Raw genomic sequence first — 72,089 nt, 5'->3', positions numbered from 1 at the left:
GCAAGCAATGCTCCTGCAGTGTAATAGCAAACATAAATGTCCCGCGCTTGCACACCCTGGAATATTGCATGACCTGCGCCTGGGAGGTGGCGCTCCATGGGACCATGATGCTTTGTTTAATGCATAACTACAGAATTAGTATAAACGCATACTAACCCTACTTGCACACGTGTGGTACAGCAACCAGAGTGTAGTGAGGAGGCAGAGGAAGCCCAAAATCAAAAAATATTTTGATCAGCCGACGACCCTGGGATGAGTAGAAACAGATTCACCAAGAAAACGGGTCTTCAGCAAAACGCAAGCAGGCGCAAAATCTTGGTGAGTGATGCCTTCTTTTCACCTTCTCCTGCTCGTCGCCAAATTTATGTAGTGAACAGGAAGACAGCAGTGGATCCGATAAGTAGATTTATTGCAGGAAAAGAAGACAGCTTAAACAGCCACCAACAGGACCAGACACCAAGGCATCCGTCTTCTCCAGCACCGTGTACAAACTCCCCAAGATTCCCCTCATGACAGTCCTACATTCTAACATTACATACTTACATTATAGTATCATTGAAATAGTACACAGAGCACATAATTTTACAGCAATGAGCTCACGGTTTAATCCCTGAGTCTTCAAGACCAGTAGGGGTGAGTAGTTCGCTTCCCACTCCCTGAATAGTATAAACGCATATTAACACTACTTACAGTTGTACTACAGCGGCCAGTATGCTACAGCGCCCACAGCCCATCACTTTACAACAATCAGTTCTGTTTGATCCCCGAGTCTTCACACCAGTAGGTGTAGTACTTCGCTTCCCATTTTCGGCATAGTATAAACGCACGGTAGAGCTCAGTAGTTCGCTTCCCACTCCCTGTATGGTATAAACGCCTACTGACACTACTTCCACAGGTATCCTACAAACACCAGAGCACATCACTTTGCAGCAATGACCTCCCGGTTTAGGCTCTAGGTTTGATACCTGACTGTAGCAGAATCTCATCTCAGCACCATGTCACTCTGAGCAACACCTCACTTTCAGACCGCTGGGTGTGACTACTTCGCTTCGCACTCCCCCACAGAGGTTACAGTGCTCCCATCCTCCTGTTTCCTACTCTTTTTGCACTTTTTCCCCCTTACTCACTTCAATGGAATCACAAAATGGCAGCCAACACTTCCTAGTTGCAACCGCGCGCAGCGCTCACTACCAATAAGCAGCAAGCGCGTACTCGTAACGCCTCAGCCAATCAGATGGCAGAATTCCCAAATATCCATATCTGTAAATTTTGATATTTCTCCAAAACTACTGAATGGATTTACACCAAATAAACAACAGCGTGCTTTATAGACCAAGACCCTTCTTCCTGCCAAATTTGGGGCAATTCCGTTCACCCGTTCGACCTGTAGCCTTGTCTAAAGTTTCCTATGGAAATTAACATGGAGAAAACACATTTTGGGACCCCCCTTTTTTTTCAGCCCCCCCTTGACGAATCACCCCCAAACTTCCCACATAGGAGCTGATATGAACAAAGAATTGGTTTGGAAAATTTCATGAAGATTCATCAAACAAAGCCAAAGTTATAAGCAAAGCAAAAAATGTTCTTCCTATGGAAACTTGGACCTAAATATAACTACCTACTGGTGACCGCCAGTAGGTAATATAGATTATCTACTGGCGGTCGCCAGTAGATAGTTATAGTTAGGACCTATTTTCCATGGGAAATTCACAACATTCTATTTCCAATAACTTTGGTGCCGGTTGATGAATCTTCGCAAAATTTTCAAAACTCGTGGGGAGCTCCGATACAGTCCTATCCTAAAAGTTTCGAGGGTATAGAGCAAGCAGGGGCCGAGAAAAAAGGGGGTCCCAAACGTGTTTTCCCCATGCAATTTTCCATAGGAAACTTTAGCCATGGCTACAGCCCGTACTGCTGAACGGAATTACACCAAATTTGGCAAAGAGGTAGTTCTTGGTTCAGAATGAACCCTTTTTGTTAAATGGTGTAAATCCGTTCAGTAGTTGCTGAGAAAATCAAAAGTAAAAACACAAATATATCTATGGCCGCGGAGGATCTGCGCACCCTCCCGATCACGAGCTGTATGCTAATTTGCTGTCAACACTCCAAACCAGGAAGTGTTGGCAGCCATCTTGTGCCTCGGTAGAACCGAGGCACAAGAAAACAGAAAAAGTAATGCGCAAAACGCAAAAAGGGGACACGGTAGAAACACCCTGACCCCCTAGGCCTGCTCAGGTGTCCCACAAGGACCCCCAAGGCCCCCAAAATCGGCGAGATTCACGCACCCAGCGTGAATTTTGGCCGAAAAAGCTCCCGCGCTTCGTAAATATTTAGCCCCCAGGTGGGCCAAATCCCGGGGGCAATATTTGTATTGGGATGGGGGGCCCAAAGGGGCCCCCCAGCCCCGAGGGCCACCACCCCCCAGGGCTTTTCAAGCATAATTGGGGGGGGCTCACTGCCCCACCCACAGCCCCAGGGACCGCCACCTCGCCGGGGCTCATGATATTAAAATTGTGGGAGGGGGGCCGCAGGGCCCCCTCCTGGAGCCTTGTCATGGCCCTGGACACCACCACCCCCAGAGCCGGCTCCTGCAGTGTCCTGGGGTGCCCACCCCCGGGACACTGTAGTTTGCTATGGCAGGGCGGGAATGATGTCATGAGTAATGTCACTGACCATGTCATGAGTAACATGTAACGTCATCAGTAGTGCATTGCGGGCGCGCGAGTTATAGTTAGCTGAACTAACTATAACGAGGGAATTTCAATGGTTTTGTATGAGTGAAATGTCCAGCTAACTGTAACACCCCTGAAACCTATGTTTTTTTCAGTGAATTTCTAAGGTTTTTTAAATTCTAATTCCTAACTATAACGTGCCTGAAACCTATGGTTTTATCAGTGAAAATATATATATATATATATATATATATATATATATATATATATATATATATATATATATATATATTATCTACTGGCGGTCGCCAGTAGATAGTTATATAGTTACAACCTAGTTTCCATAGGAAATCTCAAAATTCTATTTTGAATAACTTTGGCGCCGGTTGACGAATCCTCGCGAAATTTTCAAAACTAATGGGGCGCTCCGTTCAGCTCCTACCCTGAAAGTCTCGGGGTGATTCGTCAAGCGGGGGCCGAGAAAAAAGGGGGGTCCCAAAACGCATTTTCCCCATGCATTTTTCCATAGGACCTTTAGACACAGCTACATCCAGAACGGCTGAACAGAATTACTTGAAATTTGGCAAAGAGGTAGTCCTCAGGTCAGAAATGTGCCTTTTGCACATATGGTGTAAATCCGTTCAGTAGTTCCTGAGAAAATCAAAAGTAAAATCATATACATATCTGGGCGGAGCCTAACCACACATCTCATTGTGAGATCGAATTGGCTGTCAGCACTTCATCCAAGAAGTGTTGGCAGCCATCTTGGGACCAATATACATGATAGCACCTCATTAAAAAGCATTGCAGTTAATAGAAGGTTTTAAGACTTTCGTTACATTACATTATAAATCATTTGTTGATGGTAACATACTCATTTTAGGAATTGTAGGGCTTAGGGCACATTTTGACTTCTCAAATCCTCTTCTATTTCATTAAAAAGTTCTGACATGCAGACTGAAACATGCACTTTGAATACCAGCAGCAGACTTCCCTGGTGAGCAGTAGCTTTACTACAGTGATCTAATGAGGAACTAGAGTGCTACCATTCAGAATTTATGGCAAATGTGTCAGATCTGAATGCCTTCTTGATGGAACCAAAGTAAACAAGCATTGAAAATGCAATAGGTCTCGCCCTCGTTTAAGTTAAAGCAATTCTGTTTGTAATTAGGTGGCTTTTTAGCTTTGCTTTTATTAGTGTTTTTCAAAATTTCATGTAAATAACATGCATATCTGTATATGTATGCATGCATTTATATTTGTATTTATATAGATATGCAGATTATATATATGTTTATATATGTATGTATATACATATTCAGTGAAAAAACCATAGGTTTCACACACATTATAGTTAGCTGGACATTTCACTTGTAAAAAACCAATGAAATTTCCCCGTTATAGTTAGTTAAGCTAACTATAAATCGTGCGCCCGCAATGCACTGCTGATGACGTCACATATTACATCACTCATGACATGGTCAGTGACATCACTGATGACATCTCAAATGACATCACTGATGACATCACTGATGACATCATCCAGTGAATGTGTGTTTTTCTGAAAATTAAATATGTTTTATATATCTCAAGGTCGATGGAAGAATAAATGAGTATATAAGTGTCTAAATGGATGATTTGTTTTTGAAAAATTGATTGTATTACTGACTGATTAAGTGTATCTTATTGAATACATGGCTAAGTGAGTAATGTTTAAATGTGTAAATACCTGTATCAGTCTCTCACTTTGTGTATAAGTGGCTGCATGGGTTGGTGAGCAGCAACATGAGTGTCTATATAGGTTATTAGTTGGTTTTTTGAGTATCAGTATGAGTGTCTGAATGTCTGTATGGTTCAGTGGGGGGTATTACGTAGTGCATAAGTGCATGAATGAGTGACTCACTGTTTGTATGTATTGAAGACAGCATATGTGCAGGACTGTATGGGTGGAAGAGTGTGTGTATGGGTGTGTTAGTGAGTGAATGGCTGTCTCAATAGTGTCTTTATGAGTAACTACATATGTTTTAAACTAGTATATGTGACTATTTGTGTATATAAGTGAGTGTATGTGAGAGTGAGAGATTGAAAGAGTTCCTGTATGAATAAGTATGTGTTTCTATAAGTGATTGTTTAAAAGACTAAGTATGTGTAAGTTTCCGTAGAAGTAAGTGTGGTGGTGTGTGTATAACTGTATATGCGAATAAATGTATGTTTGATTCTTTATTAGCATGAGTAACTATGTGTGTGAGTAACTCTATGGATGAGAGGCATTGTGTTACAGGATGTATAGGTGTATGAGTACATATGATGTGTGAGTACACGAATGAGTGACTGTACAGGACTGTTGGTGAATAAGTGGATGTTTATGTGGATCTTAGAATTATTGAAGAGGTTGGTGTAATTGGTATTGGTATGTCCATTTTTTTGAAAATTTCAGTCTCTATTTTTGAATGTGTGTATCAAAGGTTATATTAGGGTGAGAGGAGGTCTGCCACTCTATCACATGGATGATGTCATCAGTGATGTCATCAGTGATGTCATTTGAGATGTCATCAGTGATGTCATGAGTGATGTCACTGACCATGTCATGAGTGATGTAATATGTGACGTCATCAGCAGTGCATTGCGGGCGCACGAGTTATAGTTAGCTTAACTAACTATAACGGGGAAATTTCATTGTTTTTTTACGAGTGAAATGTCCAGCTAACTATAACGTGTGTGAAACCTATGGTTTTTTCACTGAATTTGCAAGGTTTTTTAAATGCTAATTCCTAACTATAACGTGTGTGAAACCTATGGTTTTTTCACTGAATTTGCAAGGTTTTTTAAATGCTAATTCCTAACTATAACATGTGTGAAACCTATGGTTTTTTCAGTGAATTTGCAAGGTTTTTTAAATGCTAATTTCTAACTATAACGTGTGTGAAACCCATGGTTTTTTCAGTGAATTTGTATGGTTTTTTAAATGCTAATTCTTAGCTATAACATATGTGATTCCCATATTTTTTTTTATTGATTTTTTATGATTTTTTTATTATAAATTCTTATATTAAATGTGTTTTTTTTTTTTTAAAAAACACGTTTCTTTTAAACTTTTTATTCTCTTAAAACACTATGTTTTTTTTCTAAAAAATCTGCAATATTTCAAGTTTTCTCTTTTTTTATTTTACCAAACAGGTAAGATATATTAGTATAACTTTGAAAATATTATTTTTTTTTTTTTTTTTTTTAGTGCGCGTACGGTAAGCGTACGGTAAGCGTACGGTTTACGCAATTTCCGTAATTTATCTACTCTGTTTGCGTATAGTTACGCAATTTGCGTAGCCGCGCGTACTGCGCGTGGGGCGCGTAGGCATGTACGCTACACGCGCACGTTACGCGGAAGTGTTGGGGAGTGACTGTTATGCGCATGCGCGCGAGCGCGTGTCTTTTTTACGCGCATGCGTACTTTTGCCGTAAGCGCACCGTAAGCGCACCGTAAGCGTAACGTACGCGCACGGTGGGTCATGTGATCATGAAACACAACTTTTGATTGGTTGAAACTACTTTCAGTTCTAGAACTCTCCTACACCACACCCATTCCCCTCATTTCTGCTTGTGATCCCTTAGGAGAAGGAGCTGGGTTGTCTTTGTGATACGATGGCAGAACAGCAGAGCTCTTCTGAGAGTGAGGCTAGCAGCACTACCTTGAGGCAGAGAAGGAGGAAAGAAAAGACCTCTTTCATATGGGAGTATTTTACTTTTCCAGAGGACAAGAAAAAGGTAAATGCACCCTTAGTGACTTGTAAGCTGTGTGGCCGTGTACTTTCAAGAGGGAATCCCAACAAGAAGTATTCCTTCGGGAATCACACCATGTTGAGACACCTTAAAGATGTACACAGAAGGACACATGCTCGACATACTGAAGGTAACCCTTCAGTAAGTCAACCAAGCACATCCACAGCAGCTCAGCCTGGTCCATCATCTGCAGGGCCGAGTCCATCTTCGGCAGGTCAGGTGAGCCCTTCATCTGTGGTGGGAGCATCTCCTTTTTCTACTCCTCTGGAAACAAACCATCGGTTTGTGAGGGTTGAAATACGGTGCGCCACTTGTCATGATCTAATTTGTCATAGGGAGACCAGTGTTTCCTTAGTGAACAATAAAATAGATCAGCACATTTGTCGTACCGACTAATATTCCCATTCTTTCTTTTCTCTGTCCCTGCATGAACACACTTGTAAGAGCCAACCTTACCTTTCAACTATTTTTTATATATGTTTTTAAAACTTTTTTTTGATTTTTTTTTTACCGTACGCGTACGGTACGCGTATTTTTTTTTTTTTTTTTTTTAAAAACACTAAAAATCAATTATCACATTACAAGGTCCTTGAGAGACTACAATGAAAAACTGAAAATGTGATTGTGGAGAAGTGGAAAAAAGGGACCATGAAATTTTTGACTTACCATACCCACTCAAAAAAATATTTATTAATTTAAATTTAATTTTAATTGCTTTAAAAATGGTTCTAGTTTTCGAAAATTTTCTATCTCAATCTGAAAAAAAAGAAAAAAGTATTAATATTTAATAAAACATTTTATAATACAGTACACATATTTACATATTTTTCAAAAAAAATGTTTGCCTTTTTTTTGCTGTTTTCAGAATATATTGCATTTCACTATAAATTGTGAAAGCAATAGCATTCATCATTTAACAGCGGGCAAAAAAAAAATTAACAATCTCAAAGATTGTTTTAAAAAAGCCCACAATCTCTTTTTGCATAAACATAACTTTATAGAAATGCATAATATTCTTAAAAAATATCATCTAATATCAATACTTATTTCTTTAAAATACCGTCTGACATTTTTGTTTCAGAAGTATAATCACAAAAATATATCTCAAATAACTCCACAATACATCTGGTTCCATTTCTGAGACCAGCAACATGTGTAACCTGGGTGACTGACTACACTCCAGCAAGGGCAACCAGCCTTAGTGATGCTGAATGTATTTGCATTACTGACTGCAACCTCAAACCCCACTCGGTTGTGAATACTATGCATGATTTCACATGATATGCAGCTGGCTGTGTGCTAAGAGTCTGCTTCTGCATAAAAAAATAGCTCCCCCTTTACATCTAATGCAACTGTGAAATCACCAGAGCAATATGCAATAAATATCTGCCTGTAATTCCTCTTTGCACACAGAGTCATGTTTTCATATTAGTCAGAAAACGAAATTTCTTTGCCAATTTGAAAGCACACTTACTACTCTTTTTTTTGGCAAGTGATAAACACTTTTACAGACTGACACATTATGAATCCACTTTTCAGATTCTGATAAAAGCACATGTCCAAACTGCTTTTTTCAGACCAGCACCATGTGTAACCTGGGTGACTGAGTACACTCCAGCAAGGGCAACCAGCCTTAGTGATGCTGAATGTATTTGCATTACTGACTGAAACCTCAAACCCCACTCGGTTGTGAATACTGTGCATGATTCCACAGGATAAGCAGTTGGGTGTGTGCTAAGAGTCTGCTTCTACACAAAAAAAATGGCTCACCCTTTCCATCTAATGCAAATGTGAAATCTCCAGAGCAATACGCAATAAATCTCTGCCTGTAATTCCTATTTGCACACAGAGTCATGTTTTCACATTAGTCACAAAACAAAATTTCTTTTGCCATTTTGAAAGCACACTTACTTTTCTTTTTTTTGGCAAGTGATAAACACTTTTACAGACTGACACATTTTGAATCCACTTTTCAGATTCTTAAAAAAGCACATGTCCAAACTGCTTTTTCAGACCAGCACCATGTGTAACCTGGGTGACTGACTACACTCCAGCAAGGGCAACCAGCCTTAGTGATGCTGAATGTATTTGCATTACTGACTGAAACCTCAAACCCCACTCGGTTGTGAATACTGTGCATGATTCCACAGGATAAGCAGCTGGGTGTGTGCTAAGAGTCTGCTTCTGCACAAAAAAATGGCTCCCCCTTTCCATCTAATGCAACTGTGAAATCACCAGAGCAATACGCAATAAATCTCTGCCTGTAATTCCTCTTTGCACACAGAGTCATGTTTTCACATTAGTCACAAAACGAAATTTCTTTGCCAATTTGAAAGCACACTTACTAGTCTTTTTTTTGGCAAGTGATAAGTACTTTTACAGACTGACACATTTTGAATCCACTTTTCAGATTCTTAAAAAAGCACATGTCCAAACTGCTTTTTCAGACCAGCACCATATGTAACCTGGGTGACTCACTACACTCCAGCAAGGGCAACCAGCCTTAGTGATGCTGAATGTATTTGCATTACTAACTGATACCTCAAACCCCACTCGGTTGTGAATACTGTGCATGATTCCACAGGATAAGCAGCTGGGTGTGTGCTAAGAGTCTGCTTGTGCACAAAAAAATGGCTCCCCCTTTCCATCTAATGTAACTGTGAAATCACCAGAGCAATACGCAATAAATCTCTGCCTGTAATTCCTCTTTGCACACAGAGTCATGTTTTCATATTAGTCACAAAACGAAATTTCTTTGCCAATTTGAAAGCACACTTACTACTCTTTTTTTTGGCAAGTGATAAACACTTTTACAGACTGACACATTTTGAATCCACTTTTTAGATTCTTAAAAAAGCACATGTCCAAACTGCTTTTTCAGACCAGCACCATGTGTAACCTGGGTGACTGACTACACTCCAGCAAGGGCAACCAGCCTTAGTGATGCTAAATGTATTTGCATTACTGACTGAAACCTCAAACCCCACTCGGTTGTGAATACTGTGCATGATACCAGAGGATAAGCAGCTGGGTGTGTGCTAAGAGTCTGCTTCTACACAAAAAAATGGCTCACCCTTTCCATCTAATGCAACTGTGAAATCACCAGAGCAATACGCAATAAATCTCTGCCTGTAATTCCTCTTTGCACACAGAGTCATGTTTTCATATTAGTCACAAAACGAAATTTCTTTGCCAATTTGAAAGCACACTTACTACTCTTTTTTTTGGCAAGTGATAAACACTTTTACAGACTGACACATTTTGAATCCACTTTTCAGATTCATAAAAAAGCACATGTCCAAACTGCTTTTTCAGACCAGCACCATGTGTAACCTGGGTGACTGACTACACTCCAGCAAGGGCAACCAGCCTTACTGATGCTGTATGTATTTGCATTACTGACTGAAACCTCAAACCCCACTCGGTTGTGAATACTGTGCATGATTCCAGAGGATAAGCAGCTGGGTGTGTGCTAAGAGTCTGCTTCTACACAAAAAAAATGGCTCCCCCTTTCCATCTAATGCAACTGTGAAATCACCAGAGCAATACGCAATAAATCTCTGCCTGTAATTCCTCTTTGCACACAGAGTCATGTTTTCACATTAGTCACAAAACGAAATTTCTTTGCCAATTTGAAAGCACACTTACTTTTCTTTTTTTTGGCAAGTGATAAACACTTTTACAGACTGACACATCTTGAATCCACTTTTCAGATTCTGAAAACAGCACATGTCCAAACTGCTTTTTCAAACCAGCACCATTTGTAACCTGGGTGACTGCCTACACTCCAGCAAGGGCAACCAGCCTTACTGATGCTGTATGTATTTGCATTACTGAGTGCAACCTGAAACCCTTAAAGTATTCCTTATTTTTACCAGTACACCTTAATTTATCGTGAAAACATAGTCCATATTATTTTACATGTTCCTCACATTTAAATTTCTCCCAAAACAGAAAATGATAAACACAACTTCAACAAAAGGAATTCCATTTCTATTATTCATTTCTTAATTTACCATATACATCCCCTCTCAAACTCTAAACTCACCTTTAAAATTAGTTAGTTGTGAAAGAAATGTGGCACTCAAACAGCAGATTATCAGAGCCAGGATCTCTGTTCTTTACACCTCTCTCCTCTCAGCAGAACCAGATAATGGCAAACTTTCCCTTTCTTTTTCCACACATATACATGTTAATTTCAAATCTCAGTGCTTCCCCCTTTTTTTCAAATGTAATCACACATTTCTATTGGTTGAAAACCCAACCCTTTTCCAAAAGTACCCTTCCCCCAACTTGACTTCTGCCTAGTACCCTTCCCCCAACTTGACTTCTGCCTGCTACCATAGCAACAGCTCATGGAACACTGCTGTGTGGAGTTAGGTCAGAAGTTCACCAAACAATGTTTCAATTCCACAGAGCAAGAGTGCTTGACTTTTCAAACCTAACAGCAAATCCATAGTACTGTTCTTTGGTAACACATTTTTCTGTACCAATACAAAACATGCTTCTATTAATTTACACATACAGCCTAGTTTTTATTCTAGAATGGTATGAAACAGCCAATCAGTTCTTTTTTTTATAAAAAAAATATGTATGCCTCCATTTCCAAACTGTCTTTCATTTCTTTTTACCATTTTACTGAATTTCACCTCCTGAGTGCATCCATTTCTCCTTTGAAGATGTTCACAGTGTGGATTGTAGGGCACAGCTATGTCTTCTGGAGTGAAAAGTATGCAGAGAAAACAGATATGGTGAGAGACCTTGCTTTGCCAAATGTAGACATTAAATGGATTGGTCAGAGAGGGTTAAAGTGGCACCAATTGATGCCATTGGTGAAATCCTTCATGCAAATCCAACACCCTGACCTCATAATAGTGCACTGTGGTGGCAATGACCTAGGCACTTTGACTGGGGTAGGTCTGGAAATGCTTATGAAGGACACCTTTGCACAACTGTTTTCACTTTTCCCTAAAACTGCCTTTGTCTTTTCTAACATATGCCAAAGGCAAAAATGGAACTGGTCCAATCATTTTTGTCCGCAGATTGACAAAGCAAGAAAGCACGTCAACAAATCTGTTTCTGCTTTCCTCAGAGACTATGGTATGGGTTCCATTTACCACAACAACTTGCGTTACGACATGCAAGACATTTATAGAGGAGATGGTGTGCACTTCAATGATGAAGGGAACAGAGTCTTCCTCTTGAACCTTAGACTCTGCATCGGTACTTACTTGTAGGTACCACTAAAAAATCAAATCACTTCATAAACACAACTGCTCTTTTTAGAGCCCCCTAATATCTAAACTCTTAAATCTGAATTTCATTTCTTTTTTTTTCTACCGTACGCGTACGTTGAGCTTACCGTACGCGTACCCCGCGATTTTTTTTAAAATCAATAAATGTTTTCTTTGTACTTTTCTGTCCTTCTTTGACCCCTTTACAAATGTTAGGGGGTCTGTAACTCTCTCCCTTTTTTTCTGAGTGAAACACACGAAATGGCGGCCGCCGCTTCCTGGTTTCGACCGATTCGAATGTTTACTAAGATCTAACAGCCAATCAGAATCGCGCTCGCGCACGCCACCGTACGCGTACGGTAAGCGCACCGTAAGCGCACCGTAAGCGCACCGTAAGCTGGCTCAGATATATATATTGATTTAAAGGCTATTTTCTCTGAATCTACTGAACAGATTTACACCAAACCTACAAAAGGCACTTCCTTGACCTGAGGACTACCTCTCTGCCAAATTTCAAGTAATTCTGTTCAGCCGTTCGGGCTGTAGCTGTGTCTAAAGGTCCTATGGAAAAATGCATAGGAAAAACGCGTTTTGGGACCCCCCTTTTATCTCAGCCCCCGCTTGACGAATCCCCCCGAGACTTTCAGGGTAGGAGCGGAGCGTAGCGCCCCACCTATTTTGAAAAATTCGCGAGGATTCGTCGACCGGCGCAAAAGTTATTCCAAATAGAATGTTGCGGATTTCCTATGGAAACGTGGTCCTAACTATAACTACCTACTGGCGACCGCCAGTAGGTAATATATACACATACATATATATAAATGCATATATGTGCATATGTGTGCGTGTGGAGAGGGGTAGAGAGAGGTAGAGAGGTAGAGATGTAGAGGTAGAGATGTAGAGGTAGAGACGTAGAGGTGGAGAGGTAGAGGTAGAGAGGTAGAGGTAGAGAGGTAGAGAGTAGTAGAGAGAGAGGTAGAGAAAGGTAGAGAGGTAGAGAGTAGAGGATGAGTAATAGAGAGTAGAGAGTAGAGAGTAGAGAGAGAGTAGTAGAGAGAGTAGTAGAGAGTAGTAGAGAGAGTAGCAGAGAGTGAGTAGGAGAGAGTAGTAGTGAGTAGTAGAGAGTGAGTAGTAGAGAGTAGTAGCGAGTAAAAAGTAGATAGTAGTAGAGAGTAGTAGAGAGTGAGTAGTAGAGGGAGTAGTAGAGAGTAGTAGAGAGTGAGTAGTAGAGGGAGTAGTAGAGAGTGAGTAGTAGAGAGTAGTAGAGAGTGAGTAGTGGAGACTGAGTAGCAGAGAGAGAGAGTAGTAGAGAATGAGTAGTAGAGTGAGTAGTAGAGAGTAGTAGAGAGTGAGTAGTAGAGAGTAGTAGAGAGTGAGTAGTAGAGAGTAATAGAGAGAGAGTAGTAGAGAGTGAGTAGTAGAGAGTGAGTAGTAGAGAGTGAGTAGTAGAGAGAGTGAGTAGTAGAGAGTAGTAGAGAGAGTAGTAGAGAGTAGTAGAGAGTGAGTAGTAGAGAGTGATTAGTAGAGAGTAGTGGAGAAGTAGAGAGTGAGTAGTAGAGAGTGAGTAGTAGAGTGAGTAGTAGGGAGTAGTAGGGAGTAGTAGATAGTGAGTAGTAGAGTGAGTAGTAGAGTGAGTAGTAGAGAGCAAGTAGTAGAGAGTGTGTAGTAGAGAGAGAGTAGTAGAGAGTAGTAGAGGGTGAGTAGTAGAGAGTGAGTAGTAGAGAGAGTAGTAGAGAGTAGTAGAGTAGTAGAGAGTGAGTAGTAGAGAGTGAGTAGTAGAGAGTGAGTAGTAGAGAGTAGTAGAAAGTGAGTAGCAGAGAGAGTAGTAGAGAGTAGTAGAGAGTAGTAGAGAGTAGTAGAGTGAGTAGTAGAGAGTGAGTAGTAGAGAGAGAGAGTAGTAGAGAGAGAGAGTAGTAGAGAGTGAGTGGTAGAGAGTAGTAGAGTGAGTAGTAGAGTGAGTAGTAGAGAGAGTAGTAGAGTGAGTAGTTGAGAGTGAGTAGTAGAGAGTAGTAGAGAGTAGTAGAGAGTATTAGAGAGTTGTAGAGAGTGAGTAGTAGAGAGTGAGTAGTAGAGAGAGTAGTAGAGAGGGAGTAGTAGAGAGAGAGAGTAGTAGAGAGAGAGTAGTAGAGAGTAGTAGAGAGTAAGTAGTAGAGTAGTAGGGAGTGAGTGGTAGAGAGTAGTAGAGAGTAGTAGAGAGTGAGTAGTAGAGAGTGAGTAGTAGAGAGTAGTAGAGTAGTAGAGAGTAGTAGAAAGTGATTAGTAGAGAGTGAGTAGTAGAAAGTAGTAGCGAGTGAGTAGTAGAGAGTGAGTAGTTTAATTTAAAAGGAACACAACGAGGAGGTTCATTTTGCCATAGAAATTATGATTAGTGAGGAAAAAAGAAAAATTAGGGCACATTTTGGGTGACTTATCAAATCCTCTTCTATTTCATTAAAAAATTCTGACATGCAGACTGAAACATGCACTATCAATACCAGCAGCAGACTTCCATGGTGAGCAGTAGCTTTACTACAGTGATCTAATGAGCAACTAGAGTGCTACCATTCAGAATTTATGGAAAATGTGGGACACATCTGAATGCCTTCTTGATGGAATCAAAGTAAACAAGCATTGAAAATGCAATAGGTCTCGCCCTCGTTTAAGTTAAAGCAATTCTGTTTGTAATTAGGTGGCTTTTTAGCTTTGCTTGTATTAGAGTTTTTCAAACCTTCATGTACATACCATGCATATGTATGCATATATGTATATGTTTGCATGAATTTATATTTATATAGATATGCAGATTATATTTATATGTTTATATATTCACTGAAAAAACCATAGGTTTCACACACGTTATAGTTACGAATTAGCATTTAAAAAACCTTGCAAATTCACTTAAAAAACCATAGGTTTCACACATGTTATAGTTAGTTGGACATTTCACTCGTAAAAAACCAATGAAATTCCCCCGTTATAGTTAGTGCAGGCAACTATAATTCACGCGACCGCAATCCTCTGCTGATGACGTCAGATATTACATCACTGTATTTAGACACTTATTTACCCATGTCTTCTTCCATTAATCTTTAGCTATACATATATTACAAATATTTATTTTTCATAAAGACACATATGTCATCAGTGATGTAATATCTGACGTCATCAGCAGAGGATTGCGGTCACATATTACATGGTCAGTGACATCACTCATGACATCACTGATGACATCTCAAATGACATCACTGATGACATCACTGATGACATCATCCAGTGAATGTGTGTTTTTCTGAAAATTAAATATGTTTTATATATGTATATCTCAAGGTCGATAGAAGAATAAATGGGTATATAAGTGTCTAAATGGATGATTTGTTTTTGAAAAATTGATTGTGTAACTGACTGATTAAGTGTATTATAGTGAATACATGGCTTAGTGAGTAATGTTTAAATATGTAAATATCTGTATCAGTCTCTCACTTTGTGTATAAGTGGCTGCATGGGTTGGTGAGTAGCTACATGGGTGTCTATATAGGTTATTAGTTGTTTTTTTGAGTATCAGTCTTAGTGTCTGCATGGTTCGGTGGGGGGTATTACGTAGTGCATAGGTGCACGAATGAGTGACTCACTGTTTGTATGTGTTGAAGACAGCATGTGTGCAGGACTGTATGGGTGGATGAGTGTGTGTATGGGTGTGTTAGTGAGGGAATGACTGTCTCAATAGTGTCTTTATGAGTAACTACATATGTTTTAAACTAGTATATGTGACTATTGGTGTATATAAGTGAGTATATGTGAGAGTGAGAGATTGAAAGAGTTCCTATATGAATAAGTATGTGTTTCTATAAGTGATTGTTTAAAAGACTAAGTATGTGTAAGTTTCCGTAGAAGTAAGTGTGGTGGTGTGTGTATAACTGTATATGCAAGTAAATGTATGTTTGATTCTTTATTAGCATGAGTGACTATGTGTGTGAGTAACTCTATGGATGAGTGGCACTGTGAAACAGGATGTATAGGTGTATGAGTACATATGATGAGTGAGTACATGTATGAGTGACTGTATAGGACTGTTGGTGAATGAGTGGATGTGTATGTAGAATTACTGAAGAGTTTGTTGTAACTGGTATTGGTATGTCCATTGTTTTGAAAATTTTAGTCTCTATTTTTGAATGTGTGTATCAAAGGTTATATTAGGGTGAGAGGAGGTCTGCCACTCTATCACAAGAATGATGTCATCAGTGATGTCATCAGTTATGTCATTTGAGATGTCATCAGTGATGTCATGAGTGATGTCACTGACCATGTCATGAGTGATGTAATATGTGACGTCATCAGCAGTGCATTGCGGGCGCGCGAGTTATAGTTAGCTGAACTAACTATAACGGGGAAATTTCAATGGTTTTGTACAAGTGAAAAGTCCAGCTAACTATAACACCCCTGAAACCTATGGTTTTTTCAGTGAATATATATATATATATATATATATATATATATATATATATATATATATACACACACACATATATATATATATATATATATATATATATATATATATATATATATATATATATATATATATATATACACATATATGTATATATATATATATATATATATATTACCTATTGGCTGTCGCCAGTAGGTAGTTATAGTTAGGTCCAAGTTTCCATAGGAAAAGCTGAGAAAAAAGGGGGGTCCCAAAACGTGTTTTCTCCATGCAATTTCCATAGGAAATTTTAGACAAGGCTACAGGTTAAACTGCTGAACGGAATTACACCAAGTTTGGCAGGGAGAAAGTTCTTAGTCCAGAAAGCACAAGTTTGTTTAAATGGGGAAATCCGTTCAGAAGTTTTTGAGAAATATCAAATTTTACAGATATCGATATTTGAGAATTCTGACATCTGATTAGTTGAGGCTTTACGAGCACGAGCTTGCAGCTCATTGGCTGCAAACTGTTGAAACTAGGAAGTGTTGGCAGCCGTTTTGTAATTCAGTCTGTCAGCTCGCATCTCTCCCTCTACAAGCTATCGGGTCCGTAGGTCTACCTTTGTGAGGAAACACTGAAAATATACCTCAGCTCTGTCTGTGTGAGATATCTCTTTCACGCTCCCTCTCCCCACATCACCAGCTCGCAGCTATGCCTTGAGAAGCCAGTCCGTCGGCTCGCAGCTCTGCGTCTGCGAGCCGTTGGGCCCACAGCTCAACCTCTGAGAGCCGGCCCGTTAGCTCGTAGCTGTGTCTCTGCTAGCTGGCACACAGGCCGCAGCTCTCCCTCTGCGAGCCTGCCCGACGGCCCACAGGTCTCCCTCTGTTAGCAGGACCGCAGGTGTCACTCTGTGAGCCGATATTGGGAATATAAGGTGGCTCTAAAAAGAGCCCTTGTGTTTATTAGTTGGAACTACACGTAAGTGTGCATGCACAGCTTCAGGTTATTCAGAAAAACTCGGTTTCCCTGATCTGTCAAGTCTTCTGTAGATATGAGCCATATCAAAACGTATGTTGTTGTTGTAGATCAACCCCATTCTATGGTCTCTGAGGTATGCAGACACAGCTTTGTTGACATTCTTCCTAGAATTTTCAATCTTATGACAAAATTGGTTTGACCATTTCCACTTCTGTCTTTGGCATATATTGGAATATACAAAGACAGTTTGAGTTAAAAGCAACATCAATTGTCCAACGGTGTACTTCATATGCATTTCCAAACCTACCCCAGTCAGTGTGCCTAGGTCGTTACCACCACAGTTTACAATCATGAGGTTAGGGTGTTGGAGATGTAAACAGGTTTTAACCAAAGGCAGCAATTGGTGCCACTTCAATCCTCTCTCTGCAAACCATTTAATGTCCACATTTTGTAAACCTAGGTCTAAGTCAATCCATCTCTGTTCTGCATACCTCTTGCACCAGAAAACATAGCTATGTCCTACGATTCACACTAGCATTTTGAAGGTATGGCTGGAAGATATGGATAGATATCTGTAGCTCATGCAGTCCATTCGTAGAATAAGAGATATGTTTAAAGATGGAGAACTACTTTTTTTTCCATACAAAATGTTAACTGATTGGGAGATGAAAAGCATTGTTTCCTAAAAAGAAGGGTGCATATTAGTTTTGAGGAAAAGCATCTTTGGCATTGGTTAATAAAAAGCAGTTTAAACGTGGAGTACATATTATAGGATACAATTTTATCAGCTCAACCACACCTGCTAATTGCATTTGGAAGGTACAGTTCGAACTTAAAAGAATGAAAAACTTTTAACCTGCACGTGCCGTTAAATGTTCGAGAAAATGTTGCTTAAAAAATATCGTTAGGTTAAAAAAAATGATGAACTTTTAACCTGCATGTGTCGTAGAATGTTCTAGAAAGTGTGTTGATAGAATACATTGAACTTTTCACCTGTATGTGTCCTTAAATATTTAAAAAACTGTTTATATGGAAAGTTCAAAAATAACCAATAGAGAGAAGTTTTGCAATCTAATTCAAGGAACTATTCTGATTTGTTCTTTACATGTTTTTATGTATGGAGCAATAGGGAAATTGTGCCATTACTGGTTCCATTCTTCATGAAAGCGGTGCATTACATGTACTGTGTGACAAAGAAAGAATTGCATGCGTTTGTGACACTTGAAATCTGCATACCAACTACCAAGGTAAGTTAGAAATTAAGAAGGTGTGTTATGTATTCTGTAGTAGTGGTTAAGTATTTGAGGCGATATTTTTAACTTTGAAAGTGTTTTCTATTTCTAAATAACATAGTGTTAGTAAAGTCTGGTGTTTCACATTGGTTCTAAAATATGCACAAAGTGTGACTAATTGTTAAACAAGTACTTTATATATGTTTAGGAGTTTTTCACAAAGAAGAGGTGTAAGTTGTCATCTGTAAAAGACTGTACGGTTTTGAAAATTAGATGTAGCGTTAATTTGGATTTGTATATCTATTTCGGCGAGATAAACAGAATGTTGCATGTTTCCAAATTATGCTTAGTGTGGAAATAGTGGGGAAGGGGTGAGAGTAGAACATTCATGTGTTATTAACTTAACAGAGATTGAACAAAAATCATAAATGTTATGTGCACAGTTTGTGGTCTCATTTTGTAAACTGAGAGGTAGATTCCAATATCAGTCAAGGCTGGTGTGGTACTACGAGGCTTTGGATTTGGGTGTTCTTAGGAAATCTAAGTTGTTGGGGAACGTTTCTTTAGAAGACATTTTTTATAAATATGTGAGAGATAAAAAAATAAATGAAAATGTTCTCTGAATATTTTCTGTACAATTTTGTTCACAGTGCTAAAGTAAATGTGATTATTAGTGATAGTAATTGTCAGGGTGTGTTCCTCTGCTGAATATACGCAGGCCTTTAAGTGGTCCGGGTCTTATCGGTACTGAGCTCCGTCACCCCTTTAAGACAGCCGCCAATTTTTTCATCCCACTTAAAGCTGTTAATATACGTATAGTAAAGGGATGATACATAAATGTTTGGGAATTACACCTTCATTTTCTCTGCCCACCTCCCACCACTATTTTGTGCCCCAACAGTACTGTTTTAAAAAATAATCTAATACAGCTTTATCTATTATAAAAATAGTACTTATAGGTTTATTGGCATATTGGTAGGATCTGTACTATATAGAGAATGTTGCAATCAGTTTCAATGGTATAAAACTGCACTGTATTATATTGGAAATATTACATATGCACAGGTTGTGATGTCATTTTTTACTCTCTGAGGTACATTTGAATATAAGTGAAGACAGGTGTTATACTGCAAACCCGTTCACAATGTGCACAGATTACATGGAGAGTAAATGGACACAGTAAACATGCGCGTTGCTTTGTGTATGCATGTATGGTTTGAATCATTTGATGATACTTTAAGATATAATCTAAACACTGTTTCTGCTTTACAGTTGGGTACAGTGCACAGTGTTAGTAGTTAGTGACTAGATGCTGGTAAAGGGATTATTTATTGCTCATTCTTATGAAATAAAGGTGGAGAGGAGCGTTTCTTTACAAGAGCTATTTTATAAAAGTGTGAGAGATAAAAAAGAATTTAAAATGTTCTTAGTACATTTTCTGTATGATTTTTTCACACTAGTAAACTAACTGTGATTATAAGTGATGCAAATTGTTAGGGGGTGTCTCTGTGCTGAATATACGCAGGCCTTTAAGTGGGCCAGGTCTTACCAGTGCTGAACACTGCTACCCCTTTCAGACACCCGCCATTTTTTTCATCACACTTAAAGCCCTCAATATACGTATATTAAAGGAATGGTACAATAACAGTTTAGGAATTACACCTCTGTTTACTTTCCTCATCTCCCACCCCCATTTTGTGCACCCAACAGTAGTGTTCATAAAAATTAAGTAATAGAGCTTTATCTAGTATGAAAATTGCACTAATACCTTTATTGGCATGTTGTTGGGATTTGTAGTGTAAAGAGAAGGTCATAATCAGTTTCAATGGTACAAAAGTGATGTGACATATGTTTGAAAGATTACATGGTTATAGGAGTAAGGTATAGAGGTAACAAATAAGAAGTATAGTTTGTTATGTTTAAACGAGTATGTCGTTTTGTAAATCAGGTACAGCATTGATTTGTGTTGAGAAATAAATTTGGCCAAGATAAAGAAAATGTTGCACGTTTGGAAATTATGCTTGGTCTGGAAATAATGGTGAGGGGGGGGTGAGATATTTATCTGTTATTAATTTAAGGCAAATAAAACAAAAAACAGATATATTATGTGTACAGCTTGTGGGCTCATTTTTCACACGGAGAGGTATATTTGAATATAAGCCAATGGAGGTGTTGTACTGCAAGCATGTTTGCAATGTGCAGACATTACATGGAGATATATTTTAAACAACAAGGGAACCCAAAGGTAATGGACCAGGGACCTTGGGAGTTAATTATTTTAGACAACATAATCCAGAGTGAAATCATCACATTTGAGAAATTGGTCCTCAAAAAAGTATTGCGGTTAGCGGATACACACCACTATATCCCATATAATATCTCAATGGGTGAAAAAACAGCCATATCAACCCTACGTGAAAATGGTAGCCTAGTTATTAAACCTGCTGACAAGGGTGGTGGCATTGTGCTTCAGACAAACAATCAATACAAAGCGGAGCTTAACCGTCAACTTTCCAACACAGATCACTACTGTAGGCTCCCTACAAACCCAACGAAAGAGATACAAACCCTAATAAAACAAATTACAGATGATGGTCTACAACAGGTTTTTTTTTAGCAAACACGAGTACCAATTCCTTAACACCAAATCGCAGTAAGGTTCCATTCTTCTGTTGGGGGTTGAGTTCGGGGGAATTGAGGAATAGATCGTCTCCCATCGTCTCTGCTGGACATCGAAGAAAGGTTAGTGGCGTTGGTTACTTCTTGTGCTGCTAACAATCCTGAAAGATTGTCAAGCCCAAGATTAACGCCCAGCCCGGACGATGGATACCAACGCGGTTTTGACCTCGCTATTGGAGAGCTTGACGGCTCTACAGCAGGAGGTTCAAACCTCTCGTTTAGAAAACCAGAACCTACAAAGGGAGATGGGCACATTGCGTAGAGAGGTTGCGGGCCTCTCCCGCAGGGGACATGGGGAGGGTTCCTACATCAGAGCAGCTACCCTACCTTCTCCAAACCACACTCTACCATCTCCTTGCCTTGCCACTCACAGGGTGGGTTTTTCACCGCAGCTTCTGTCCCTCCGCCCTCAACGGACACCGTACCCACAGTCCATGTGATACAGAACACAGGCATACCCCTGGCCCCCCAGAACGATTCTATGGTGATCCAAAAAAGTTTGAGACATTTCTGAGCCAAGACGGCATTCATGATGTCTTACATGGATGGTAACGCAGCCAGCTGGACCATCCCTCTGATGGAGAAAAACTATCCCGTTTTATACCACTTTGCAGATTTTTGCCTAGGAATGAGGAAATTATTTGATTCGAAATCACACATGATGACTTTAGACAGAGAACTCCTCACCTTACGACAAGGGTCCCAGGATCTTCTGACTTACATCACCACGTTTAATCGCTTAGTGGTGGAAACCGACTGGCCCTCCGAAAAAAGAGTCACTCTGTTTTATCAGGGATTACGAGGAGAACTCAAGGATGTTCTTTCCCAGGTAGTCCAGTTACCACCGACATGTGAAGAGTTAATAGACTTAACTGTTCAACTAGACCACAGGCTGCAGGAAAGAAAAGGGGATAGAAACAGAGGAGACGTTCGCTTCTCGTGTGCTAGGTCCAAAGGCTCAATGGAGAAACACCGCAAATCCCCAGATGGACCCGAACCTATGCAGATAGGAGGAATTCGGGGTCCCCTTACCCCTGAGGAGAAGGAAAAACGCCGAAAGATGAAACTGTGCCTTTACTGTGGGAAAGGAGGTCATTTCATTAGAGAATGCCGTGCTCGAATATCACTCCGTGAAAGACCCATCGTTCCGCGGATGCAAGCTTCCATGAGACAAGTAGAATCGGCGGAAAACTGAGGATCCCAAATTAGGAAGAGGTCTCTGACTTGGGTAAACAACCCATAACGATCTCATCAGTACTTGCCAACACCCAACAACCTGCTGTGGCACACATGAACGTCTGCATATCTCTGGGGATCACATCAAAAGATGTAGTAGAAGTGGATGCCCTGTTGGATTCTGGGGCGACTGGGAATTACATCGACCAAGAATTCGCTATGAAGATCGGAATCCCTTGTGAAAAGAAAGAAACCCCCGACCTTGTGAAAGCAGTAGATGGGACGGCCCTGACTTCGGGTCCTGTGCTGTACCGCACGCTTTCCCTATTGATGTGGTTCAGCCCTGATCACCAGGAATACATACAGTTCGATCTTATCGATGCTCCCCAGTTCCGTCTTATCCTTGGAATGCCTTGGCTGACGTTGCATGATCCAGTGGTTAGTTGGGCGGCCCGCACAGTTACCATGGCGTCAGACTACTGCACGAAATATTGCACTACGGGGGAAGACCACCATCGAGACAACAAAGCTACACCCTCGACTCACCTAGCGACGGCCTGTGTACAAGCACGATTTTGCTGTTCTACGGTTCTGCCAGATACCTACAGTTAATATCAACCCCTTTTTGATAAACAACAAGCGACTAGGTTACCACCCCATAGGGGGTATGACTGTCGTATTGAACTAGTACCCGGAGCCGACATCCCATGCAGCAGAGTGTATGCCTTGACGGAACCAGAGACACAATACTTGAAGACATACCTCGAAGAAAACCTTGCCTCTGGGTTTATACGACATTCTTATTCACCGGTATCATACCCTCTTTTCTTCATTCCGAAGAAAGACTGTGACGAATTAAGGACATGCGTAGATTACCGTGCTATAAACCGAGTGATCATAGAAAACCGGTACCCGCTACCACTAATACCGGTGCTCCTGGACCAACTGAAAGGTGCTCGATACTTCACCAAGCTCGACCTCAGAGGAGCCTATCATTTGGTGCGTGTAAAAAAAGGAGACGAATGGAAGACCACATTCAGAACTAAGTTTTCTCTCTTTGAGTATCGAGTGATGCCTTTTGGGCTTTCAATGCCCCGGCGGCCTTCCAGTTGTTTATGCACGAGGTGCTGCGTGGCTACTTGGAGTCATTTTGTGTTGTCTATGTAGATGACATTTTAATTTATTCTTCTTCGCTTCAAGAACACATAACTCACGTGAAAGCGGTCCTGGATCGGCTCCGTCAACATTCCCTATATGCAAAGTTGGAGAAATGTCTTTTCCATGTCCATGAAGTCGCCTTCTTAGGTTATATCATCAACGCCCAGGGATTCCTGATGGACTCCAGTAAGGTCGAGGCTATCACAAAATGGAAGACACCACAGAACATCAAATCAGTACAAAGCTTCCTCGGCTTTGCCAATTACTATTGGCGCTTCATCAAAGACTTCTCGAAGATGATACATCCCATCTCCAGTCTACTACGAAAGAAAGTCCCTTTCATATGGGGAGACGAGGCTGCCAGGTCTTTTCAGCTGCTGAAGGACAAGTTCACTCAGGCTTCCATCTTGCGCCATCCTGAGCCAAAACTCCTTTTTGTCTTGGAAACAGATGCCTCACAACATGCAGTGGGAGGAGTGCTATCCCAACGCCATCCCGAAACAGGCCAGCTGCACCCCGTGGCTTACTATTCACGAAAACTCACCCCCAATGAAGTCAATTACACCATTACAGACAAAGAGCTGCTGGCAATAAAAAAAAGAAAACTGTGAAGAATGGTGACATTACCTTTTGGGAGCATTGCATACGGTGGAGATCTACACCGATCGTAGGAATCTGTTATTCCAAAAAACTGCAAAGGCCCTGACCCCCCGTCAGTTGCGTTGGACACTGTTCTTCTCTGATTTCGACTTCATAATCAGGTACCGGCCAGGACCACAAAACGGGAAAGCAGATTCCCTCTCCTGTATGGAAGAACCAGAACAGGAGAATTTCATAGACACTCCTGATCCGCCTTTTATCCTAACCGAAGCAACCTTTCCTACACGATCCATAGCACTACTCACCTCCCAGGATTTTTTGGAAGATGTACGAATCGCTTTAGCGGACCTAGATGTACAAGCCTGGATCCTGGAAGACCCGAGAACATTGAGTAGAAACGGAGGACCTCGCGTACCATTATCACGCGCTGTACATACCCAACGAGACTCTGCAGAAACAGGTTCTGAGATGGGCCCATGATTCAGTACTGGGAAGACACATGGGGGTGTACAAAACCATTGCCTGTGTGGAACGCTCCTTTTGGTGGCCAGGTTTAAGAAAAGATATCCAGGAATACATCAAGCACTCTGCAGTGTGTGCACAGGGAAAGGCCAGTCACGCTAAACCCACGGGCCTACTCCGATCTATACCCATCCCTCCACGACCCTGGCATACTATATCAATGAACTTATGGACTTTATCGTGGAAATGCCCCCCTGCGAAGGAAAAAGCGTAGTATTGGTGATTGTTGATCATCTCATGAAAATGGGGCATTTTATTCCTTTAGTAGGTCTGCCAACATCCTCGGAACTAGCCTTGGTGTTCCTACAAAATGTAGTAAGAACCCACGGAATCCCCTGTGTCTTGATCACTGATAGGGGTACGCAATTCTCTTCACGTTTTTGGAAGGCCCTCTGTAAAACACTGAACATTGACGCCAGACTCTCTTCCAGCTACCATCCGCAAACAGATGGCAAAACAGAACGTCTAAATCAAGCACTAGAACAATACCTTCGCTGTTTTACCTTTCAAAATACACTAAACTGGTCCATATTGTTATGGCTGGCAGAGTTCCCTATAACAACGCTACACACGCTACATTGGGATGCTCTCCTTTTTTTTGTAACTATGGTCACCACCCTAACATGCTCCCATTTGAATGGCCTATCCATTCCGCACTACCTAGCATACATGAACATCATGCTCATCTCACGGCGGTATTGATTGATGCCAAACAAAGTCTTGCCAAGGCTCAATCCACACAGAAACACTTTGCAGATGAGAAAAGAACAAAAGAACCTGAGTACCACGGGGGAGATAAAGTGTGGCTCTCCACACAGAATCTTCATCTAAAAGGGGTAAATAAACTAAAACCGAAATACATAGGCCCCTATAGCATGGAAAAGGCTATTAACCCTGTAGCTATGAGGTTATCGCTACCTCGTTCTTGGCAGATCCATCCTGTCTTTCATGTGTCCCTGCTCAAACCTTGTCCTGCCAGCACAAGACTACCAGATAAACCTCTCCCCCTAGATATAGACGGGCAGGACGAGTACGAAGTACAGGAGATCCTAGATTCCCGGCAGTTAAGGGGTAGAATACAATACTTGGTAGATTGGAAATGGTTTGGGGTAGAAGACCGAACCTGGGAGCCTGAAGAACACCTCCATTGCCCTGAGTTAGTAGAACAGTTCCATTCAGTACACCCTGGTAAACCTGGGCGACCGCCGAGTCGACGGTCCTTGAGAGGGGCTACTGTAGTGATCACATATCAGGCAACAGGCAGACATGCTACTTATCGCCGCGTGTATCGTCTGTCTCCTGGACTCAGACTGAGAAAAAGCCCTGTGAACTACATTTCCCAGCAGACCGAGGGGCGAGACAACAGGAAAGCTAGAGGAGTTCCGCATTTATGCACCTCCTCCGCATGAGGAAGGTGCTTGACAATCTTCTACTTGGGACTCAGGATGACGGATGGTGTTCCCCGCCGGAAACTCAGCTAGAAACATTTTCAGCGTCGTTCCCATACAACTTCCACGGATTGCAGTTCCTCCGAAGAGTTCATGTATTCCGAGGGAAAGCCGGTGCGCTTCCTCGAACATTGCCCTTCCTTTTGTTTTCGAGTGTGAGGGCCGCGGTCTAATTTGAAAGTGACGCTTGGGCGTTTTCCTTGTAGCCGCGACTCCGCTATCTGTAACGGATCCTGCATCATAGCGGAAGACCCGCCGGAGCGATTTCCTTCCGCTCGAGACTTTGGATCTGTGCCTTCTGTAGTATTGAGACATAAGCCAATTCTAACTAACTATCATACATTAGCATCTCCTTGGTTCTGCTCATTTTCACTGCTGGGTTTTGTTGTTATCGGTTTTGCTTTCGATACGACAAATGGCTTATGATTATCCCAAGCAGAACAGATGCTCGTTTTGATGACTAAGTCATTCCTTTGGTAGTACATTATCCCGCATCATCTTACAGAAATACAGAGTGTTTGATATTGCTCCGGTTTGAGTTGTATTAACACCGGATGGGGCATATATTGAAATACTGACCTGTTTTAGAAGTTTTTGTTGAGCAACAGAAGCCTATTGTTTTTCTCTGCACATTTTCTGAAGTCACTTTCCTGATCGGAGGTAGTCAGGTAGCGCATGTTGGCTGCAGGACATCTGGTGAGTGTGTTGGAAAAACAGTGTACTAGTGTGTCAGAACCCCAGAGAGAGAGTTTCTCATGTATATTAATCTTTCTCCTGTTCTGCAATGTCCTATCCACGAAGCGCGCCACACCACCCGCTAGACCTGACCTAGAAGGGACAAAGAAAATCGCAGCCAGTTAATTATTTTCTCCCCTTCCCTTTTTTCCCTCGGGCACGTCCTCTCGCAGTAAGGTTCCATTCTTCTGTTGGGGGTTGTGTTCGGGGGAATTAAGGAATAGATCGTCTCCCATCGTCTCTGGTGGACATCGAAGAAAGGTTAGTGGTGTTGGTTACCTCTTGTGCTTCTAACAATCCTGACAGCTACATAGATGACATTTTTATGATATGGCAGGAAAGTGAGACCACACTTACTTCATTTCTCCACTGGCTCAATGACAACTGTGGGGGCCTGAAATTCACCTTAACTCATGATAGTAACTCTATTTCCTTCCTTGTCCTCAACATTAAACACAATGACGGCTTTCTTATCACTGGGTTATTCCGAAAACCCACAGAACGCAACACCTTGCTGAGCTATGATAGCAATCACCCCCGTGCATTGAGAGATTCTCTTCCCTTCTCGCAGTTCCTTCGTATTAGGAGAAACTGTTCCCTTAAAACTGACTATTTCCATGAAGCAAAAACACTCTGTGCTAAACTAGCCAGTAGAGGATACCCACGTAGATTGGTCAAAAATGCAATGAAAAGAGCATGGTATTGTCCCCGAGAGGTCCTATTAGAGCCCAAAACGAAATCCAACTCTTGGTATGCGTAACCACCTTCTCTCCAGTCTCAAATGCAATACGCAAAACCATATTACTCAACTGGTCTGTCCTAAATGCCCAATGTTTGCTTTTAAGAAAAGCAAGAACATCAAAGACCACCTTGTTCGCGCAGCACTACCCAGCAACAAAAAAAGCTCCAATACCCTTAATGATCTATGGGCCCTTGCACCGCTTAAAGGACACTCCAAATGTGGTAACTGTGTGGTTTGTGATTTCACCATAGAAGGCAAAGAATTTGTATTTAAAGATATAAAAAGTGAATTGAGTATGTTTACAAATTGTAATACTTGCAATGTGGTGTACGCAATTCTTTGCCCTTATGACAAAATATACATCGGACAGACCACTCAAAAAATCCGTCTACGTATCTCCCAACATCGGAGGAGATCAGGTGCAAAACAGCCAACGCACCTCCGGTAGAACATTTTGAACCAAATTGACACTCAGAAAATGACATTCGCTGGACTATTATCACAGTGGTCAAACTACCCCCTGGGGGGGGGACATTGCCAAACTTCTGAACAAAGAAGAATTGAAATGGATACTTAGAACTGACAGCCTCAGCACTGGACTGAATTGCCTTGAGGACTGGACATCATTGATTTAAAACTGTCTCTATTATAAACTCCTAAAATTGGGTTCTGAAAAATATTTTCTGTAAAATATACTGAATTTCCTGCCTCTCTGTTACTGTTTACTAGCCACCCACAGCCCTTTCCAAGATGTCACCACCTCCATGCCACCTTCAGTCCATCCTCCATTTCCATCATTCCCCTTACCTTAGTCCTTCCTCTATTTCCCCCACATCCCACCTGTCCCATAACATCCAATCAACACTCCTGCCCTGCCTCCATAAAACTCATCATTGAATGCATGACTCGGTACGTATACACGTCCGACTGATTCCGCCATCGAGCCACAGCTTCTAAACGGTAAGTCCTAGACTCCAACGGGATAACACGCACGCTTCCACTCCTTGCCAGTACCTTAACCTTTTCCCCCCTTCTTCCAGGAGATCGAGCCATCCAAGATACATAACAGTACCTATCCTTTACCGGGTATTCCCGAAGAATTTTACTGGTGAGTGCCTACCTTGGCTTACTTCGGCCCTACCCACAACACCGCATGGGTCTAACCAATTCTTTTCACTCCTAGAGGCCGCCATTATAGCAGCGCTCTCACCCCCAATCGCCGCCAATTCAGCAGCGCTCCAGAAGCACCTTCTGTTCCCTAACCCAAACCCATTTAGGTATGTAATTTACCCGCACAAGTCACAACTCTGGCACAAGATTTCTTACCACCGTCCCCCCACAAACCTCCCTCTATTAATTACGCTTCCGTGGGTTGCATAATTCTGAATTTTTCATTCATGTAATGCATTATGATGTGGTTTGTAATTCCCACTTCAAATTGCCAGTAAATTGTGGTCCTATGACAAGACCTTCTTGTTTTTAGAAATCGCTCGAGCTGCTCATATTATAGTTTCATTCCTTCATCAACTGTATGTTTTTTGAACCGGTTGCTATGTTTTAATGTTTAACTATCATGTATTAGAACAAATTGAACCACAATTATAAGATCTTCGTGATACCTTCTGACTAGATCCACGTCTAAGGTTTCTGCCGGTTGTGTGCACGACTCACTCATGTGGGCTCAACACGAATGATCACGATTCGCATGTTTATAATTGGCATGTCCTTTCTAACTTTCTAGCGGCTCACTTACTTTTATTCTTATTGCGTCCCTACTTTGTAATGCGCACACCGGTTATTCTCCGCTGACACCTTAAGCTTGAATATGCTCATTCTATGTGTTTGTAGCATCTAACTGATCCTATTCACATCTTCCCCAGCATGGTTCCTATTTGCCGTTATTGCTCGCATCAGCACCGTACGCTTTTGGCCTAATTAGCCACCTTGATAGGTCACACGCATATCCCTAATCCACTATACCACGTACCCTATCACTTCCAGTACCGCTCCTTAACTACGCAACTCACTACCACTCACCGTTCTCCAATCCACACCTTCCTGAGTTTAAAACCGCGTTGTCTTTTAACTTCTTGACATCTAAGCATATATACCCTAATTGCCTCCTTGTTGTATTTTCCTTCCACACTTTCCCTTCAGGCTAATAGGCTCTACCTAACAGGCATGTACCTTATGTCCTGATGATGAACCGCTCATTCTCTCCACGGTTCGAAACGCCGTCGACACCCTGATACACCTTATACGAAAAACTGCTATTTATTTCTTTGTAAATGTGTTTTTTGCCATTTGTTCCTCACAATTCTGTGTATACTCATGTGTAACAAACCAATTAGCATTGCCTGAACCTCCTGTTGTTCACCGCCCTCTCTTGTACCTCATGGCTAAGTAGTACACAGGTTTGTGTCCCACTTGATGTACTGGTTGTACTAATTGTTTTTAAAATTGTTTAAAAGTAAATATTAGACCTCTGCCCGGCTGGGCAAGTCAAGCCAATATAGTAACGACTGAGTCTATATTCATTTCGCTCTCAAAAAGTCTTCCTTCCTAGGGACCATTGTTGTCTAGAATAATTAACTCCCAAGGTCCCTGGTCCATTACCTTTGGGTTCCCTTGTTGTTTAAAATATGTTTAGCGCAATCGGTTGATTGCAAGGGTCTATACTGGATTTCCCTTTGCTCTCTTAAAGTGGGTCATTTCCCCTATCCCTGCTAGTCCCCTCTCCCTATACCCCTTCTCTACAACCAATCTCTATTGCTTTTTCCTAACCTGATACACAGACACGTGCTATGTCTGACAACGCACCATTATATTCAGATGAATATATTTAAAAAATCTGTGAAGGTCCCTCACTTTTCAACAGTTCAGAAGACACACCAGGAAATACCAGCATTAATCTCACAGAGGAGTTAGAGAAACAAAAAAAGAAATTTGTCCGGTTGGAGCTAATGATGCGTATGCTCACTGAATACCTAAAATCCAACACTATCCCAGTTGGAAATTATACAGAAAGGTAGTAGTGTTCCCAAAATGGGAATGCACCGCACTTCAAACAAGTGTCAAAAAACCAAGTAAGAGGCGTATTTCTTGAAAGATATCTATAGGTCTAGAGGGGTGCTTAGTAAGCCGAGGCACTTACTACCCTAAAGTGTCATGAGCAAATTGAGAACACAAAATGCCGGAAAGTTAACAGAAAAGGTTGGCTTGAACAGCACTCCCATAAGTAAAGAGCTAGGTCATTCGCACTAAGCAAATACCACAGACCAGTGGTGGTATAATAGCTATTGTCTCTGAAGTTCTTAAATAATTGGCAGGATATCCAAACAAGTTCCAAATGATGAAATGAGAATCCACCACACTCCTGAGTATGTTGTTGGTTTTATTATTCTTCAGTATAGGTTGAATAAGGATAACAGCCAACACGTGTTTCGTCTGTACATGTTGAGTACAATGACTTTTTCAAGGCTGTGATAGGGTAAAATACAAGAAAAATCATAGACTTTAGAGAATAGTAAAAACACATAAAGATGATAGTGTGTACAGTCCAATGATCATTACAAATGCCAAGATGGTAACATGATTGCATTCATACAGAATAATGCCGTATACAAAAGTGTATAACCTTAGCAAAAAATAAATATAACCAAAAATCCAAAGTAGAGGAGATAAGAACATATGTAATCCTAAGTACAGAAGAGAGAAAAAGATAAAGAATGACAGAAAAATAACGTGATGTATTAGAATTAATAAATAGTAGAATGCAGTTAAGAAATTTGAGAGCAAGAATACAACCCGATCCGAAAGTCAAAGAGAGTAAAAGAAACGCGTGAAGCAGCTTGCTTGTTAGAAGAGAGAGAAAAAAAAAACATAGTGTATGGGGTTGATCAATATAGATGTGTCCCGTGACAGAATAGTAAAATGTGAGGACATAAAAGAATGTGTCCCTTGCCAAAAAGAGTACACGTGGTCACTCGTTAATAGAAAACTCAACAGATAGATGCTTTAGATAAAAAAGAGACACGTTTGTGACATACCAATAAGAGTACAGGATGCTTTAAGAGAGAATTTCAATCAGTGTAGCAGCTGAGTTCAAACTCCACGAAAGCGTATCCAATAAGTAAGTAGATCCTCCGTATGAGCAAATCTAATGTAGAAATGTAAGTATAAGGCAAATATATACCAAATAGTGCACCCAATATGTAATGTATCTAGAGGTCCTAAAATCCTAGGAAAATGTATAAGCTCAACAAACTTATGCATATAGCAGCCTGGAGATTTAAATGTAAATGACTATTAAACAATGTAAATGGCAACCCTAGAAATATGTAGAGCTGTTGACCACAGGCAAACGAAATGAGCCCACCTAACTTGAAAGTCTCAATAATAAAAAGGCTCTCTAATAGAAGCACCATACTCCCCCGAATAAAGGAGAGAAAAAAGTTCATCTCGCTAGTGTAGTAAAAAAGGAAAGAACACGCATCTACTAATGGTAAATCCAAAGTATAGGTGCCAAAAAAAATATATGTATATAACTCTAGTGTAAATATAAACAAATGGTAACACTCACCGTGCTTGAAATGAATCCGTTCAGTTAAATGAGTAACCAGAGCGTAACATGTAATGGATGAACAAGACTAATAGAATTCAATACACGTAGCTTGCTCTAAACCTGAAAGTGAAAAAAATATGATGTAACATTGAAACTGCCTAAGTGCGCGATGCTGATATTAAAGCAACAATGACAATATATGAAAAACAGCGACTCACCCCCTGGAGCAAAATCAGCGGGAGGTCACGTAAAGAAGAGTAGGCACAGCATGAGGTAACATAGTCTAAAAGGTCAAAAAAGACACAACACGTCCCAATTCCAGTAAGACGCCGCAATATAGGAAAACATGGTCACTTGCAGTGAAAAGAGAAGATAATATTAGGAAAAATCATGCACTTACCACGTCTCCAAGCTGGTGCCAACAGTAAAAGTAACACGCATGATAACGCCAAGAAACAAACAGTGCCTCAACCATCGTTACATAAATGGACGAAAGTAATTGGGTCCCCACCTACGTAATTCAATCAGGTGGTTGGGCTCAAGTCAAATGGCCAAAAGCTGTGTGAGAACACGGGCGCTATATTGTAACATACTTACTTAGCGGAGCCGATCTCATGAATTATGTTGAATAGTGTTAAGTCGAAATTGCTTAGTAACACTAAACCACAAGAGATAAATTATAAGCAGATAAATGAGTGTATCGAAATTACAAAAAGACCGAAAATCGGGCTATATGTAGATATTAGTTAGCATTAAGACAAACTAATATATAAAAGTAAAGCTGATAGTTATTACATGCATCAATATTGTAAAAGAACATGTGAAAAAGACATGTATTCGAGGAGAGATGAGTGGTTCTAAAATATGACAGAGTAACTGTCAGTATAGAATGATGAAAACAGAGGAAACAGGAAAATAGAAGAACACAAAAGAAGGACAACATAAACAATGGAATACATCAAAATGAGATGACAGGAAACATAGTTATTAGGATGTCAATATTAAACCCTAAAACTCACATATCATCAGATATTAAAGATATAGTAATAATGTTAACGAAAAATCAATGACCTTAACAAGAGGACAGCAAACAAAAACTATGTGCAGTCAGTCTTTTAAGAAAACGTGCATCTCACGGTCAGTATTGAGTCCCAGGTCAATGGATCTTAGCTTGATGAGCCATTTGGACTCCAATTTCCTGAGAGCCAAGGCTTTGTTGCCGCCCCTAGGGTCCCCAACAATTTTGTCTATGCCATGGAATTTGATGTGTAATATTTCCGACAGATTGTGTTCAGCATTGTGGTGCACAGCTAATGGGTAATTGGTGTTATTGTTGCGTATAGCCCTAATATGTTCTTGAATACGGTCCTTCAAAGGCCGTATTGTACTACCCACATAAATGCGATTGTACTGACATATGATGCAATACACAACAAATTTGGTATTGCAATTGATGAAGTGTTTAATGTTATGGACCTGACTGGTGTTGTAGCTGAAACTCGTGATCTAATTGTATGTGAACTGGCAAACACTACACATGCAGCATTTATAAAAACCCTTGGGTTTTGCGAGGAACCAGGTGCCCATAGATGAGTTGTCAGAATGTGTCGCCTGAGCTGTATTGAGGATGTTGTTGAGCGTCCTGCCCCGCTTGTATGTAAACTGGGGCTTGGTTCTAAGATATGGGTCAAGGTCATGATCAAGCTTAAGTAGATGCCAATGTTTATGTAAGGATATATCTCATTGCTGTGTGAATTGAACTGGGTAATCACTGCAATGTGCTTCCTGTTAGATTGATTCTTTTTACCCTTGCTGTTAGCTTTGAGAAGCTCAGTGCGATTCAGTCTGTTAATTCTGGTGTGTGCTTTGTTAAGGGTCTCAGTCTTATAGCCCCTGGTGGTAAAACGTCTTTTGAGATCATTAATCTCATGTTGGAAAATCTGTTCGGTGCTACAATTTCTCCTCAGCCGGGTCATTTCTCCAAATGGAATGGCCCTAATTTGGGATGCAGGATGTGCGCTAGTAGCATGTAAAACTGAATTGCACGTCGTGCTCTTACGAAAGAGTTTAGTCTCAACTATTCCATTGTCTGCAAACAGTGTTACATCCAGAAAATCTATCTGTTGCTTGCTTGAGCTATGAGTAAAACTCAGATTGCAATCATTAGTGTTAAGATAACAAATGAACTGATCCAAATGTAAATCATCTCCACCCAATGTGAGAAGGATGTCATCGAAATACCGACACCAATACATTATATGGTTAGTCAAATGTGGTGGGAAAGCTCTCCAAATGTGATGCTGTCCGAAAAAACCCATATATATGTTGGCAAAAGAAGGAGAAAATTTGGCCCCCATGGCAACACCAGAATGCTGTCTGTACCATGTGTCAAGGTGTTTAAAGTAATTATTGTCAAGGGTTAGTTTGGTTAAATCTAACAGCATCTTGGTGTGGTCATAAAGCGATGCGTCACGTTTAGAGAGGAAGTAGGTTAAGGCTTCCATACCCCTATCTACTGGAATGCTGGTGTATAAAGCATTCACATGAAGAGTAACAAAATTAAGGTCCTCTGTCCAAATAAAGTGTTCCAATTTGTTGAGGAGATCCTTAGTATCCTCAATAAAAGCCGGTAATTGGCGTACAATTGGATGTAGAAATATGTCAATATATTCCGATATGTGTTCAGTAGGTCCTCCTATGCCCGAAATGATTGGTCTACCTGGTGGAGCTGTGATGTTTTTATGAATTTTGGGCAATATGTAGATGTAGGCAGATCTAGGTGTTGGATTGAACAGGTATTTATATTCAACGTCAGAAAGAAGTCCAGCGGTAGTCCAGTATCGTAATGTTGTCTCAATTAGATCAGTAGTGTCTTGCATGGGATTAAAACAAATCTTAGTGTATGCGCTACTGTCTGAAAGTTGTTTCTCAATTTCGCCAAGGTAATATTCATTGTCCAAAAGGACAATGTTACTACCTTTATCAGCTTCTTTGATTGTGACTTGAGAATAACTAGTCAATTTAGAAAGGGCAGCCCTCTCGTCCTTGGTTAGATTGTCCCTAATTATACCTGGATGATGATGTACTTTGTCCTCTAATAGGTAGAGTTCACTCGTGACTGCTTTGTAGAAGCAGTCAATCAAGTTGTCGGGAGGTAACATAGGAATAAATGAAGACTTCGATTTTAGACCACTATCAGTTTGGAGATTAGTAATGATATCCAGGTCATACATGATCTCCTCCATACTAGGGGTTGCTGAAAAAACATTATCTAGTGATAAAAGCATGTGTATATTCTGTAAATCTTCAATAGTTTGACCACTGTTGCTGGAAGTGTAAATAGGTACGGGGCGTAATTGTTGTTGATTGTCAAAAAACTTTTTTAATTTTAGCCGCCGTACAAATTTGAACAGGTCAATGTGAACTTGAGTGAAATCAGGTCTGGACATAGGACAGAACTTTAAGCCCTTTCTAAGTACATTAAGGTCCATGTTACTTAAAGGCTGGTTAGACAGGTTGACAATAGACACATCATCATTGTTATTTGAAGCAATTAAGTTGTCACTGGTTGAAACAACGTCATCCAAAAAGACCATACCGGCACTCAATGTTTCTGTATTCGCGATACTGATCTTGTTACCCTTTTGCTTTCTTCTAGCTCTGTTGTTCCCTCCCCCGTCTAGTTCTTTTTTCCCTTTTGGTTTCTTATTGTTGAATCCCAATCTGGTACCCTTCCTGTACCTTTCCAGTTCCGATAAAAAAGAAGAAGAAGAGGTACCTGGGACAGCATTGCTTGTTGTGGTGATAGGTGTCATATCACTTCTAGTCTCACTAATATCACTGCTGATGCTAGAAAGATCAGATTCACTGATAGTAACTTCAACATTTCTTCTTGTAGTTTCAAGATCCTTAACACCAGCTCTTGGTCTAAACTCATCGAATTTTTTCGCAAACGTAAAGATGCGAACATTTTTGTAATCATTCTCATCCCTCTTTAGTTTGCGAATTTTTTTGTCACGAATATAATTCTGATGTGCACTCAATACTCCTCGTAATTTTTTGAATTTTTTTTCAGTAGTATCCTTTAGATCTAGCTTTTTAATTTCTTCTTCTACTAGTTTGATTACCTTCAATAGTTTGGATCTCTTTCTTTCCGCATGGCGGATGAGAAGGTCCATCATACCAAATGATGAGGACAAAATCTAATTTTCCTATTCCTGTAATAGGTCAGGTCTAAATCTTCAAAAGTTGGGAAAATAATAACACGTAATCCTATAGGAACCTGCCTAATCTCTATATATTTTTTGAGGGTGGTAAGATCCCACCATCTAGAGAGTTCGGACTTACGTAGCCTCTCCAATTTGATAAAAAGTTGTTTAAGTCCTTGAGGTTTAGCTTCCTTTGAGGCAGTACTAGTGGACTGTACACCATGTCCTGAGAAAATATCATTGAAAACTGTATCTCTTTCATCATCAAATCCCGCCATGATGTAATATTGTGTGTAATGAAATAGTCAAGTCAGAATAATTTCTTAGTCTGATCACGCCTCCAGAAAAATTGAGTGCCGGTACCCACTAGATAAACCATTATACAGAAAGGTAGTAGTGTTCCCAAAATGGGAATGGACCGCACTTCAAACAAGTGTCAAAAAACCAAGTAAGAGGCATATGTCCATTACCTTTGAGTTCCCTTGTTGTTTAAAATATGTTTAGCGCAATCGCTTGATTGCAAGGGTCTATACCGGATTCCCCTTTGCTCTCTTAAAGTGGGTCATTTCCCCTATCCCTGCTAGTCCCCTCTCCCTATACCCCTTCTCTACAACCAATCTCTATTGCTTTGTCCTAACCCGATACACAGACACGTGCTATGTCTGACAACGCACCATTATATTCAGATGAATATATTAAAAAAATCTGTGAAGGTCCCTCACTTTTCAACAGTTCAGAAGACACACCAGGAAATACCAGCATTAATCTCACTATCCCAGTTGGCCTCCAAGTCAGAAATATTCCCGGGGTCTTTACGGATAATCCAAAATATATCAGCAATTTTAGCTACGTCGGTACCACATGCTCCAGACACTGGATGGTTTTAGGGATCGACATTGCCACTTAGTAACTTAAGAAACTGACCGACATAATTAGTGACATCGAGAAACAAATTAAAGATAACAACACATTACCTGAAGCTAAAAAACGTATTGAGAAAGTTGGAAAAACAGTAGAAGGATTTCATCGACTAGAGCAAAACAAAAAATCTAATAAAGTAAAAAAGGATATCAAAGCGTTCACACAAGAACGTGCCTACCCCATCTTAATAAAGACTTCTATACAAATAGATCCTACAACAACCCCCGGAACTCGAGACCTTGGGGACATTTTAACAGACGTAATACTCTAGTGGGCTTTTCAGATACCTCGGCAGAATCTTCTAATTCTGACGCAGGAGAAGGAACAAGTACCTTCACAAGAAACACTAACACTCATTTTTTAGGTAGGGATCAATCAGACCCCCCAAGGAGAGGACGTGGCAAAAGGTGAAAAGGTTGAAGGAGGTCTGAATGGTGTGTTAGATGTTTTAGTAGGACTGGGATTTAGCAAGAAGTAGCTATGTAGTCTTATTTTGCGAACAAATCGAAGTAATTCTGATTGTAATTCTAGAAAATTAGGGTAAGTAGTAGGGACAAAAGATAACCCTTTGCTGAGGATCGAAATTTCATGACTGGATAGTTCATGAGTGGAGAGGTTAATGATGGGAATGGTCATGTTATTATTGTCAATGCTGGAGTCCAATGGTGAGTTTACCATTGATAGAACTTTTGTCTTGTCTGGCGTTCCCCTTGGGGGTCTGATTGATCTTTTTATTTGAAATAAATTTAGAACACCCAATGTTTGCTTTTAAGAAAAGCAAGAACATCAAAGACCACCTTGTTCGCGCAGCACTACCCAGCAACAAAAAAAGCTCCAATACCCTTAATGATCTATGGGCCCTTGCACCGCTTAACGGACACTCCAAATGTGGTAACTGTGTGGTTTGTGATTTCATCATAGAAGGCAAAGAATTTGCATTTAAATATATAAAAAGTGAATTGAGTATGTTTACAAATTGTAATACTTGCAATGTGGTGTACGCAATTCTTTGCCCTTGTGACATCGGACAGACCTCTCAAAAAATCTGTCTACGTATCTCCCAACATCGGAGCAGAATCAGGTGCAAAACAGCCAACGCACCTCTGGTAGAACATTTTGAACTAAATGGACACTCAGAAAATGACATTCGCTGGACTATTATCACAGTGGTCAAACTACTCCCTAGAGGGGGGGACATTGCCAAACTTCTGAACAAAGAAGAATTGAAATGGATACTTAGCACTGACAGCCTCAACACTGGACTGAATTACCTTGAGGACTGGACATCATTGATTTAAAAATGTCTCTATTATAAACTCCTAAAATTGGATTCTGAAAAATGTTTTCTGTAAAATACATTTAATTTTCTGCCTCTCTGTTACTGTTTACTAGCCACCCACAGCCCTTTCCAAGATGTCACCACCTCCATGCCACCTTCAGTCCATCCTCCATTTCCATAAATCCCCTTGCCTTAGTCATTCCCTTATTTCCCCCACATCCCACCTGACCCATAACATCCAGTCAACACTCCTGCCCCGTCTCCATATAACTCAGCATTGAATGCATGACTCGGTACGTATACACGTCCGACTGATTCTGCCATCGAGCCACAGCTTCTAATCGGTAAGTCCTAGACTCCAGCAGGATTACACGCACACTTCCACTCCTTGCCAGTACCTTAACCATTTCCCCCCTTCTTCCAGGCGATCGAGCCATCAAAGATACATAATAGTACCTATCCTTTACCGGGTATTCCCGAAGAATTCTACTGGTGAGTGCCTACCTTGGCTTACTTCGGCCCTACCCACGACACCGCATGGGTCTAACCAATTCTTTTCACTCCTAGAGGCCGCCATTGTAGCAGCGCTCTCACCCCCAAGTGCTGCCAATTCAGCAGCACTCCAGAAGCACCTTCTGTTCCCTAACCCAATCCCATTTAGGTATGTAATTTACCCGCACAAGTCACAACTCTGGCACAAGATTTCTTACCATCGCCCCCCCACAAACCTCCCTCTATTAATTACGCTTCCATGGGTTGCATAATTCTGAATTTTTCATTCATGTAATGCATTATGATGTGGTTCATAATTCCCGCTTCAAATTGCCAGTAAATTGTGATCCTATGACAAGACCTTCTTGTTTTTAGAAATCGCTCGTGCTGCCTATCTTATAGTTTCACTCCATCAACTGTATGTTTTTTGAACCAGTTTCTATGTTTTCTGCCGATTGTGTGCACGACTTATGCGTGCTCAACACGAAAGATCACGATTTGCATATTTATAATTGGCATGTCCTTTCTAACTTTCTAGCGGCTCACTTCCTTTTATTCTTATTGCGTCCCTACTTTGTAATGCGCACACCGGTTATTTTCCGCTGACATCTCAACCTTAAATATGCTAATTCTACGTGTTCGTAGCATCTAACTGATCCTATTTACATCTTCCCCAGCATGGTTCCTATTTGCTGTTATTGCTCGCATCAGCACTGTACGCTTTTGGCCTAATTAGCCACCTTGATAGGTCACACGCATATCCCTAATCCACTATAACACGTACCCTATCACTTCCAGTACCGCTCCTTAACTACGCAACTCACTACCACTCACCGTTCTTCAATCCACACCTTCCTGAGTTTAAAACCGCGTTGTCTTTTAACTTCTTGACATCTAAGCATATATACCCTAATTGATTCCTTGTTGTATTTTCCTTCCACACTTTCCCTTCAGGCTAATAGGCTCTACCTAACAGGCATGTACCTTATGTCCTTATGATGAACCGCTCATTCTCTCCACGGTTCGAAACGCCGTCGACACCATGATACACCTTATATGAAAAACTGCTATTTATTTCTTTGTAAAGGTGGTTTTTGCGAATTGTTCCTCACAATTCTGTGTATACTCATGTGTAACAAACCAATTAGCGTTGCCTGAGCCTCCTGTTGTTCACCGCTCTCTCTTGTACCTCATGGCTAAGTAGGACACAGGCTTGTGTCCCACTTTATGTACTGGTTGTACTAATTGTTTTTAAAATTGTTTAAAAGTTAAATATTAGACCTCTGCCCGGCTGGGCAAGTCAAACCAATATAGTAACGACTGAGTCTATATTCATTTCGCTCTCAAAAATTCTTCCTTCTAGGGACCATTGTTGTCTAGAATAAGATATTACATGGAGAGCAAATACACAAAGTAAATATGTACCTTCCTTTGTACATGTACGCATGGTTTGAATAATTTGATGATACTTTTAAATATAATGTACATCCAGTATGGGTGAGGGAGGATGAAGGGGGTATCTCATAGAGGGAGAACTGCTGTATATTCGCAGTGTTGGCTAGTAGAGGTAGAGCTATGAGCCGACTGGCTGGCTCATAGAGGGAGAGCTGCGGCCTGTTGGCTCGCAGAGGGAGAGCTGCGGGCTGGCTTGCAGAGGAACAGCTGTGGGCCGACTGGTGTAGGGAAGGGTGCAGGCCATCGGCTTGCAAAGGGATAGTTGCAGGACGATGATGTGGGAAGAGGGAGCGTGAAGGGGTATTTCCAGTGTTGGCTTGCAGAGGCACAACTGTGGGCCCGACGGCTTGCAGAGAGGGCTACCTCTGCAAGCCAACACTGGAAATATACCGCAGCTCTCCCTCTGCCAGATACCCCCTTCACCATCCTTTGCCCCACATCACCGGCCCGCAGCGGCCCGCAGCTGTTTGTCTGCGAGCCGGCCCGCAGATCTCCTTCTGCAAATTGGCAAGCAGCTGTTCCTCTGCAAGCCAACGGCTCGCAGTTGTCCCTCTAGAAGCCGTTGGGCCCACAGTTCTACCTCTGCAAGCGAACACTGAAAGTATACCACAGGTCTGTCTCTGCGAGATTCTCCCTTCACCCTCCCTCACCCCACATCACTGGTCGCAGGTATCCTTTTGCAAGGTGACGGCCCGCAACTCTCCGTATACGAGTCGGCCCGCAGCTCTCCCTCTGCGAGGCAGCCTGCCAGCTCGGAGCTCTCCCTCTGTGAGTCCTCGGGCCCGCAGCTCTACCTCTGCAAGCCAACACTGGAAATATACCGTAGCTGTCCCTCTGCAAGCCAGCCCGTCGACTCGCAGCTCTTCGTCTGCGAGCCGTCGGGCCCGCAGCTCTTTCTCTGGCAGCCAACACTGATAATATACAGCAGCTCTCCCTGAACGAGCCAGCCGGTCAGCTCACAGTTCTCCCTTTGCGAGCCAGCACATCGACCGACAGCCAGCAGCACTCCCTCTGCGAGCCAGGCTGTTGGCTCGCAGCTCTGCCTCTGCGAGGCAGCCCATTGGCTCGCAGCTCTCCCTCTGCGAGCCGTCGGGCCTGCAGCTGTGCCTCTCCGAGCCAACACTGAAAATATGCTGCAGCTCTACCTCTGCCAGATACCCCCTTCGCCCTTGTTTGCCCCACATCACCGGCCTGCAGCGGCCCGTAGCTGTTGCTGTGCGAGCCAGCACGCAGCTCTCCCTCTGCGAATTGGCATGCAGCTGTTCCTCTGCAAGCCGTCGGGCCTGCAGTTCTACCTCTGCAAGCCAACACTGGCTTTCCCTCTGCCAGATACTTCCTTCACCCTCCCTCTACCCACATCACCGGTTGCAGGTATCGTTTTTCAAGCCGACGGCCCTCAGTTCTCCTTATGCAAGTTGGCCCGAAGCTGTCCCTCTGCAAGCCGGCCCTCAGCTCTCCCTCTGTGAGCCGGCATGCAGCTTTCCCTCTAGGAGCTGACGGCCCGCAGCTCTCCCTCTACGAGCCAGCCCGTGGAGGGCGGACGTCTCACTCCCACTGTGTGCTATTTTTATACTATATAAAGCTCTGTTTGTTTATTTTTATAGACAGTACTCTCAGGGGCACAAAGTGTTGGTTACAGTACTAAAGGACACGTAAATGTAAATTAACATAATTACGAGGTTTTCTGCTGGTGTTAAAGCCCTGTACACGACTGGGCTGGCACCAAAATGGGAATGACACCTTACTTAATCTCTCCCCCCTCTCCATCCCCATGTTGGTCGTTTTTGTTGCTCTCTAACAGTTGATCTGTGTTTGGTTATGTACATCCACAATGAACTGTAAGCCTGTACCATATCTTTGTTAATATGGTGCAGTGTTATGTTTGCTAAGTTGCAGATAGAATTGTTAAGCTACTAAGGGTAACGTTTACATGTGCCATTTAGTTGAGAATATCACTCTAAGTATTTTTCAAAATAGTATCTACAAAGTTATCTATAGTGGGTTGCAGAGGAAGTGCTGTGGGATGGTGGGGTGGGGCGGGGGAGGGGTAACATAGGAGGTAGTGGAGTCACATATAAAATGGGAAGATGAATCTAAATAATTAAATAAATAAGTGCTGTATATCCGGTGACACTACCTGCCACCCTACTGTTCCCATATTCCGCTCCACTACCATGCAGCATTCCCTCTGCAAGCCGCCAGTGGAACTTTTCTAATTGTATGTGATTATTTTAACATATTGAACAGATATACCAAACAATTGAAACATTTTTTCTTTCTCAGAAAATTATTTTGTTTGGATTAAAAATTGAAAATGCCTAGAAGAACTGAAAGAAAGGAAAGACAAAAAGGCAATCTACTTAAAGAAAAGTCAAAAATGGGGATTACGACTAAATGAGAATACTACAAAAAGACTTTCTTCTGGTAAAAACACTAGACAATTTTTTTTAAAAGTATTATGAACATTTAAAGGAAAATAACATCCACGAAGGAAAAAGAAGATTTTTTAAAGTAAGGAGAAGCAGACTTCGACTTCAAATTCCAAGAAAATAAATCATGATAAGGAAAGATTATTTGTTACCCGTAGACAAAAACAATTTCAAGAAATTTGTCAAAGATTTTTTCGAAATAGAGTAATTCAGAATTTAATAAAAGGATGCCGCAAATATAAAAAGAAAGTGCTGCAATTGAAACAAAAACAGCGTATTGAAAGCATAGTGGATACTGCTTTTAAGTTAAAACCAAAGATATTCATTTTGATTTTGAAGAGGATCAAACTGTTGGATAAAACAATGAAGAATCTGAAAGATAAAAGTAAAAAAAAAAAAAAAAGACTTGTGAACAGAAGCAACTTTTGTAAAATCTTCAGTGGAAAATGGAAACATATGTCTACTAGTGATCCTTTTTTTAATGAAGAGTTACTTGCAAGAAAATAGTTTACCATTTGCATGTTATTAGAGCAGAACAGTTAATAGCTGAAGAAGTGCAAGGGAAACGCACAAAAGCTCCTGTGTATAAGTGGGGTTGTATCAGTATTTGTAAATTCGACAGGTATCTATTGACATAATGCGAAATTTGTTACGAGAATATGCACAGAAAAGTGTTAAACAGAAGATTAGGTTGTTACAAGGACTAGGTCCATGTAATGAAAGAAAATATACTGAGAAACATGGGCATTCTCTGGGTTGTCTTTCAAGAAAAGTGTGTAAAAGTGTTTTTAATCACTTGAGGATGTTAGCAGGACACCATTCAGAAATGCGGAAGTTTGTAAGGAAAGTGTACTATGTAAAAAGTCCTGCATTAAGGTTTAGGTGAACTGAATACAGCTCTTTTACATGGTTCTTTATCAGATGTACAAAATAAGTGTGATGATATTGAGTTGCGATATTTTGGATCAGAAGAGCAGTGCATAGAAAGTGAAAGTTTGACAATTACAGATGTTGAAGAAGATGGGAAAGTGATTAGGATTGATCAGTTTGAAGAAGAAATTTGAAAGTTTATTATAGTGTGCTCTGAAATTCCAAACTATGAGGCTCATTAGGATGGCGGGCGGGCAGACTTTAGTCTGCCCGCCACCCTAGCGGTGCTGGGACTGGCTGCCAGTGGTGCGGCGGTCCCGCACCTGCAATTAGGATGCGACCGTCACCATGGCAGTGGCATCCTCCATTCCCAGCATTGTGAGCACCGCCCACCACAATGCTGGGAAAGCACTGTGTGCATTTTCATGCACAAGGTGACAGGCACCGCGAGGTGCCTGCCACCATGTCTATGACAATGCAGGGGGGTACCATAGGTACCCCCCTGTGCACCCCCCAAACACCCTGGGGGCCCAAAACAAACAACTGACTCAACCATGATTTTACAGATGGTAATACATCAGGATTTTTAAATACTCTTAACAAATGGACTGTACCATAAACATGTAGAAAAAAAGGGGGGACATGACATATATTTTAAAAAAAGTGTGACATATTTATGACAAAACCAGTGAAGTGTAAAGTGTTACATCGAGGAACACAATAAGCCAATTTGTCAGGAAAATGATAATTGCAAGGGTAGCCATTGTCAACTTATTACCAATTATTGTCTCACGTGTTGAATACACTTCCAGAAGGATAATGATAGAAAGAAATAGTAACAATTGTTATGTGTTACAACTTTTTGTAATTGCTTATACAGGTCTTTCTCTACCTTTCTTTTACCTGTACGCTTTTATTCCCTTTTCTTCCACCTATTTTGAGAATTTGTTCTGCTCTGTATTTTATTTGTCATTGGGTTGTGGCTATCCCCTTCCCTTATCATGCCAATGCAAAAGCCGTACTATCATTGTGGTCTTTCTACCAGCTCATCCTGAATTTTCTTGGTAAGGTACTACTTTCAACATTTCTTAGAGTGCTTCAGGTACTCCATTTTCCATCACGGCTTATAAGATAGCTGTAGTTCCATTTTGGTTTTCTTTTTCTATTTTGCCAATTTTACTTTGTTATATGTGACAATATTCGTCACTTCACATCCCTGCTTTCCGTGACTGGGAACGTGTATTTCTTCTTTTTCCTTGCCTCATTCCTCCCTCTCTTTTTGTTTTGTAGTATCAGTGCTGTTCATTATATACATGGAGCAACATCCTGATTGACATTTTATATGTCACTAGGAGTGTCTAACCATGGGAAATTATTCTTGAGAACGGGTATGAGTACACTTTGAGAATACTTGTTTAGACTAGTCCAATTTTGACAACATTGGTAAACATTTACTTGTCGTTAACTAAGGCGATAGCTATTATCATAACAAGACCACCTTGACGTTCTTGTCTTCTTTATCATGGCAATTACAGCTGTCACATTCAACTTCTAAGGAGAGAGACTCTTTTCTGACGTGTCACATATGGCGGTAAATTTATTTCTTCTTGGTTCGCTGTAACCCCAATAGTTGTTTCCGCCTCCTAACTTCATCGGAGAACTTAGTTGCTAAATTACCACAATTATCTTCACCCCTGTGATTTTTCTCGGCATTCTATGTTTATTTACTTTTTGACTTTGGCATCTCTTATGATTGGGATACTATATTAGTTCGCAACAGTTCCCCATGATTTGATTTATTTCAGGTTTTATGCGCCAATATTTGGTGTAGGAATCCGAAATTGCAACCCCTCCCTAACTTTCCTTTTATTTTCCCTGGTTATGGGACTGAGTAGCGTGACCATTTAAATATGGCGGTCAAATTCTTTATACTGAAACGCCTTCACTTGGCGTATGTGTCGACCTATTGAATTATTTGGATGTGGCAATCCAATCGGGGCAGAGCCCCGTGTATTTAGAACAAGCCGCGGGAACTTCCTGGTCTGGCTACACGGAAGAATGACGCATTACCAGGCGGCGTGAAGGTATTGGGAACCTGGGGGTGCGCGATCGGGTTATACTAGGGGACAATTTGGGCCTGCTCACCTTCTTAAAATTTTGTGCGGACATAACATTTTAGGTTGTGTATATTTAGCTAAACGGATAGCGCTGCAGATAGCATACGCGGTTTACAGCTTGATATTCCGCGTTGGTGGTGCAACTATGTCGCCCGTGTCATATATAGACCCCCCTTTTTTCGCATTTTCATTGTGTGATCAAGGGTATTACTACAAACAGGGTGGGAGAGCGAACTGTGACTTTGTTTAACTTTTCCTTCGTCGCGCTGCTGATTGGGGTCTTTTATTTATTTGTTGACCTTCCCAATTAATAGGAATCCCTCATCCCTACTTAATGAACATATGGATTACTGTGCAATACACTGTACCCCCTGAGGATTTATTGTTGGGATTTATCTTCTGGCTACGAGAGGAACTAAAAAGGTATTGTGCGTTCTATAGCCAACAATAGGGGCCTCAAATGCTATACACAGGGGATTGGGTGGCACCCTGGTGTATTGATGTATATTGAATAGGTTTTCCGTTTTTTCTTTTTCTTCTTTTTCATGGCAGGCATCTCTTATCTTGATGCCATGTACGTGGATTAAGTTATATGATTCCCGTTAGATGGATATAGCTACTACACATCGTCGGAGGGTCCTAATCGATACTAACAGGTGCGTCATAGCTTAATGATTACAAATGAATATTTGTGTAGTGCAGCTTGCTCATTGTTATGCTGCTCACATTAAGTTTCTCTCACCTCTTTCTGTGTCCACAGCCACACATCCTGTCATTTACTTCTTCCTGTTGAATCAGTGTACCAAAGCTGAACTTGCCATTCTGGATAGCCAGTGGAGCAATACTTGTATCTCATACAGGTGTGTGGGCACTGCTGGTTCATTAAACATGAATTTATTGATTTGGTCTTGCCCATCATCTACTATATTGATATTTGTTTTGAATCTATATTCAAACTGGGTTGTGACCATCACAGCGTGAACTATAGTTTCCTTTATTTGAGCTTCACATTATGATTATTGAGATGCCATATTGCGGAACGAACAGGCTTAGCTATACACTGCTATTCTCTTTATTTTTATCCTTGCTTTTTCTTGTTTTACAGCATATACTTCACTGCTGATTTTCTCATACGGGCCGCTATTTATCACATCTGGACCCTCTTTTCCAACAACTCCGTGGATATTATTTTTCGACTACATTCAGGTGTGTGTGACCTTATTGCTCACTGTAACTCTTGGGGTGGAACGTATTTCCCCCAAGATTTTTCAATCTTTGATGTGGACTTTTACTTATGTATACTTACTCTGAGCTTAGTATTCTTTTTATTTTGTCTGAACATTACTCCTGCTTAATTAATATCCCGAGCTTGTCTCCATGTCCATGATGGGTTTGTTCCTTTTTTCAATTAAACTGATATTTATCTATCACCCTGTAGCGTTACTTCGGAGTGCATTGTCGAATATGATGATCAACTGACCTTTACAAATACATCATTGTTGTTCTTTTCGTCACTATCCCATTTGGAGTGTATTCTACATGTGACACAGTGCTTGGTAAGAATTTGTTTAAGGCCCCTCTTGTAACTATCACTTTTCTGACAAGATGGTCTTTTCTTACCATATCTTGTTCCGTTTTGTTATAATTTATTATATAATTTTTTTTTTTTCATCTTCCACCAACCTTCTTACTATTTCTTTCTATCATTATCCTTCTCGAAGTGTATTCAACACGTGAGACAATAATTGGTAATAAGTTGTCTATGGCCACCCTTGCAATTATCATTTTCCTGACAAATTGGCTTATTTTGTTCCTCGATGTCACACTTTACACCTCACTGGTTCTATTCTAGTTGCTATTTCAATTGATTGGTTGACTATTATCTTAAATCATATTTTTCTGTTGTTTTGTCATTTTGTCATAAATATGTCACACTTTTTTTTAAATGTATGTCATGTCCCCCCTTTTCTTCTACATGTTAATGGTACAGTCCATTTGTTAGGAGTGTTCAAAAATCCTGATGTATTACCATCTGTAAAATCATGGTTGAGTCAGTTGTTTGTTGCTTTTGTTTTTCGCGATGTGTTAGTTGTATATTTTTTTGGTTTGAGTTTCGCTGTAGTCCTGTGTCTCATTAGTTTGATGCTATTTATATGTGACTTTGTTATGTTTTACAGCCCTGAAGAAGTTTCCTATTTGGGAACGAAACGCGTTGGCTGGATTGTCTTAATTGAATGAATTCATTTAAAAAAAGAAAATATGGAATAAAGAAGTTATTTTTCTATCTACATTGTGTCCTTTGACTTCTTGAGCTGTGTACCCCCATTCTTAGTACTATTTTTTGATCTGGATCACAGCGACGTCATCCAACGACTGAGCAGGGGTAGATTACACAGCGGTCAAACTTATAGGAACTGGCACGAGGTGCGGCATAGGAGGTCCGTCGTTGTTGCCTCTTAGATCTTGCTATAGTAATGTTATTCTAAATGTTATATTTTATCTTGAAGATCTTTATGGTGAAATTTCGGAAAGTCAGGAAAAAAGATTATGTTCTGCACATTATACTTTATTTCAACAATTGAGAACTGACAGAAGTAAGATCCATACTGGTTATGGTATTCGCCAACTCTTGGATACATGTACGGGATCTTTAACGTTCAACGCTAATATACAACAAGATGCACAAGAATTTCTAATAGTTGTGCTTGGAGTATTAGAAGATGAAGGAATCCAGATTGAGAGTTTTTTTGGACTCAGTTACAAATGGGATCATAAATGTTAACAGTGTTAATTAACTTCAAGCACTATAGTTGACAGAGAACGATTTCTATATTTAACAATACCTGACTGCAAATCTGTACCGTTTACGAAATTAGTGAAAGAAGCAAATCATGATATGAAATGTTCTTGTTGTCAATGAGAAATGTTATCTACATTATGCCTACAAAGATATGGAAAATATGTAATTTTATTGGTACAACGCTGTAGACCAAATGGAAGAAAAATGGAAACCAAAATTAAAAATGTTGTTGCTAGTTAAGTATCTATTTCTGGAAGAACTTTCGCAACAGTGGCTATTGTTTTCCATGCAGAAGCTACTACCACATGTGGACATTATACTGTATATTTAAAATGCAATAATGGTTGGAGTCACTGCAACGATACACACTTGGAAATAAAACCGAGATTGCCTTATGAATTATCAAACTCATACTTGATATTTCTGAAACAAAAATTTTAGATACATTATTCGGTCTAGTGGGAAAATGTAAGCATTCTTTAAGGAATTCATACTGCATGATTTCAAACAAAATTTTCGACACATTATTCAGCCTAGTGGGAAAATGTGAACAGAAACTACAGAGTAAAGGTAAGATTTAAAAATTGGAAATAATATTGGATGTGTTATTTGTGCTGATTTCATATTGTACTTACAAGAATTAGCCATTTGTTTTTTTTAACAATCTAGTTAATTGCTTTATTCCCTGCTGTTTATGATGATACTACACTGACATCACTGTGAATAGTGAAGTTAAGTAGCATCTGATAACAGCAACAAAAGGGAGAAAAATCTGTTTTCTGGATGTAAAATTGTGTTGTATTATTTGAAAAGTAACACTGTAATTTGTGAAATATATTAAATTACATAACGGTTTTACAGTTTATTTTCTTTCATGTAGTGGAAAAGTTACAAAAACAGTACTAATGACAAATAGCAAAATAGTAGTTCGATATTTAAAAAACCTTTGAAATTCACTGAAAAAAACCATAGGTATTACAGACGTTATAGTTAGAAATTACGCTTTAAAAAACCTTTGAAATTCACTGAAAAAACCATAGGTTTCAGGGACATTATAGTTAGAAATTAGCATTTAAAACACCTTTGAAATTCACTGAAAAAACCATAGGTTTCAGGGACGTTATAGTTAGAAATTAGCATTAAAAAAACCTTAGAAATTCACTGAAAAAATCACAGGTATTAAGGGACATTACAGTTAGTTGGACATTTCATTCGTACAAAACCAGAGAATTTCCGGCGTTATAGTTAGTTCAGCTAACTATAACTCACGCCCACACTATTCACTGCTGATGATGTCACATATTACATCATTCATGACATGGTCAGTGACATCACTGATGACATCACTGATGACATCTCAAATGACATCACTGATGACATCACTGATGAAACCATCCACATGATAATCTGATGCACCTCCTCATGCCCTAATATAACATTTGATAAACCCACTCTAAAATACAGACAAGCATTTTCGAAACCATAGACACACCAATACCAGTTAGTACATACCCACTCGCTAATTCCTAGGTCTACACACACATCCACTCATTCACCCATACAGTCACTCATACATGCAGTCAACGATATATGCATTATCATATGCACTCACGTGCTAATCTTCTGTGGGGATGTTGAGGAGCTACTGTTGGGCCGCTGAGGGGGCTGTGATCAGTCTTGTACCCCTTAAACCTTGCCATCGTAGGTGCGCTTCTCTTCCCCTAAACGAGAGCATCTTCACACCGGACATACACTCTGGTGGGACTCCAAGTCCCAGAGTGCAATGCGAGTCTCCCGCCACAGGCAGCAGAGCCCTCATTAGTACAGATCGGATCCCCAGTCAGCAGAGCCCTCATTAGTACAGATCGGATCCCCCGGCACGGGACGCTCATGGGCTCACCCGGGCGAAGCCCGGGCCAAGGGTGGGCCCATCCTCGCCCGTCATCGACTGGAAGGGGCTGGGCCACCCCACTAAAACCTCATGCCCCCGAGCTCGGTTTGCAGCAATAAGGTACTGATACATGAATTTTAGTAACTGCCACTCGTCTTCTTACTAACTGTTTCAATCTCAGTGGATAAGTTAAACTGCTTTGTTTCATCAGGCTTAACTGGGACGCTGTATTGTTTGTTTTACTTGTGTAATTATAACTCCTTTCCACACCAACTAAATTTGTGTTCTGTGGGACCGTTTTGCCTTGAGGTATTATTTACCATGAGCAAACGCAAGGGAGTGGCAGGTACCTTGGATTCCTTCATTATCAGGGCGGAATCCATGCTTTGCCATGAAATTGAACTAACGGAGAGGCGCCTATCGATAGAACCTGTATCTTTGCAGAGGCGCCTATAGCTTGGTCGCACTACCCCACGTGATGTCTCTTCAAGTGGTTCACCCTTGCCTGGTCCTTGTCAGCTCCAGCTTCCCGTGGAAACCAACCCACCCCATATTTCTTTACCATCTGAATTGAGGAAAGCGACAAGATCGCGGTCCATTGTTACTCCTACAAAGGACTTCGGGGGTAACGAGGATAAGTCGAACGACCTCACAGGGAAACGAAGGAGAGGGGTGGGCACATTAAAATCCAAACAGAAGCGAACTCGCCAAAATCACCCTGACATGGTAAAAAAACTTGCCCTCTTGGAACACAAACTGATGCTGTTCCTCCTGCATGTAACATCTTGGGGCATACCGTGGAGGACTTTGTGGACTCTGTGGGGGGAGTTACTTTGGTCTCTGTTTGCACACAAATGAAAGATCTGATTGATAACAGTCTTGCCACACTGAGGGACCATTTAGATCAACTGGACTCCACTTTAAGTGAGCTAACTAACTCTAATGGGTCTTTACAGTTCGTTGGGGAAGGTCCGGTCCATGCACAGCCCCATACTCTAGCCATAAGCCCTCTAGAACAAGTACTGGCCAGGCTAGTATCTATTGAGGACTCGTTCAGGAAAAGTCATGGGGCACATGCTACCGGCCCAAAGCACATTCTTTTGGGGCCGGACAGTGGCCCTGTAGTCCCAGTACCTCAGGCCAAGACCCAGGCTAAGCCCTCCGTTTATCAGATAAAGCACTTAAAGGATCTAAGTGCAGTACTAGCTTGACCCCTGATCCCACCACTGTCCAAGCAAAACCTCCTGCTCCTCCCCCAGTATTTATCCAGCCCGTAGCCTATGGGTATAGGGTCAGGAAGGAGACGTGCCTTAGATTGCCCCCCAAAGCTACTCCACTAACTGTAATCTTGGCAAACGTACCACTTCTCTCACCCCAGGCAAATGAATCCTGGGAGGCACTGAGAAACAAGTCTCTCTGGTGGCTTGGGACTAAAACCGGAGTAACAGAAGCCTTGTTCAGTGAGTTTAAAATGGTGAGAAGAATAGGATGGGTGGGGAGAAGGGAAAAAACATTATCTGGAGACTGTATTTTTCTCACTTTTAAATCCCCAAAACTGGTACATGAGATCCAATGTAGACTTGGTAATGCCCATCTGCTTTATGGAGAAATAAAATAGTTTATCCCTTCATAATAGATTTGACTTTCTTTCATCATTGGAAGATATTGATTGACTTACCCCCATAGCGGGACCTGCCACACATAGTAGGCCATTAGAGGCCAACAAGTCTAATTCCGAATTGCTTACTTTACTTCTGATGGTGCCCCCTTGGAACGATAAAAGGCCTAGTGTAACCGCAGAGGGGAATGTTATTTCTCAAGGTGTGAGGTCACCTAGTGATACCCAGCAAGGTAGAGTTACAGTAGAGGATCATCCTGTATCTGGTTCAAATAAGCAGGGTTCTCTATCACCCATCGAAAATACTTGTCCTCCATATTTTACAAACAATACCGTCTCCCATATCGATGATCTTAATGTGGATAGTGGTCAGCCCGAGTCAGCAACTAAGGGTGATCTCAGGTCTAGCCTACTGAACGTTCTTTCATGGAATGTGGCTGGTCTAGCTCCTAAACTATTCAATGCAGACTGGCTTAAATTTATCTATGATTTTGATATTTTATGTTTGCAGGAAACCTGGGCAGTTGAAACGCTACACATTAATGGGTTCAAAACATTTTGTACTTCGGCTGTGCCCTCCAGTCACGGGAGGAATAAGGATGGCCTTTGTATTTTCTTATCCCACAAATTGTATGTAAGTAGGGTGGATCTGGTGGCATCTAATATTTATCATCAGTTCCTAAAAATTGACATTGATAAGCCCCTACAAGATATTACCATTAATAGACAAAATGGTTACACTATTAGACGGGCCGGGGTGGACACCTTGCAATTAACTAAGCTACTTTTAACACAGTATAATTCAGACTTTTTAACTTGTTTAAATGGGAAGGCATCGGATATAATTATCTGCAATTCATATCATAATATCTCATTAGCTATACAAAAATAATTGACAATAAAATCTAAATGTACCCCCAAGGGTAAGCTAGGCTGGTTTGATTCGCAGTGTAGCAAGTCACATGCTGCTCTTAAATCTTTGTTGCATGAGTCAAGGAGGGACCAAGAAACAATTAAAAGGGCCAGGGTGGCGTACAAGTTGTCGATCAAAAAATGTAAGGAGGCCATTAAACTAGAACTGTGGCAGGCCCTTAAGCAAGCATCTGCCTTAAAGGATATGAATGGATTTTGGAAGGCAGTAAATGCCCCTTTTTTGGCCCCCAAAAATACACCTCGTTTCGTAAATGCAATTGAGGAACATAAATGGGTGTCCCACTTTTCATGCTTATACCGTAATATTTCTACCCCATTATTTGTGAGCCTAGCCTAGGTCCCGAAGGCTATCTCCCAATTTGCATCGATTTTAATGTGGATGAGGTGATCCTGGCTATTAAAACAAGCGTAGGTAGAAAAGCTCCAGGCCCAGACAGTATACCAGTGGACCTTTACAAATCTGCCCTTTGCTTTGGGGCCCACTTTTAACCCTAATTAATTTTGTTAAAAAGTCTTACTTAGGGGCATGGGCTAGGGTTCACTATGGAAGAACCGGTGAGCTCAGTGACAGCTTTCCTGTTGGTAAGGGGGTAAGACAGGGGTGTGTCTTGGCTCCCCTTCTCTTTACCCTCTATATTAACAGTCTTGGTGATACCCTATCCAAGGACTGCCAGGACTTGCCCAAGATTGGCAAGAGGTCAATTGGTACGCTGCTATATGATGATGATGCGGTCTTGTTAGCCCGCACTCCAATTGGCCTACAAAGAATAGTGACACATTTTGCTTCCTTTATGTCAAATCTTGATCTAAAAGTCAACATCTCTAAAACATTTATTATGAAATGTAGCAAGCCCAGCGTAAAGTGTCGCAAAATTTTTATAAATGGTGAAAAACTTAACTTCACTGACCACTTCTCATACCTGGGAATTGAATTTGTTAAAAGGGGTTCCTGGTCTAAAACTGTTAATTGTAGAAAATTGCTTTTTGCAAAAGCAATCAATGCCTTAATAAATTTCGCCAGGAAACTGGGAAAGCACCCTATTGATGAACTGTTGGTGATCTATAAAGCTAAATGTGTCTCAGTTGCACTGTATGGAGCTGGCATCTGGGGACATGTAAATGTGGAACCTATTCAGCAAGTTGAGAACGGGTTCCTGAGGTATCTCTTACCTGTGCCAAATGGCACGGCTACGTATACCTGCAATGCTGAGTTGGGGCTGCCGTACCTGTCCGATCTTATTAAAATTCAGCCGATCTTGTTGTGGCATAGGGTATTGACAGGTGCGACCACAGGTCTCAACCGGGAGGTTATAAAAGACTGCCTGAACCTCCATCAGGCAAAATGCTTTCCCTGGCTTGCCTACAAAAAATGTTATGCTGGATTTAGATCAATCTGAGTTCTTTGATAAACCTGAGACCCTGTCCTGTCTCAAGACAAGGGACCTGAAGGCACTATGTTTAAACCACCTAGAATCTATCAGGCTATCCTCTAATTTTATGAAACCATCGGTTCGGGCCAATCAATTGCTTCTGACTAAGGCGGGGATACAACCTTATTTATTATTTATTCATGGTATTTATGATAGGTTATTATTGACGCGTTTACGCCTAGGTAACTTTCATAATCTAGTCACATTTCCCCAGCCAAATGATTGGTCACGCTCTCTTTGCCCATGCCCCTGTGATGACACTGCAGCATAGTCAACAATCCACTTTATATTTTTCTGTAATTTTTACACCTCTCTCAGGAGAAGGTGGATTTTGCCACACTTGAAACTGCAAGGCTTGAGACTCTGTTGGCCTGCTTTCCTTAAGTTGTTGTTCCTGGATGATGACATTTTTACTGACCACATCGCAAAATACTTGAAAGGGGTAGTCAGAACCAGGAAAATAATGCAAGGCCCGATTTAATTTGAACTGATTACTAGTTTACCCAAGCTAGGGTTGTATAGTGATGTGAGACTATGGTATTGATAGTAACATTTTAACCTATGTGATACCAATAGATCAGTTCGCAATTTTTTATTGGTTATTATTGCATTTTAAAGTTTTATATTGCTGTATGTATGTCGTTATTGATTTTTTTTTGTGCTTTTATGATTACATATATTTTAATCGAATAAAGCGTATCATGACTTGATTTTACAGATGCACTCACATATCTACACAAACACTCACACACCGCTACTCATCCATAGAGTTACTCACACACCTAGTCAGTCATGCAAAGAATCAATCCCACTCCTATTTACTCACCTATACAGTTATACACAGTTATACACACACCACCTCACTTATTCAAGCATATACTAACACATTCTTACACTCTTATACAATAACTAATACAAGCACACACTGATCCATACAACCACTCTCACAATCACTCACTCTCACATATAGTCATTTATACACTCCGACTCTCACATATACTGCCTTTCACATATGCAGATACTCACACATGTACCACTGAGGCATCCATTCACTCACCAACACACCCATACACACACTCACCCACCCACACAGCCCTTCACAGATGCACTCTTGAGCCCATACACCCAGTGAATCATCCACTAACATATCTTTGTACAGATCAAACCCCCACCAACCCACACAGACACTCAGGCACCCATACAGATTTTCAGGCAACCAATCAATAACCCCTATAGATCCTCATTTAGCTACTCACCAACCCATGCAACCGCTTACACACCAACTGACAAACTAAACTGTGTGAATGTCTGTATCAGTCACTAACCCATGCATTCAGTAAGACACATTTAATCACTCACGTATACAGTCAGTCATGCACCTACTAAATCATCCATTCAGACACTTATACACCCACTCATTCTTCAATACACCTTGGCATATATATATGTTAAACATATTTAAACTTTATAGAAACACATTCACTGGATGATGTCATCAGTGATGTAATTTGAGATGTCATCAGTGATGTCACTGACCATGTCAGGAATGATGTAATATGTGACATCATCAGCAGTGCATTGCGGAGGCGCGAGTTATAGTTAGCTGAACTAACTATAACGGCGGAATTTCTCTGGTTTTGTACGAGTGAAATGTCCAACTAACTATAACGTCCCTTAATACCTGTGATTTTTTCAGTGAATTTCTAAGGTTTTTTAAATGGTAATTTCTAACTGTAACGTCTTTAAAACCTATGGTTTTTTCATTGTAAAAAATAAAAAAATATATATATACATATATATATATTCCAAAATACTGATCCTCCAGGTTGAGAGCCAACAACTGCAGTGCAAGTACAGGAGAGGCGCCCGTATCAATTCAGCCACTCCTCCACGGCAGTGAAGACGTGCACCCCAGTACAAGAATGATGGACGAGCAATCATATAAGAGAAAGAGTGTATTGCTCTTGCTGCATACACCTAATCACCAACAACACAATCTTTAGCCAAAACGCTTTGGGTTGTTGGTGGTTTGCTTAATGCTGTGGAGGAGTGGCTGGTAATATATATAAATATATATATATATATATATATATATATTCACTTAAAAAACCATAGGTTTCACACATGTTATAGTTAGGTGGACATTTCACTCGTAAAAAACCAATGAAATTCCCCCGTTATAGTTAGGTCAGATAACTATAACTCGCGCGCCCGCAATCCAGTGATCATGACGTCACATATTACATCACTCATGACATGGTCAGTGGCATCACTCATGACATCACTGATGACATCATCCTTGTGATAGAGTGGCGGTCGCGCGAGTTATAGTTATCTGACCTAACTATAACGGAGGAATTTCATTGGTTTTTTATGAGTGAAATGTCCACCTAATTATAACATGTGTGAAACCTATCGTTTTTTAAGTAAATTTGCAAGGTTTTTTAAATGCTAATTCCTAACTATAACGTGTGTCAAACCTATGGTTTTTTAAGTGAATTTGTACGTTTTTTTAAATGCTAAGTTATGTATGTTCTTTTTTTTAAGGTTTTTCACCGTGCGCGCACCATGCACACAACCCGCGATTTAAAAAAAAAATGTTTTTTCACCCTTTGGGGTCCTTTAGGGACCCCCTGACAAAGGCTAGGGGGTCAGGAACACTCTACCCTGCCCCCTTTTCACGTTTGCCACCTCTATTTTTCACTCTCGCACCCACAACAAACAAAATGGCGGCCGACACTTCCTGATTTCGACCGATTTGAACGTTGACTGACATGTAACTACCAATCAGAATTACGCTCGCGCACGTTAGGGTGCGCGCACCGTGTGCGCACGGTGCGTGGCTATAGATATTTATGTGCTTTAACTGCAATTTTCTCAGGAAATACTGAACAGATTTACTCCATACATGCAAAAGGCACATGCCTGACCTGAGGACTACCTCTCTGCCAAATTTCAAGTAATTCTGTTCAGCCATTCGGGCTGTACCTTCGACTAAAGGTCCTATGGAAAAATGCATGGGGAAAACGCGTTTTGGGACCCCTTTTTTCTCAGCCCCCGCTTGATGAATCACCCCGAGACTTTCAGGGTAGGAGCTGAGCAGAGCGCCCCATTAGTTTTGAAAATTTCGCGAGGATTCGTCAACCGGTGCCAAAGTTATTCAAAATAGAATTTTCAGATTTCCTATGGAAACACGGTCCTAACTATAACTATCTACTTGCGACCGCCAGTAGATAATATATATATATATATATATATACACTGTGTCAGGGGTTGCTTTTACTCATTTCAGGTTGGCTTGATTGGTATTTTATCAATTCAAAGCTGTAATACTGTGCCTGGAGTGGTAATTGGCTTTTGTCATTTTACAGCTCGACAAGGACAGCACTGTGCTAGTCCTATGCTTAAAGACTTTGCTGTACAAATGGCAAAAGACTTTGTCCTTTTCTATCTCGGCGTGGATGGCACTGTGCTAATCCTATGCTTAAAGATTTTGATAGAAAAACAGACATTTGAGGTGAGCAGATCTAGAGTGTCGCTGGTGTTGAGAGTGCTCCATACAGGATCTGCTTTCCACCTAAACTTGAGAACTGCCCAGAGTTCTCTGCTTCTTTTTTATATATTTATATATATATATATCTTATCTACTGGCGGTCGGTATATATTATCTACAGGGAAACCTGCTCTCGCTTCAATGAAGCAAAGACAATTGCATTTCCACATGGGGAGCAGCATGTTAGCTGCTCCCCATGTGGAAAAGCAATGCCGGCTCCCGCAGGAAGCGGGGAGCCGGCTGGGACCGTGGGGTGATTGGGACCCCCCCACGGTCCCCAACGAGATGGCCAGGCCCCAGGGGATGGGGTCCCTGGGGCCAGTAGTAGCTTAGGAGGGGGGCCACACGGCCCCCCTCCTAAAAATAAATAATTTAAAAAACGGCCCCCGCCAAAAACAAAAATAAAAATAAAGGCCATGCCCCGGGGATGGGGTCCCCGGGGCAAATTATGGCCTCAGGAGGGGGGCCACGGGCCCCCTTCCTGATTTTTTTTTTTTTTTAAATGAAAAAATACAAATTGGGGGCAGGCCCTGGGGGATGGGGTCCCCAGGGCAAACAATAAGAAAAAGAAGGGGGTTACATGGCCCCCCTTCTTGAAAAAAAACATTTTTTAAAAAGGGATCGGGAGGAGGCCACGCCCCCTCCTTTCAGCACTCTGCAAACGCGCCTCCTGGCGCGTTTGCAGAGGGGAACGAATTCCCCTTCAATACTGGGGGTCCTGGGGGCCAACTAGCCCACCAGGAACCTCCAGTATGCGCCAGTGGACTGCGTTGCAGAGAGGTGTCATGAGGCCACGCCCCTTTTTACACCTCTCTGCAACGCAGCTCCCTGGCGCTTACTGGAGGTACCTGGTGGGCTAGTTGGCCGCCAGGGGACCTCAGGATTCAAGGAGACTTAATCTCCCAACTTAAAATGTGCCCCAGGGCGCGTTTGCACAGTGGTGAAGGTAGGGGGCGGGGCCTGAGGTGATACTGTGCAAACACGCCCTGTGGCGCGTTTTAAGTTGGAGAATTCATTCCTCTTCAATCCAGAGGTCCCCTAAGGGACAACTAGCCCACCAGGTACCTCCACTAAGCACCACGGAGCTGCGTTGCAGAGTGTTGTAAAAAGGGGTGTGGCCTCTGAACACCTCTCTGCAACGCAGCTCCCTGGCGCATACTGGAGGTACCTGGTGGGCTAGTTGGCCACCAGGGGACCTCAGGATTTAAGGGGACTTAATCCCCCAACTTAAAACACCCCATGGGGTGCGTTTGCAGAGTGGTGAAGGTAGGGGGCGGGGCCTGAGGTGAGATCTGTGCAAACACGCACTGTGGCGCGTTTTAAGTTGGGGAATTAATTCCTCTTCAATCCTGAGGGTCCCTGGGGACCAACTAGCCCACCAGGTACCTCCAGTAAGCGCCACGGAGCTGTGTTGCAGAGTGTTGTAAAAAGGGGCGTGGCCTCTGAATACCTCTCTACAATGCAGCTCCCTGACGCATACTGGAGGTACCTGGTGGGCTAGTTGGTCCCCAGGGGACCTCAGGATTGAAGAGGAATTAATTCCCCAACTTAAAACGCGCCACAGGCCGTGTTTGCACACGTCACCTCAGGCCTCTCCCCCTTCCTTCACCATTGTACAAATATTCCTCTAAAATCAGCCGAACTACGAATTCCAATTTACTCACCTGTAATCAGGAGAGAACCCAGTGCTGCATCTTTTAGCCCAGCACTGACCCTGAAAAGCAATTCTAAGCGTACTTACCAGTAACTTGTATTTCCTTCCATAGGAATCCATTGTGTGGTTTTCACCAGAAAATTTTCTAAGTGTCCATTTTTGAAATGTACAAATATTCCTCTAAAATCAGCCGAACTGCGAATTCCGATTTACTCACCTGTTATCAGGAGAGAACCCAGGGCTGCATCTTTTAGCCCAGCACTGACCCTGAAAAGTAATTCTAAGCGTACTTACCAGTAACTTGTATTTCCTTCCATAGGAATCCATTGTGGTTTTCACCAGAAAAGGTTCTGTCTATTTTCACAAACTAAAAATATTCCTAAAAAATCGTCTATATGACTTAAACACATTCTTTCAAGTGTTTGCAGGAGGTTGGCCAGTGCTGGATACAGGCCACTGAGTAAGAAAAAGTAACGATAACACTACTTACCTGCTAAGTGAATTTTCTGCCATAGGATAACATTGGTGATTCTATGGGAAAAAGTTTCTAAGTGTCAAGTTTTAAAATACAATAATATTCCTTAAAAATTACTACTGTAACCAAAGCGCTTTTACTCAACGGTTTACAGGAGATGTCCAAGGACTGAATCTAGGATCCAGTCCTGTGGTTAGAAAAGTAATCTATAAAGTAACTAATTGCATTTAACTAGAAATTCACATCGAGCTCAATGTTGCTTTGTGTTTGAAATTGTGTTGCCCATTGCAACAACTGTAACTACTGTACTTAAAAGTCTGTTGCCTATTTGCCAAGTATTTAAACTAAAGTAATTCATTCTGAGAAAGTATATTTTGTATTGTAATGAATAAAGTAATTATAATGTAATTAAAAAAATATCTAAAAATAAATAGTTTAAAAAATGTAGTAAATCAGTATCAAAAAAATCAGTATAACAATTAATACATTAAAAATTGTCATTTACAAAACCATTGAAATTCACTGAAAAAACACATAGGTTTCAGGCCTGATATAGTTAGGAATTAGCATTTAAAAAACCTTTAAAAGTCACTGAAAAAAACAAAGGTTTCAGGGGCGTTATAGTTAGGAATTAGCATTTAAAAAACCATAGAAATTCACTTAAAAAACCATAGGTTTCAGGGGCATTATAGTTAGCTGGACATTTCCCTCGTACAAAACCCTAGAAATTCCCCCGTTATAGTTAGTTCAGCTAACTATAACTCGCGCCCCCGCAATGCCCTACTGATGACGTCACATATTACATCACTCATGACATGGTCAGTGACATCACTGATGACATCACTGATGACATCTGAAATCCATGTGATAAATTAGTGCATCTTCTCACACCCTTTGATATACTCAATCAAAATTTCAGACGTCCATTCTCAAAACCATAGATACTCCAATACCAATAACTACATAACCACTCATTGACTCTTAGATCTACACACACATCCACTCACTCACCTGTACAGTCACCCATACTTACAGTCATGCAGTACAGGACTATCAGATGCATTTATACACCTACATAGACACTCACACACCACCAATCATCCATAGAGGTACTCTCACACCTAGTCAGTCATGCAAATAATTAATCACACTCCCATTTACTCACCTATGCAGTTATACACACACAAGTTCACTTACTCATAAAAATAGTACCACATTCTTACGCTCTTATACAATCACTGATACAAGCACACACTCAAAATCACACACTATCACATATGACCACTTATATACTCTTACACACATATATACTGCCTTTCACATATGTAGTTACTCACACATGTACCACTGAGATATACATTCAATCACTAACACACCCATACATACACTCACCCAACCATACAGTCCATCACAGATGCACTCTTAAAACCATGCACCCATAGAATCACCCACTTACACATGTATGCACACACACCCCACTCACACAAACACTCAGGCACCCATACAAATACTCAGACAACCAATCAATAACCCATAGAGACACTCATATAGCTATTCACAAAATCATGCAGCCGCTTATACACCAACAGACAGACAGATACAGACATTCACACAGTTTAGTCACTAGTCTGCAGTAAGATACATTTAATGACTCACTTATAGATTCAGTCACGCACCTACTAAATCATCCATTCACACACTTATACACCCACTCATTCTTCCATAGGTTTTTCCCTATATATATATTAACCATATTTAAAATTTACAGAAACACACACTCCATGGATGACGTCATCAGTGATGACATTTGAGATGTCGTCAGTGATGTCATCAGTGATATCACTGACCATGTCATGAGTGATGAGCCAATCATATAGGAGGTCCACCCCAGATGTATTCTGGGACCTGCAGTGCGTGTCATCTTTGCCACAATCTTAATGCTGCAAATACTTGGAATAAAGCCCTGGATGGGCCTCACCGGTAATCAGCGCTTGGATGTATATGGAGCAGGAGCATACCGGTGAGGCCCATCCAGGGCTTTATTCCAAGTATTTGCAGCATTAAGATTGTGGCAAAGATGACACGCACTGCAGGTCCCAGAATACATCTGGGGTGGACCTCCTATATGATTGGCTCATTCATGGGCAGGAAATTGGTTCAAGTTAAACAGCTGCCTGATGCTGAATGTTGCTGTTGAGCACCAGGAAGAAGGGCGTTCCGCCCGAAACGCGTCGTGATTTTAAACAGCAACCGGACACATTGACTCACGCTGTATGTCCTGCTCTCCCCAGAATAAAGGTTATCACAAACCGGCGCTGTCTCGAGTGCTCTTCAGTGCAGAGGGCACTTGTTTTGGATGTTATACGCGGCCGCCCCGCCGCGGGAAGAAGCACCACCCCTAGGATTGCAAAGGGGGCCGGAAGGCTAGGTATCTACCGGGTCTATGGAGCAGCGCTTGGATGTATATGGAGCAGGAGCATACCGGTGAGGCCCATCCAGGGCTTTATTCCTAGTATTTGCAGCATTAAGATTGTGGCAAAGATGACACGCACTGCAGGTCCCAGAATACATCTGGGGTGGACCTCCTATATGAGTGGCTCATTCATGGGCAGGAAATTGGTTCAAGTTAAACAGCTGCGTGATGCTGAATGTTGCTGTTGAGCACCAGGAAGAAGGGCGTTCCGCCCGAAACGCGTCGTGATTTTAAACAGCAACCGGACACATTGACTCACGCTGTATGTCCTGCTCTCCCCAGAATAAAGGTTATCACAAACCGGCGCTGTCTCAAGTGCTCTTCAGTGCAGAGGGCACTTGTTTTGGATGTTATACGCGGCCGCCCCGCCGCGGGAAGAAGCACCACCCCTAGGATTGCAAAGGGGGCCGGAAGGCTCGGTATCTACCGGGTCTATGGAGCAGCGCTTGGATGTATATGGAGCAGGAGCATACCGGTGAGGCCCATCCAGGGCTTTATTCCAAGTATTTGCAGCATTAAGATTGTGGCAAAGATGACACGCACTGCAGGTCCCAGAATACATCTGGGGTGGACCTCCTATATGATTGGCTCATTCATGGGCAGGAAATTGGTTCAAGTTAAACAGCTGCGTGATGCTGAATGTTGCTGTTGAGCACCAGGAAGAAGGGCGTTCCGCCCGAAACACGTCGTGATTTTAAACAGCAACCGGACACATTGACTCACGCTGTATGTCCTGCTCTCCCCAGAATAAAGGTTATCACAAACCGGCGCTGTCTCGAGTGCTCTTCAGTGCAGAGGGCACTTGTTTTGGATATATATATATATATATATATATATATATATATATATATATATATATATATATATATTACCTACTGGCGGTCGCCAGTAGGTAGTTATAGTTAGGACCCCTTTTCCATAGGAATTCCGCAACATTCTATTTTGAATAACTTTGGCGCCGGTCGATGAATCCTCGCGAATTTCTCAAAATAGGTGGGGCGCTACGCTCCGCTCCTACCCTGAAAGTCTCGGGGGGATTCGTCAAGCGGGGGCTGAGATAAAAGGGGGGTCCCAAAACGCGTTTTTCCCATGCATTTTTCCATAGGACCTTTAGACAGAGCTACAGCCCGAACGGCTGAACAGAATTACTAGAAATTTGGCAGAGAGGTAGTCCCTATGTCAAGGAAGTGCCTTTTGTAGGTTTGGTGTAAATCTGTTCAGTAGATTCTGAGAAAATAGCCTTTAAATCAATATATATATCTGAGCCCGCTTACGGTACGCTTACCGTACGCTTACCGTACGCGTACGGTGGCGTGCGCGAGCGCGATTCTGATTGGCTCTTAGATCTTAGTAAACATTCGAATCGGCCGAAACCAGGAAGCGGCGTCCGCCATTTTGTCTCTCGCACTGAGTGTTATTTATCAAACATGATGCCCAAAAACATGTTACGGGGCTATTTTGACAACTCCCTCCCACATAGTCATGTTGAGTGAGTCCCCAAACATCCCCCAAGAGCAAAAACGGTTTTATTTTTTTTTCGGCAATTTCGCCGAGTACGGTAAGCGTACGGTAAAAAATCGAAATAAAAAAAACACTATCCACACTTACCCCACCCCCTGTGCTTTTGGTGGCCGTAGGCCACCAAATGTACAGGGCTTATTACATCAGTAAACAAACTATATTTTGGCAACATGAAATTATAAAATCGAAATAAAAAAAACACTATCCACATTGACCCCACCCCCTGTGCTTTTGGTGGCCGAAGGCCACCAAATGTACAGGGCTTATTAAAGTTGATAAAAACCGTGCACGGAACGCACTGCGTTAAGTGGGCGCGCACGCCTCGAATGGCGTAAAGTAACTTAGCATTTAAAAAACCGTACAAATTCACTGAAAAAACCATAGGTTTCACACACGTTATAGTTAGGAATTAGCATTTAAAAAACCTTGCAAATTCACTGAAAAAACCATAGGTTTCACACATGTTATAGTTAGCGGAAATTTTACTGATAAAAAACCAATGAAATTGCCCCGTTATAGTTAGTGCTGGCAACTATAACTCACGCGACCGCAATCTTCTGCTGATGACATATGTGTCTTTATAAAAAAAAATATTTGTAATATATGTATAGCTAAAAATGTATGGAAGAAGACATGGGCAAATAAGTGTCTAAATACAGTATTAGCTTCAGCAGAGGATTGCGGTCGCGTGAGTTATAGTTGCCAGCACTAACTATAACGGGGCAATTTCATTGGTTTTTTATCAGTAAAATTTCCGCTAACTATAACATGTGTGAAACCTATGGTTTTTTCAGTGAATTTATGTATATATATATATATATATATATATTACCTACTGGCAGTCGCCAGTAGGTAGTTATAGTTAGGACCTATTTTCCATGGGAAATCTGCAACATTCTATTTGGAATAACGTTGGTGTCGATTGATGAATCTTCGCGAAATTTTCAAAACTTTTGGCCAGCTCCGGTCCGCTCCTATCCTGAAAATTTCACGGTGATTCGTCAAGCAGGGGCCGAGAAAAAAGAGGGTCCCAAAACGCGTTTTCCCAATGCATTTTCCCGTAGGACCTGTTGACGCAGCTACAGCCCCGAAGTGCTGAACGGAATTACACCAAATTTGGCAAAGAGGTAGTCCTCAGTTCAGACTCGTGCCTTTTGCTTAAATGGTGTAAATCCGTTCAGTAGTTCCTGAGAAGATCAAAAGTAAAATCACATATATATCTGGGCGGAGCCTTGCAAAACATCTCATCGTGAGATCTGATTGGCTGTCAGCACTTCATCCAAGAAGTGTTGGCAGCCATCTTGGGACCAATATACATGATAGCACCTCATTAAAAAGCATTGCAGTTAATAGAAGGTTTTAAGACTTTAGTTACATTATAAATCATTTGTTGATGGTACCATAATCATTTTAGGAATTGTGGTGTGTTCTAAGGTGATTTTACCATGAGAAAAAGCCTTCTGCTGTGATATCATGAATCATGTTTGAGAGAAAACTATTTTCTCATGCTTTTCCCACAGAGGTTTGGAAGGTGATCTATAAGCTAAACTGATAGCATATTTTCTGTAAATTCACATTATCTTTCTCAGTCATGTGAGAATGAAGTCTGACATTCTCAGTAAAACATGTACATCCAACAAGGGCAGAGACTGTCAGTTGATTCCTTTGTGTCCTACTGCAGCTTCCCAGAGTGTTCTAAAAAACAACTGGAGCGCTAACAGTCCTACTTATGACAAACGTATGGCACACCTGAAGCCATCACTTAATTTAAAAAGGAACAAAATGAGGGGGTTCATTTTGCCATAGAAAGTATGATTAGTGCTGCAGAAAGAAACATTTGGGCACATTTTGAGTGACTTCTCAAATCCTCTTCTATTTCATAAAAAAATTCTGACATGCAGACTGAAACATGCACTTTTAATACCAGCAGCAGATTTCCGTGGTGAGCAGTAGCTTTACTACAGTGATCTAATGAGCAACTAGAGTGCTAACACTCAGAATTTATGGCAAATGTAGGACATATCTGAATACCTTCTTGATGGAATCAAAGTAAATAACTGAAAGCATTTCCTACTGAGGAGACTGCAGTAAATGAGGAAATTAGGAAACTTCATAACAAATAAATCTCCCAAGTTGGCCACCAGAGACAAAAGAGCCCAAATACAGCACAAATGTCACCCAGATGTAGCCCACATGTAGCCCAATGACAGAAGTGCGCAAAACACTTATTTTTTGTGTATTTGCAGTTTTATATAGTGCAGACTTGTCAGGTATTGGAGTGCTTTACATGAGCATTGGTTACATCACACAAGATCAAATTCATGTTGGTTGTAGACATGAGGAGATTAAGTGATTTGACCAGAATCACAGAATGTTGAGCTGAAGAAGAAACTCCAACCTGGTTCCCCAGTTGCAAAGTCTGCAGCTCTGGAAGTAACAACACATCCTCTCCCCTAGGTGCAACATTTAATCAAGTGGTCATCTGGATAAAAAAACATAAAGATTACAAATAATTTAAAAGTTTTTTGTCGCTATTTGAAAACTCAGAAAATATGTCCTCATTTTAGTTTTTTAGAGCACTAACCATAATTTTGATGCAAATAAGACCCTCTCATATATGTAATTTCAAAAGGAAATACTCTAGGTATTACAGTTTTGATTACATCAAGATGACGTCAGGCGTTCCACACTTTTGTAATAAATATAGAATGTTGGCAATCTAGTTGTTCATTGGGATACTGTTGAGAGGCAGAGGCCAGGGGCACGGACTCTGAAAATTGAAGGCAGGTAAGAGAGTGCAGAGGCAACAATTTGACCACACTGGGCAGGCACGAAGGGCAGTGGCAGCACAACAGACTATGGAGGGTAGTGGAAAGGGGGGCAGGTGCAACAAACCAACAATACAGGACTGGCAAGAGAGGCTGTGGCAATATAATAGACCATTGTGGGTGGAAGGAAGAGGCAGTGGTAGTACAACCATACATGCCAACAGACCCGTTTCAGCCAGGAAACAGGATTTATTTGATCTGTCTCCTGTCTACAATCTCCTCTTTTTCAATGTAACTCAAAGGGGAAAATCAATACCCCAGTTTTTTTTTCAAAATCTCCCTCTTACCAAGTTCAAAATATTCGCAAGTATGGTACATTGGATTGTGGTAGGCAGGAGGAATTGGGGTAAGGACATGGACTTGGATAACAGAGGACAGGAGGGACATGGAGAGGTGCACCAAACTGACCCTACAGGGCAGGCATCAGGGTTTGCAGCAGCACAATACACCACACAGCGCATGCGGGACGGGAGTGCAGCACAACAATGCATAGAAAGCAATAGGGAGGGGACAGGACCATGCACAAGGACAACAGAGAACAGAGGGGAAAGAGGCAATGGTAGCTAGCTGACCATAATGGACAGACAGGAGAGAAAGCTGCAGCATAACAGACCATAAAGGTCAGGAGGGACGGATCAGGGGCATTACAATGGAACAGACAAGCCAGGAGGGAGGGAATAGGGGTCTGCACATGGAAACAGAGGGCTGGGGACAAGGGGCCAGGGAAGGAGCAGCAAGATGACCATGGAGGTCAGGCAGGATGGGCACTAGAAACAAGACACACCATGGAGAGCAACAATGAGACTATGATGGCATACACACAGACCATGGAGGGAAGGTGGGAGGGGGTCAGAGGCAGCTAGCTGACCACATAGGGAAGGTGGGAGGGGCCATGGCAGCACAGAAGACCATGCATAGCAAGCGGGAGGGTTAATGGCAGCACAGTGGCTATGATGGGAAGAAGGAGGGTGCAGGGGCATGCACAAAGGACCTTGGAGGATAGAAGGGAGGGTCAGGACCTGGGCACAGACAAGAGAGTTCAGGGGAAGGGGCCTCACAACAGACCACGGGGGGCAGGCAGGAGGAGCAGTTGCAGCACAACAGACCAGGGAGGGCAGAAGGGTGTGGCAGTAAAATGGACCATGGAGGACAGGAGGAAGGGGATAGGGGCATGGCATGTGGACAGGCAGGGTGGAGATGGCAGGGACAGGTTACAGTCATCTGACAATGCTAGGCAGGTGGGAGGGGAGTGGCAACTCAACAGAACACTCAGAGTAGATAGGAGTGGCAGGTCCATGGAACATGGTGGGCAAAAAGGATGGAGCAGGGGCATGCACAAAGAAATCGGAGGGCATGGGGAAGGAGAATAGGGGCAGCAAGCTAAGCACAGAGGTTAAGCAGGAGGTCAATGATGGGTCATAGAATTGGGCATTAGAGGGCAGGAGGAGTGGACTGGTACATCATGCTAAATGGAGGGCAGTGGCAGCACATCAGACCATGCATGGCAGGAGGGAGGAGGCTAGTCCATGGATTCAGACAACAGAGGATAGGGAGGAGGTGGATGGGGCAGCAAGCTAACTGTTCAGAGAAGGTGGGTATTAGAAACGTTATTGTTTTTAAAATGTGTGTCTGTGCGAACTACTTAAAATATGAACAAGTATGCAGCATAATCTCACTTTTATTCAGGAAGAAGAGGACGTTTGTGATTGTGACTCCGGGCTCATTTGGCAGAAACACCCCCTGACCCTCCACCCCCCATCGCAAAATGTAATGCCCATGAAAAGGGTAGGTGGACGCAGTGTTATATAGAACATAGTCCTGAGAGCACGATTGAAAATGAAAACTAGATATAGTATATGGTATAAACTATGCACCAAAAAGTGTGATATAAGATGAACCGGGGCATGAAATATAATATGCAATACATTGTGCGCAATGACAGATTCATTGGAGAGCGCGAGATAGCACAGGCACTAGCGCGTGCTATGCGATATGCGCCTTGAAGTGTAATATGCACAGGTCAGTGTTGTGTAACCTAACTAGTCTCTAAAGTTGTAATATAAAATATGTGCTGGGGAGTGTAACGTTGCATATGCACTGTGACAAAGATATGGATACCAGATTGTAATATGTATGGCATAGCGCTGTGCGTTACAACATAGACATCGAGGAAGGCACGTTAGATGGGGCAATATAACCTGTGTGAAGGCAAGTGTGGCATGACATATTCACGGGGTGGTATTACAGTGCACATGGGCTAGAGAGTGTCATAGCTTACGCACTAGCTGGTGGAATACAACACAGAGGTGTGAGGCACTCGGCGGGCACTGGTGGGTGTAACACAGCATTGGGCTCAGCCAGGAGCACGCTGTGACTCTCAAGTGAGGTTCGTCTCCTTTCCAGAGAGTAAAATAAAAAGTATTACACATCCGGCGGTCGATGTGTGTTTTATTAACCGTGAGGGGGGTTTCTTGCAAAGTTTGGTCAAATTTTTGTCGAATCCCCTTTGAATGGCTTGGTGTGCGCGTATATTAAATGTGCCCGTCAATAGCTACCCATGTTTGTATAAATAAACGACAAGGGTGTCTAATTGGAGAGTACCCACCGGCGGGGGCGCCGGGATTAGGCACGGTAGGGCGTCAGACATGTCATAGCTTCACTAGCGGTGTAAATACATTCCATGTGGATTCATTCTATGCATAGTCGCCTTTTAATGAATATCACGCAAATCGTCATGGTGATAGGTACATGCGGTTCTTCCAGCATGTTCTAGGTGTTTCTAAAAATATATATTTTTTTAAAATAATAAAAAACAAAGGCCGGCCCGGGGGATGGGGACCCCGGGGCCATAAGTGGCCTGAGGAGGGGGGCAACGCAGCCCCCTCCTAAAGAATTAAAAAACAAAAAGGCCATGACCCAGGGGTTGGGGTCCCCGGGGCCGATTAAGGCCTTGGGACGGCCACATTTATTTTTTTCAACAAAAATAATGAGGGTGCAGGCCCTGGGGGATGGGGTCCCCAGGGCCAGTAAATTAGAAAAAGAAGGTGGGCGACACAGCCCTCCTTCTTAAAAAATTAAAATAAATAAAAGACTGGCATCGTGCCGGAGGCCACGCCCCCTCCTTGCAGCACTCTGCAAACGCGCCCCCTGGCCAGTTGTAAGTTGGGGAATTAATTTCCCTTCAATACTGAGGGTCCCTGAGGGCCAACTAGCCCAACAGGTATCTCCAGTGTGCGCCAGGGAGCTGCGTTGCAGACAGGTGTTCTGAGGCCATGCCCCTTTTTACACCTCTATGCAACGCAGCTCTGTGGCGCTTACTGGAGGTACCTAGTGGGCTAGTTTGACCCTAGGGACCCTTAGGTTTCAAGGGGACTTAATCTCTAAACTTAGAACGTCCACAGGGTGCGTTTACACAGTGGTGAAGGGAGGGGACGGGACCTGAGGTGACGTGTGCAAACACGCCCTGTGGCGCGTTTTAAGTTGGGGAAATAATTCCCTTTCAATCTTGAGGGACCCTGGGGGCCAACTAGCCCACCAGGTGCTTCCAGTAAGCGCCACTGCTCTGCGTTGCAGAGAGGTGGTGCAGGCCGTGCCCCTTTTTACAACTCTCTGCAATGGCACTTACTGGACGTACCTAGTGGGCTATTTCGCTCCTAGGGATCCTCAGGATTCAAGGGGACTTAATCTCACAACTTAAAAAACGGCCTCAGGGCGTGTTTACACAGTGGGGAAGGGAGGGGATGGGGCCTGAGGTGACGTGTGCAAACACGCCCTATGGCGCGTTTTAAGTTGGGGAAATAATTCTCCTTCAATCCTGAGGGCCCCTGGGGGCTAACTAGCCCACCAGGTGCTTCCAGTAAGCGCCACTGAGCTGCGTTGCAGAGAGGTGGTCCAGGCCGTGCCACTTTTTACACCTCTCTGCAACGCAGCTCTGTGGCGCTTACTGGAGGTACCTAGTGGGCTAGTGGGACCCTAGGGACCCTTAGGATTCAAATGAACTTAATCTCCCAACTAAAAACGGCCACAGTGCGTGTTTACACAGTCCTGAAGGGAGGGGACGGCCTGAGTTAACATGTGCAAACAAGCCCTGTGGCGCATTTTAAGTTGGGGAAATAATTCCCCTTCAATCCTGAGGGACCCTGGGGGTCAACTAGCCCACCAGGTGCTTACAGTAAGCGCCCACTGCGCTGCGTTGCAGAGAGGTGGTCTAGGCCGTGCCCCTTTTTACATCTCTCTGCAACGCAGCTCTGTGGCGCTTACTGGAGGTACCTAGTGGTCTAGTTGGACCCTAGGGACCCTGAGGATTCAAGGGGACTAAATCTCCCAACTTAAAACGGCCACAGGGCATGTTTACACAGTGGGGAAGGGAGGGGACGGGGCCTGAGGTGACGTGTGCAAACACGCCCTCTGGCGCGTTTTAAGAGGTAGTTTTAATCCCCTCCCCTATTATATACTAGGGGCTTACAGAGGAGGTCATACTGATCACAGGGGGACCCCAACGCATAGTGTTCCCTAGTGTATGTAGGTGTTTTCACTGTATTCTGAGTGTCTTTTAACATAGCACTGGCTCTAGGACTGGTTAGTCAGACTCAGTTACCACCAGTATCCGTCTGAAAAGGTTGAGGGTACAGGATGATTTTGCAACAAGGCTTCTTTCTGCTCTTCTGTTTGTTCTTTCTGCATGTTATCCTTCTTCCTGCACTTTTCTTCGTCTTTGAGGACTTCTGTTGCTTCTTTCTGCATTTCTTTTTTTTCTTTCTGTGCGTTTTTTCTTCTTTCTTCACATGTCCTATCTCTGTAGGCATAGTTAGAAATTAGCATTTAAAAAACCTTTAAAATTCACTGAAAAAACCATAGGTTTCAGGCACGTTATAGTTAGGAATTAGCATTTAAAAAACCTTAGAAATTCACTGAAAAAACCATAGGTTTCAGGCGCGTTATAGTTAGCTGGACTTTTCACTCGTTCAAAACCATTGAAATTCCCCCGCTATAGTTAGTTCAGCTAACTATAACTCGCGCGCCTACAATGCACTGCTGATGAAGTCACATATTACATCACTCATGACATGGTCAGTGACATCACTCATGACATCACTGATGACATCTCAAATGACATCACTGATGACATCATCCTTGTGATAGAGTGGCAGACCTCCTCTCCCCCTAATATAACCTTTGATACACACATCCAAAAATAGAAACTAAAATGTTCAATAC

The sequence above is a fragment of the Triturus cristatus genome, chromosome 5_1, assembly GCF_964204655.1.
Source record: "Triturus cristatus chromosome 5_1, aTriCri1.1, whole genome shotgun sequence".
Lineage (NCBI taxonomy): Eukaryota > Metazoa > Chordata > Amphibia > Caudata > Salamandridae > Triturus > Triturus cristatus.
The sequence above is the reverse complement of the archived record's forward strand: the minus strand, read 5'-3'. Positions refer to the sequence as shown.